Source organism: Carex rostrata, chromosome 28 (genome assembly GCF_964058835.1).
Source record: "Carex rostrata chromosome 28, lpCarRost1.2, whole genome shotgun sequence".
In the NCBI taxonomy this organism is placed as follows: Eukaryota; Viridiplantae; Streptophyta; class Magnoliopsida; order Poales; family Cyperaceae; genus Carex; species Carex rostrata.
Genome location: NC_135945.1, coordinates 3,303,911 through 3,375,999, shown reverse-complemented (window position 1 = coordinate 3,375,999; position 72,089 = coordinate 3,303,911). Strand labels below are relative to the sequence as shown.

Genomic DNA, 72,089 nt, shown 5'->3' with positions numbered 1-72,089 from the left:
GGTTGATACTAGTTGCACTTAATTACATGTTTGCCAATTCTAGTACGTGTTGAGAAATTAAGAAATATAATTCTAAGAAAAATGAATTTTATTGAATGTTATTTTTAAAATTGATTATGTATATTTATACAAACTAATTAAGGCTCAAGGAGCCTTTATTGTAACGTTGGTTTTGTTTTTGAAATACATACAATGACATATTCTCTTCTTCTTCTTTTTTAATTCTAGCCCTTAATCTACGACGATGATTAATTTCAGATTGTAAATTAATATCCATAAAATATTCTTCTATTTCCGTATATTTTATTTTATTAATTTCTATGAATAAAAAATTTCTCCTTGTTTATATCTATTTTCTTTCTTGGTAAAAATTTCTCCTTGTTTATATCTATGAATAAAAAAATGAAGTAAAATCTACAATACATATAAAGCTAAATACATAAAAAATTAAAAATTACAAATAATGAAAATTAATTATTAACTTATTGTATTGAATTGTCATTGTGATTTTAAATAAAAAGAATACATAACTACTAAAAATACACATGTCCATTTTAGTATGGTGATTGTCGAGGAAGAAGGTGTCAATAAGGTGTGTTACCATAAAATGGTGCAATTGTATCCCTCCTCATTTATTATTATTATAATTAATCATGTTAATACAAATATAAACCTGTGGGAAAAATTAAGACACTAAGATTATGACTGAAAACACAACATGCATGTGAAATAGAAAATATAAATTGTAACGTAAAAAAAAATAAGGATGAGTAGACGGTTTTAATTATTGGGTTCACTTTCACTTCGAGAGAAGTTAAAGCTGATCGGTGGTCGGTAGGTCCAAATAGAATAAGGAATTCAAGCCTTAATTATTTTATCAAATGCGGATTATAATCATGTCAGTTTAATATTTAAAATTAGGCCTCTAAATGTAAACCACCTATTCTTGTTGCTTAAGAGTAATTAGTCCTCTAATGATCCCACTATCAGTGACTATTTTTTTTTCATATCCTAATTCTAAAAAAAAAAATACTTTTAGGATCGATTATTTATTAATAACCGATCCTAAAAGTTTTTTTTTTAAAATTAGGATCTGAAAAAAAAAACTTTTAGGATCGGTTATTAATAAATAACCGATCGTAAAAGTATTTATTTTTTTTATTTTTTTAGAATTAGGATCGGTTGTTTAGAGAGAACCGATCCTAATATTTATGTAGCGCTAGGGTTTATTTTAGTTTCGCGCCTCTGTACTGATCCAAAATATTTGAGTCTATTTGAGTCCCGTTTCGCGCCTCTGTATTGATCCAAAATATTTGAGTCTATTTGAGTCTCAACTCATCCCTCTCTCTCTCTCCCTCTCCTCCGTGTCTCTCTCTTTCTCTATCTCCGTCTCTCCCTATCCTCTGTGTTTCTCTCTCTCTGTCTTCGTCTCTCCCTCTCAAAGCCGCTCTCCCTCTCAGTAAACTTTACTATTAATTTTAGGTTTATTAACAAAGTGGATTTGCATGTGATTTAAGAGCTTTGATGTTAATTTTGTCTTCCATTTGCAAATTTTATTTTGAACGTTACCTTGTTGGTATTTTTTTAGGCTTGCAAATTGAAGTTAGGGGATTTTAATGGTGCTCTATTAGATACTATTTTGCAATTCGTGAGAGGGAGGATCATGCTAAGGCTTATTTTCGTCAAGGACAGGTTCTGAAATGTATTTGATATTTGTGTTTTTGGTGCCAAAATTCTGAAATTTATTTGATATTTGTGTTTTTGGTGCCAAAATTTATTTATATTTATCTAAAGCTTTAGTTTTGGTAAACTTTGCATGAACATGAATTTTTTATAATAATTTAAGATGTGTATGATATATATTTAATTTAGGATGTGTATATGATATTTGATTATTGCTTCTTATTGTGCAAAAAAAAAAAAAATTAGGATGCTGGCCAGCAAAATATATATGGAAGTTGGTCAAATAAATAAAAATATTTTTTTTAGCTTCAATTAAACATCAGGATCGGTTGTTTAAAATAACTGATCTTAATTCTAAAAAAAGAAAACTTTTAGGATCAGTTATTTTTTAATAACTGATCCTAAAAGTTTTTTTTTTTTTAGAATTTGGATCTGAAAAAAAAAACTTTTAGGATCGGTTATTTTTTAATAACCAATCCAAATTTTTTTTTTTTGAATTAGGATTGGTTATATTAAACAACGGGGAAAAAACTATTAGGATCGGCTCTCAGATATAACCGATCCAGATAAGTGCTTATTAAGATCGGTTGGTTAAAACATAAAAAACCGATCCTGATAGTATCAGTATCGCCTTCATCAGAATCAGTTATATTCCGATACTAATATGCGTATATAACCGATCCTGATTTTATATTTTTCACTAGTGAAGACAATCTGAAATTGTACAAATCGAAACTTTACCTGACGAAAGTTGTTTTTCTTTTCCAGGCTGTATGTTTGTATGTTGTACTGCTGCTTGTAATGACTGCGAATTTTTTTTTTATTAACGCATACATTGGAAATCGCTTCCAAGTTCTCAAAAAACAAAAACAAAAAACAAAACTTGTGCTAATTTGATTTCGTTCGTATATAGTGAGAAATACGATCATTTTGTAATCAACATCACTCAAAGTCTTTTTCGGAAAAGAAAAAGAAAACCAAATATTATTCCTTTGCTCAAAAAATCAAATGGAGAAAAGGAAAATCCAGAGTGGCATATCATGTAAAATAAAATGGTTGTGTACAGATTTTTATCTGTTGTTGACCAATATGTGCGCATGGACTCCGACTTAATTTGGGTACGTACCCCTTGAAGAACACCTATATTGCTCATTATATACCCGCTCACTAATTTGGGTATTGTATTTTTAGGTCAATTTGATACATTTTTTCAATTTTAAATTCTAAAAACTAAATACAAAATGATAGATCAGTTACAAACACACAACCTATTATTTTTATAAATCAGGTATATCGATTCAGAGATAACCACATGAGTAGCGAAAAGATTTCAAAGAGAGGATGTTTTGAAATATCAAATAAACTCAAAATTATCTCAATTTTCAAAACATCCTCTCTTTGAAATCTTTTCACTAATCATGGATTAACACATCTTAAAACAAAACAGTGACGGAAATATGGATTAACACACCTTAAAACAAAACAGTAACAAAACAGTAATACACTATGAAGTATTAGTAAATTATATTTTGTTCCTTCTTTTAAAGTGCTTATCTGTATAACTTTGTGTGTGACTTGCAATGTCCATGCCATGAGCCATACATTCCAACAGGAGGATGATTGAATTGCTGCGGGATGAAATTCTCTCCCTTGGCAAGCGGTATCCATGCATGGCCACATTAACGTGGCCGCATAATGTAGGGAGGCTTTCACCCGTATATGGTTGCAAGAGAGAAGAACATTGTAGTTATCCATCCTGAGGCGGCGAAGGCTGCTCGCGAAAGCATGATTACCGGAAATGAGGAAGAAATGGGCTGGTGGGGGATTTTGTGCGGTCCAACTCATCAAGTTGCCCCTGAGCAACATGTCTGCACTGTACTCTTCACCTGTCACATTGAGATTCAATTAGCCATATGCAAATTTTGAAAATACAAGGACCATAAAAGAGTCACGCACTACTACAAAAATGGTCATTGTACACTGCACATTGTACACGGATTTGACAATTTTACGTAAAAACCGTGGAGAAATTGTAATTTTTTGGGTGCCCGGAATATCTGTGAAATCTCTACACGGTTTTTTATTAAAGAATCGGTGTAGAAAGCCTTGAGAGAGCTACACGGACGTTTATTAGGGAATGTACACGGCTTATTGTCTAAATAACAGTGTAGAAAGCCTTGATAGAGCTACACGGATATTTAATTAAAGAACCGTGAAGAAATGACCAACTTGTACACGGATGTCTGTTTAAATAACAGTGTACAAAGCTTGAGAGAGCTACACGGATATTTAATTAAAGAACTGTGAAGAAATGTCCAACTTGTACACGGATGTTTGTTTAAATAACAGTGTAGAAAGCTTGAGAGAGCTGCACGAACGTTTAATAAAAAGCCGTGTAGAAAGGTTATTTTAGGGTTTTGGTAAGGGCGCGCCTTTTCGAGCACCAAGTTGGTTATATAAAAGGCCTTCTCCTTCCAGCGCCGTTTTGATCAATTCTCTCTCTCTCTGTAATCTGATTATTTACAGAGGGGGTAATATGAAGATCATGTTTTAATAAAGAAAGAGCTGATCGAATAAAGAGTTGGGATGAAGACCTTCAAAAAAAATGGAAGAGGAGGGATGAATGACCTTCAGAGCCAGACGAAGTGTCAAATGAAGAGTCCAATGAAGAGTCCAATGAAGAGTCGGACGACTCTTCATTCGACTCTTCATCCGACTCTGAAGGTTGTTCATCCACCTCTTCTCTTTTTTTTGAAGGTCCTTCATCCAACTTTTTATTTTCAGCTAGCTCTTTCTTTATTAAAATATGTATCTTCATATTACCCTCTCTAAACCCTACTGGCACCAAAAGGAAAGAATCACCCACTTGTAAACTAAAAATATCCATTAACGACTGGAAGAGGGGATCCCCTCTTCCAGTCCTTAATGGAAATTTTAGTTTACATATGAATCTTTATTGAACTCTTTCTTTATTAGAACATATTGATCAATCTGTACTCTCCCTCTCGCAGTTAACAATTGGGCGGAAATTTAGGTTTATCAATTATTTCGGATCGCAAATCTATAAAGATGAGCTACTGTTTTTGGAGCTCATAAGATGACCAGTCCGATATAATTGATAACCTACATCTCGAATTCCCATGCGAATTGCTTCATTTCCCCAATTAATTGGTCTGATTTGTGCGCTAAAGTTTTTTTGGAGGATAATTTCAAAGCCGGATAGTCGGATGAAGGACCAGAGCCGGGTGGGGAGTCGGACGAGATCGTCTTCATCTGACTCTCCATCCGATTCTGAGGGTCCTTCATATATCCACCTCTTCCAGTCCTTGATAGAATTTTTTAGTTTATATGGATTTAACTTTTGTAATTAATGCTCAATAAGAATTTGTAATTTTTGTATAAATTAATGTACATGAATTTTTTGTTCAAATTGCTATATATGTTTTGGAATTCAGGATTTTAAATGTCTTCCTCTTTTTTGGAAATTGTTTGTTTTGCTATCTGAAAAACATAAAAAAAAAAACCAAAAAAAAATACAATGCTAAACGGACATTTAATAAAGAGCCGTGTAGAAAGGTAGAATTAAAAAAGGTTGTTTCTTTTAATTAAAAAGAGTTAAAAAATAATTATACACGGCTGTTTATATAAAAGTCCGTGTAGCTCTCTCGACTTTCTATACGGCTTTATAGATAAATGTCTGTGTAGAAAGGTTTAGGGTTACAAAAAGGCCTTCTTCCAGCGCCGTTTTGATCAATTACTCTCTCTCTCTCTCTGTTGGTCTGATTTCTGCGCAGAAGGATCGAGACCGAAGCTGAGATCTTTGAAGTTAATTTGCATTTCTCCTCTCTATCTTGCTAGGGTTAGTCTTCCTCTTTTCTCTCGCTAATTTTCTGGTACTTATTATTGCTTAATTATTTAGGTCAATTATTTATTAATGCATGCATGCTTGATCTGTTAAGGTAATGTAATTGTGGTCCAATAACCGACCTATTGATGCTTTTAGGTCCATGCCCGTTCAAAATTAATCTAATAGGGATTAATTTTGGATAGTCCCCCGTTTGGGACTGCTCTTTGAATATTGTGTCTCATTTAGGATGTGAACACATTAATTAGCTGGATTTAATTAGTGTTTGAGAAAAATTCGTCAGCATTTCTCCTTATTGCTCCTACGAGTATGTGGTTTACGCATACTTGGGGAGTTAAGGGGAAATGCTGTCGAATTTTTCTTAAACACTAATTAAATCCCGCTAATTAATGTGTTCACATATGAGGCATAATATTCAAGGAGTGGGTTACGATTGTAAACCGGCCCGTTTGTAAGCCAAGAATTTGTAACAATGTATGTTGCTCGACCACCATGACTAATTGGAATCATTATTTTAATTTAATTTACAGATGGATCGAAGTTGGATGTACGAATTGCAACGTGATACTGCAGAATATTTGGCTCGCGTTGATGAGTTCATAAAATGTGCCGAGAGTTATAGAGCGAAGACAAAGGATAACGACATCTTGTGTCCTTGTAGAGATTGTAGCAATTTTAAAAGATTTGGGGACTTGGAAGAAATTAGAGCTCATTTGATTTGTCGGGGATTTCAGAAGAGATATACGTGTTGGTTTATGCATGGTGAGAAAATTGGGGAATGTAGTGCTACCAATAGAAATTTTGTTTTGGAAGACAATGTTGATATTAATGTAGAAGTTGATGATAATTTTGAGCTTCATTCCAACGATGATTTTGAGAATGTCAAAAATTTTGATAATCTACTTGAACTTAATTACAACGAGGATGATTGTGTGAATATTGATGAAAATGCAGAATACGATTTTATTGAAAATCTAGAAGACATGTTACGTGATGTGGAAGATGAAATTAGTGATAAAAATTATAAAAAATTTCAGTATATGTCTAATGAATCCAAAAGGCCGTTATATCCCGGGTGTACCAAATTTTCAAAACTGTCAGCTGTGTTGAAATTGTTGAACTTAAAAGCAGACAATGGTTGGAGCGACAAGAGTTTCACGTCCTTATTAGAGCTCTTACGAGAAATGCTCCCAGATAACAACGAGTTACCCTGTACAATATATCAGGCGAAGAAGTTGATCTGTCCAATGGGCTTGAAGGTCGAAAAAATACATGCCTGTCCGAATGACTGTGTATTGTACCATGGAGAGTACGAGGCCATGCATGTTTGTCCTAAATGCGGTGTTTCACGGTACAGACGTAAGAACCAGGACACTGACGATGGTAACGATGAAGGAAACAAGGGTCGGGCTCCGGCTAAGTCGGTGTGGTATTTTCCGATAATACCGAGATTCAAACGGTTATTTGCAAATCCCAAAGATGCGAAATTATTGCGTTGGCATGAAGACGAGCGCAAAAGGGACGGTAAACTAAGACACCCAGCTGATTCTCCTCAGTGGAGAAACATTGATAGAGATTTCACAGAATTTGGTGGCGAATCAAGAAACCTTAGGCTAGGGTTGAGCACAGACGGAATGAGTCCGTTTGGAAGCATGAGCAGTCGGCACAGTACTTGGCCAGTTCTTATATGCATTTACAATTTTCCTCCTTGGTTGTGCATGAAACGCAGGTATATAATGATGTCATTACTAATCCAAGGACCCAGACAACCCGGAAATGACATAGATGTATATCTCGCACCATTAATTGAGGACCTCCAAAAATTGTGGAGGGATGGCGTCCAGGTGTGGGATGTGTACGGTAAAGAGCAATTTGAGCTGCGGGCCATGGTATTTTGCACCATAAACGATTTTCCCGCGTACGGAAATTTATCGGGCTATAGTACTAAAGGAGCAAAAGCGTGCCCTATCTGTGAAGATGACACGCAGGTGCTGAGGTTGAAAAATTGTAAAAAGAATGTTTTCATGGGGCACCGTAGGTTTCTTCCTATTAATCACCCATACCGTAAGAAGAAGAAAGAATTCAACGGGAACACTGAGCTTGGAGTGGCACGTCGTCCGTTAGACGGGAAGGGTGTCTTCCTGCTGGTTAAAAATCTTAAAGTTGTTTTCGGAAAATGTGCCAAAGCACCACCGAAAAATATTTGGAAAAAGAAGTCCATATTTTGGGAGCTACCGTACTGGGAATATTTAGAAGTGAGACACTGCCTAGATGTCATGCATATTGAGAAAAATGTCTGCGACAGTCTGATCGGCACATTGTTGAATATTCCGGGGAAGACTAAAGACGGTATCAATGCTCGAAAAGACATGGTGGAAATGAAAATAAGACCCAAGCTTGCACCGCAGGATAAAGGGAAGCAAAAGGCATACCTACCTCCCGCAATGTGCACAATGTCGAAGACCGAGAAAACAAGCTTCTGTAAATGCCTTCATAGTATTAAAGTCCCATCAGGGTATTCTTCGAATATTAAGAAGCTTGTGTCCATGAAGGACATGAAATTGATTGGTCCGAAATCCCACGACTGTCATGTTTTAATGACACATATGATTCCTGTTGCAATCCGAGGAATTTTACCAAAGCCCGTTCGGCAAGCCATCATGAAGCTTTGTTTTTTCTTCAATGCAATTAATTCCAAAGTGATAGACCCGCTAAAATTGGACTCTCTGCAAAAGGAGGTCGTCGTTACTCTTTGCCATCTTGAGATGTATTTTCCGCCATCTTTTTTCGATGTTATGGTTCACCTTGTTGTTCACCTTGTGAGGGAAATTAAGATTTGTGGTCCCGTGTTCCTGCGGTATATGTATCCATTCGAGAGATTCATGGGTATTTTGAAAAGTTACGTAAGGAACCGACATCGGCCCGAAGGTAGCATCGTAGAATGATATTCCACGGAAGAGGTGATTGAGTTTTGCACCAACTACATGACCGGTGTTGGTCCTATTGGCGTTCCAACATCTCGATACGAGGGAAGGCTCCAAGGAGTAGGGACTATTGGGTTGAAAGCCATACTTGCTGATAGAGATGAACTGTTAAAGGCACATTTTATTGTACTACAGCACATGGCAGATGTCACTCCCTATATAGATGAGCACATGGCAATCCTTCGACAACAGAACTACACGAGAAGTCAGAAGTGGATTACTGACGAGCATAACCGTTGTTTCATAGGATGGCTGAAAGAAAGAGTGAAGTCACACTCCGAAATGTCGCCCGTAAGTGAAACGGTTAGATGGCTGGGCCAAGGACCCCAAATGGTTGTTAGAACATTCCAAGGATACGAGATTAATGGATATACATTTTACACTAAATTACAAAGTGATAAGAGCACCATGCAAAATAGTGGGGTGACGTTGGTGGCGACGTCTCAAGAATTCAGTAGATCAGGGGATGCCCGGCCTGTAATGGCATCAAAGTCATATTACGGTGTTATTGAAGAAATTTGGGAGCTCGTTTACAATGCTCACCTCAGCATTCCCTTGTTTCGGTGTCAATGGGTCGAAGACCGTGGCGTTAAAGTTGATAACGACGGGTTCACAATGGTAGATTTTAATAGAGTCGGGTATGTTGATGATCCGTTCATACTCGCCAAGCAAGCAACCCAAGTCTTTTATGTCACTGACCCGAGTGATGCTAGGTGGAGCATCGTCTTACCCGGAAAAAGAAGGATTGTTGGGATAGAAAACGTAATCGATGAAGAAGAGTACGACCAGTTCGATGAGATACCTCCATTTTGTGCCGATGTGCAAGCTGAGATAGCAACAACTACTGAAGAACAAGACGAAGCAAATTACATGAGATCTGACCACAGTGAAGGACTATGGGAAAATGTTCAAACAGTGGAAAAAAAGAAAAAAAGGAAAAAAAAAACCAATGTATAATATTTATTTCGTTTAACCGTGAACAATTTCATATTTATATTCCAGAAAAAAACAATTTATAATATTTATTTCTTTTATAATATTTCAGAGATGAATAGCCGAATAGATAAGCATAGTTTATTTGTATTACTGATGAGATCTTTGGATGACTGTAAACCGATCGATAATATTTTACTGTGTTTTTGTATTTTACATTTTATTTGTTTATTTATTCCTTTTAAATATAAATTTTATGAATATAGATATCTGATAAGCAGAACCGATGGTGAGAGAACCCATCGAACAGCCCCCTTTTCCCTTAAGAAGAGTTTTAATGACAAATTGCTTTTCTACACGGACATGTAGTTAAATGTCCGTGTAGCTCTCTTTTAGCTCTGTATTTCTTTTTTTGAATATTTTAAAATGTTTAAAAACCTTTCTAAATGTTCGCAGCCATTTTGCATTTATTCTTAAGTTTTTACATTTATTATTTAAACTGGAAAAGGAAACTACGCTCCATATTATGAAATTTTGCATTTATTCTTACTATTTAATATGGTTTTGTATGATCTGTTGTTCAATATTATGATTTCGTATCATTGTTTATATGTAGTGTTTTTTTTCTAGTTGACATATTAAGTGCATCATTTAAGAATAAAAAAATAAAGGCAACTTATTATTTATGTAAGTACCAACAAAAATCCGTTTAGAAAGGTTTTCCACACGTGGAAAACCTTTCTAAATGGATTTTTAATTAAAACTCCGTGTAGAAAGGTTTTTCACACAGACTTTTAACTAAAAATCCGTGTAGAAAGGTATTCCACACGGACTTTTAGCCCTACTCTTTATTAATTAGTTTTTACTCTTTTACATGTATTAATTATGAGCAGGCTTTTGCATCGTTGGAACTTATGACTATTAAATAAAAGAAAATTGAAAGGGCACCATATTCATTCCCTAACCCTTTAGTAATTAGAGCCATATTTATTGACCAAAACTATTAGAAAGAATCGTACACGGACGTTTAATCAAACGTCCGTGTAGAAATAGTTATTTTAATTAAGACGTCCGTTATGCATGAATCTTGTAAAATGTTGCATTTATTTTGAAGCGCGGAATTCGAATAGTTTCCTTTCTATGTAATTATCTGAGAAGACGATCAAAACAACTTCATAATTCTATATAATCCGAGAAACTCCATTACAAAACAATCTGAATTGTACAATTCTTTTGAACTTACTTCTTTAATTTGTTCCCAGGAAAAATGGATCCCTACTCATCCGATGACTCACAAAATAACAGTGACTACTCAAACTCTAACGATTCAAATAGTTCTGAGAGTGAGTTCTTCCAGCAAACTGAAGGTTCAGACTCAGACGACTCACAAAACGACTTACCCACTGGAGGCATACAGTGCACAGTGTGCCAAGAGGTCGGAAAATATGAGTGGTTGTTCCATTGCAACCACTGTCAAGACTCATACCACCCGTTATGCGTCTGCTCAAATACTTACCAAGGCAGCAGAGATCCGAGATACAATTCATGGATCTGCCCTAGGTGCGAGAACGATGACCAAGAAGAAGAAGATGATGACGAAGACGACGATGAAGAAGAAGAGGAGGGAGAGGAAGAGGAGGAAGAGGAGGAAGAGGCTGCTGGAGAAGATGATGAGGAGGAAGGAGAAGAGGAAGACGAGGAGAAGAGAAGGGCGAGGAAGAAGCAGAAAAAAAATGAAGAAGATCAAGAAAGCAATAAAGACAAAAAAGATGAATCTTCAAATAAAACCAAGAAATAGATTATTTTTATTTTTAATATTAAATAATTTATATTTCATTTGTCTATATTTTAATTGTTTATATTTTGTCTGTTTATATTTTATGAATCTTTACTTAAATATTAATATAAATATGAGATTATTAATATAAAGGTATTTTAACACTTCAATTGAATATCCATGTAGAAAGGTATTTTAACACTTTAATTTAACACGTTAATTTATATCTATAACATATTAACATTATTAATTATTTAGATAGCATCATTTATTTAACAAAAAAGAAAAATTTATAGAAAACAAAATGTTGATTAAATTAAACAAAATATATTACATCAAAAAGGATCCTGGCTAATACATCATATAACACAAAAAAAACTGATTAAACAAAATACAGAAGAAGAAAACAAAAAAAGATAGCTAAATTAATGAAACATGCCTTCATAAAGGCCCTGGCGCGACCCCGGCCTCCTCCTAATCCAGGGGCTCTTTGGCCTGATCCAGCGATCGCCCCTCCTTATGTACGGCTTTGGTGGTGGATGCCCCCTTGGACTTCGGCGTGGCACATTTGAAGGCGGCCACGGCCATGTCCTCCTGTAGTTGGGAGGAGGCCTGAGATAGCCAGGAGGGACTTCGAAACCGGGGGGGAGTTCGAAATTAACATCAACCTCTTCGGGCGGGACGTAGCCGGAGGGCAATGGCCACGGCACATTTGAGGGGTGAGCACTGCCGGCCGGAGGGACTTCGGCCATTTCTACTTGCAAATAAAATTTATATAAATATCTTGATCGAAATAGTTTCATATAGAATTTTGAAGAGCCGTTTCGTCTTCTAAGAATTTTAAATTAATAAATATTTGCACACGGACGTTTAATGAAATATCCGTGGAGACATTCTCTATCATTTCTAAATGGTTTTTTACTTAAACATCCGTGTAGAAAGTTAAAAGATTTGCTATTTAAACTGAAAATGTGCTTTTTAAATAATTATCTAATGGAAGTCAGAACGACGTCGCTTCAAACTCTGAAATTTTATTATTTATAAATATTTGAGTTTAGATGCAAATTAAGTTTAAAATTTTAAAAAAAAAATAAAAATATGTCTTTACATTTCGAACTTCCCAAGGCGCGAATTTGTTTCCGCGAACGCATAGAATTTATACACGGATTATTAATGAAATAACCGTCTAGAAATGTCTTCCTTCACGGATGTTTAATTAAATATCCGTGTATAAATGGTTTGCGCGAAATAAAATGCGCGCTGGGTCGGCCTGGTCACTTTCTTTTCAAAATCCCTTCGTCTCCTCTTAACCCTAAACCCACGCGTCTCCTCCTCTCTCTTTCCGTGGTTCCTCTCTCTTGGTGCTGCCACTGTTGGTGTTTCGCTCTGTCCTCCTGTAGTTGGTGAACCTCTAAGCTCCTCTCGCTCGCTCGGTAGATTGTAGAAAGAACGATGACACATTCAGGTGAGGATAATGTAGAGAATGTAGCTGTGATGGATAATGTAGAAGGAGAGAATGTAGCTGTCATGGAAGAAGAGGTCTCGCAGGCTCGGCCTGAAAAAAGGAAAAGAGGTCCGACAATGTGCAAGAAGATCACTGAGCAGAAGGAAATATTGCCAATCGAATTCCACAAGAACGGCTGTGCGACGGGTGATAATCGGGCAAAGTACTCAAATTTTTGCGCCTCCACGGTGAAGAAACATGCATCTATCCTGGTCGAGCGCTGGGATCAGTTTGATCAAAAGAAGGACAAGGACCAATGGTGGAACATTGTGAAGGTAAAGTACCTAACAATTCTAATTTTTTTTTTGGAGTAGATGAACTTACATGCAGTAGTTTCGTTGTCAATCAGGACCAGTGGAACATCGTGGACGACCCAAAAGACAAGATAAAGGGAGTGTCTTTGAAGATAATGAATGAAGCTTGGAAGCAATTCAAGAGCAGGTTGAAAACACTTTACATGGATCAAGGGAAAGATCCGTTGCCAGTGTATCCTTGGCTGACACAAGAGGTGTGGGAGCAGTTCCAAGCTTTGAAGAAAACAGAAGAATTCAAGGTATGTAAATTTAGGTAACTCATTAGAGCATCTCCAACAGTGATTGCTTATGGATTGCTTATGCTGATGCGTCAATTGTTTCTGTAATTGCTGGGTTGTACGGCTATTGCTTATTTAGCAATTGTTGGAATTAATTTCATAACCGCACAAATTAGCAATTAATTTCAATTGCTGGATTGGAGATGCTCTTAGTTTTTGTTCTTTCTCAATCTGTACCCATCTTCCTTAAGTAATGGATTTACTTTGATGTTCGAAGGAAAAAAGTGAGAAGGGCAGGAAGATCGCCAAAATGAACAAGTACCCGCACAAATTAGGGTCAGGTGGTTACGAGGGTAAGTCGAAAGAATGGGCAAAAGTTATTTTGAAAAACCAACAGTCTGACTCACCCGTGGTTAAGATAAAAAATCCTAGGGGCCAAGATTGGCTCATGGGAAGATCTGAGGTAACCCTTGAGGGGCGGATAGTACTCCCAAAAGACGTGGAGCCCGTTGCTCATAAAATGGTAAGAGCCTTTTGTTATAACTGTGTCATTCAAACAAAATCATAACTCTGTGTACATTACTTAGTGTTTTGTTATAACCAATTTTTTAATTAACAGTTGGAGGTGGAGGAGGTCAATTCTGGTGCCCGGACTGTCGCAAGTCAAGAAGATTCCTTGTCCTTGGCGCTCCCGAATCCAGAACACACCGGTCGAGTTAGGGGCAGAGGGGTCTACACGGGCTGGAAGGAGGAATTCAATGGAGCAAAACCCCGGAGAAGACCTCGTGCCAAGGTCAACAAAGACGAGATGGAATCAAGGTTGGCGCAGGTGCGCCAGGAGGTACGCGAGGAGCTTTCAATGGAGTACAACCAGAAGCTGGCTGAGCTGGAATCAAGGATGGTGAACCAAATGCACCAAATTAGGCAGCCATCCGAGGACCGACCTCCCGTTTCTCCGGGAATTCGGCGAAGCAGTCAGGCATCCGGGACCGAAGTGATAGGCGGCTTGGACAATCTAAAGGTAACCACTACTTGTTCATAATCGAAAGGTATTGTTGATTCTCGCGGTTAATTCGCTAGACAATATTATTTCATTCTAAAGACAACTAATTGCTGATAATTATTGCAGGAGGCCACAGCATGCGACCTCGTCATGTATTTCGGTACTACTCCTCTGACCATTGCTAAGGGCACTGTATATCCTCCTGCACCCGGTGATCAGTTGAGGCCCAACTATCTCCGCGTAGCGATTGAGAAGATCACGCAGGATTGGGCTGTGAGAATACCTCTTCCTGTCCCTGTCGATGAAATGGTGGTGCTTGATGATGCCCGCTATTCGACAGTCCAATGGCCGAAAAATCAAATTATTTTGGACAATGTACGTAAACTCCAAATTAATGGGATATCTTATTCAAATCATTCTTTTCAAATACTTGAAAAAGACATATACAACATTTGATACAGATACGAAGAGGTGAGACAATCAATGAGGATGAAGCGTTGTCACCGGTACGGGACATGGAATTATACTTGGTGTCTGTTGCGCCAGAAGTGCCTGATGCGCCAGTGGATGCGCCAGTAGATGCGCCAGTGGATGCGCCAGTAGATGCGCCAGTGGATGCGCCACTAGACCGTACGGGGCTCACAGCAGAAGAGGTTAGCCGTTTGCCTGGTCAGTTGCAGACTCTCCACGCCCACTTGATCAAGGCACCCAAGGACATGACAGCTGTTACCTTCAGTGTCCCCCCCGGTATGTTTCTACACGATGGCAGGGAGGTCGTGCTGCCTTTCACAGAATTCAACGACTTTCTACAGGGCGCCTCGTCAAGCGATAAATGGCTCGATGTGGGAGTCATCACCGTTTTCCTCATGTTAGTGACCAATCAATTATTTATATCATGTGTATAGCACTCAAATATATATACTCTAATGTAAAATGATGATTTTTCAGGTTCCTAGTCCAGAAATGCCGTGAGACCGCATCGAAAGGTAAGGTGAACTTGTGTGCACTTTTGGACCCCGGCAGAATTAATGGAAACATGTTGGAATGGTATGAGGATGATTGTGTCGACTACTTGCGTAAAGCGATGCATCATGCTCGTGGGGATCAAAAGAAATTTCTTCTCCTGCCATACCACCAAAAGTAGGTTACTTGTAACCCTTAATTGTTTATATTTTCAGTTAAACAATTACACAATGAACCATAGCAAACAGTTGTGTCACCATTACATGCTGAAATATATATGTCACTAATTTTATGCTAAAGTACTACAATTCTTCTCCCCCCACAGCTCCCACTGGTGTTTGTTGGTGATTGTGCCACTTGAAAATACGATTTATGTCATGGATTCAAGGCGGCCCGACAAATCCATCACCACTCAGCAGTCTAAAAGAGTCATGACTGTTATAATTAAGTAAGTTATCTAAATATCACTTGGTTTGATTTTTTTTTTTATAATTGTGGAATTGCTAATTACAGTCACTCAATTTTGTAAGGGCTTTTCGGCAATATCTTAAAGAGGGTGGAGTGCAGAGCACGGGTAAGAGCAGAAATAAAATGAATGGGCTCTGGAAGGAGGTGAGCACACTATAATTTTATAATTTCATATTTTTGGGTTCAAAAATTTATTGTCATTCTGACATAGGCTGCTGAATGTAAATATCAGTGCCCGCAACAGATTGGCGGTTGGGAGTGCGGTTATTACACGATGATTTTTATGTTTCACTTTGTTGAGAGCATACAATTCAAATGGCCAGCATATCCGGTATGTAATTCATATGTTTTGCCTTGACTTGTCCATACAATTAATATTGATTTCCTCTAAACTTGTTTTATTAGTTGCATTGTTATAATTGCAATAATTTATTTCTATAAAGCAAAACAGAGATGTAGTTGCCGTATTTTTGTAACTTGCATGTTTCGAATTTTTTGTAGTATTCACCAGATTCAAAGAGTTACTCCAAGGAGCAGTTAGATCACTTTAGATGTATGTGGGCAGATTTTTTTATAAAAGAATTTTGTAAACCAGAATATGGATTTGTATGATCTTTGTATAATTCAGTGTACATGAATTTTGTATTAATTTTTTATATAATTTGGAAATTTCGAAAATTTATCGGTTTTGGTATTCTTATTTTGGAAATTCTCTGTTCTGGAATTGATCTGATTTTAAATGGCTGGCAAAACTGGAGGCTAGCCAAAAAAAAGCAAAAATTTTTTAAAAAAAAGTAGTTCAATTATACACGGACATTTTAAAATTTATCTGTGTACAAAGGTTTTTCCAAATTAAAAAAATAAAGAAGAAAATTAATACATAAAATTATATATTAAAAAAATATTAAAAAATAAGAGAGCTACACGGATATTTAATTATACATCCGTGTACAAAGATCATTCAATATAAAAAAAAATATTAAAAAATAAGAGGGGTACACGGATTTTAATTATACATCCATGTAGAAAGGTGTTTCCACATTAAAAAAATAAAGAAGAAAATTAATACATAAAATAATATATTTAAAAAATATTAAAAAATAAGAGAGCTACACGGATATTTAATTATACATCCGTGTAGAAAGGTGTTTCCACATTAAAAAAAAAGAAGAAAATTAATACATAAAATAATATATTTAAAAAATATTAAAAAATAAGAGAGCTACACGGATATTTAATTATACATCCGTGTAGAAAGGTCATTCAATATTAAAAAATATTAAAAAATAAGAGAGGTACACTGATATTTAATTATACATCCGTGTAGAAAGGTCATTCAATATTAAAAAATATTAAAAAATAAGAGAGGTACACTGATATTTAATTATACATCCGTGTAGAAAGGTGTTTCCACATGAAAAAAATAAAGAAGAAAATTAATACATAAAATTATATATTAAAAAAATATTAAAAAATAAGAGAGCTACACGGATATTTAATTATACATCCGTGTAGAAAGGTCATTCAATATTAAAAAATATTAAAAAATAAGAGAGGTACACGGATATTTAATTATACATCCGTGTAGAAAGGTGTTTCCACATTAAAAAAATAAAGACGAAAATTAATACATAAAATTATATATTAAAAAAATATTAAAAAATAAGAGAGCTACACGGATATTTAATTATACATCCGTGTAGAAAGGTCATTCAATATTAAAAAATATTAAAAAATAAGAGAGGTACACGGATATTTAATTATACATCCGTGTAGAAAGGTGTTTCCGCATTAAAAAAATAAAGAAGAAAATTAATACATAAAATTATATATTAAAAAAATATTAAAAAATAAGAGAGCTACACGGATATTTATTTATACATCCGTGTAGAAAGATATTTCAATATTAAACAAAATTAAAAAATAAGAGAGCTACACGGATATTTAGATAAATAACCGTGTAGAAATCTAATTGTACACGGTTTTTTATGTAATAATCTGTGAAGCTCGGTTATGGAGAGCGCCAGTGTCAAGTATTTGTAAACGGCTGTGTATGTAATAATCCGTGTAGCTATTCGGTAATTGTACGAGGTAAATATCCGTGTGTATATATACAAGGATTTCTAAACCGTGACAGCCTACGCGGCGGGAAATCCGTGTAGCTCGCTTGTTTATGTCCGTGTATAATCACTTATTCTGTAGTAGTGACGGAATTTAACTCAAAAAACTATTAGGCACAACACCAATCAAATTTTCCTAAAAGCTTGATGAGTTAGAAAAAATCATTGAAAATCCATTATACCACCAAGGAAACTTGACTTTGATGCATGGTAATTCAATGTGGTGAAAGCTCATGTCAATCTGGTTACAATTCTCTGAAACCTACTTAGCTAACAAAATTGGTGTTTCAGCAAAAAATATCATCGTCTTTGCACCTGCACCTGACTCGAGAAATTTCTAAATGATGATAATTTTAGATAGGGTTAGGAGGTGCACTAAAACCAAATATACATTACTTTCACCATAAGGGAAGTTTCAAAAAGGAAAACTTTCTTTTACATTTTAATAGACACCGGCATCCTTTACTCACTATGCGGGAAATGAACGAGGGTAATTCCGGAGGTGGTTAGAGCATCCTGAGTGGCGTACGACATCTTGTGTACTATGTCACAGAAGGCATTGATGGACACGGGCCCTTCGATGCCACTGGACCGTAGGGCTGTAACGATCCTGTCTGCAATCTGGTCCACGTCAGCTCCAGCTGGGATGGAACAGTTCTCGTAGTCCCACCACACCGAAACATTGCTCTCTTCATCGCAACAATTCTGCGGAAAGAAGAACGATGATGAGGAGGAGGAAAAATGAGAGAGAAAGAAAAGGTGGAGGCGAGACCACGACAGAGGAGAAGAGGCTGGGAGGAAAAGGGATCGTGATCGAGCTGCGGTTAGGGTTTGAATTTTCTATTTTGATTAAGGTTTCTGGCAATAGCTTGGGAAGCAAGAAGCCCCGAGCTTTGTTATATAAACCCTTTGTCGCTGGTCTACGTACTTCGCCTGTCTCGGCGTACCCGCCTATTGGACTATCCGGGCTCATGTGGGCCTATACTGGGCTTCAGCCGCTTCAGCCCAAGCGCCTAAAATCCAGGCTGTATATCTAATCATTCATTTAAAAGGGTTTTCATTTTTAAATGGGTTTTAAAAGAGTGTAGATGATGTAATTCTCTTTGCAAGACTGTTTATTTAAAAGGGTTTTCATTTTTTTTGTTTCTTCTTCAATTTATGCCTTTGCTGAATTTCTGTTTTTATTCCGTTATTTTCAAGTTTTCTGTTGTTTTGAACCTAATTTTTGTGATGTGCATTAGTTAACAGCAGCTTTATGTACCCTTATTTGCCTGATTCAATAACTGTACACTATCAATTTTTTAGATTTTCTAACCCTAGTTGTTAAATAATGCTACATAACAATCAGTCGTGTTATGTACTGTTATTGAATTAGGTTTAAAAAAAAGCTAAAATATCAATTGTGGAATGTATTGTTTAGGATTAGTAGCAGATTAATAGCCACGTGGCAATTCTCACTAGTATAATTATGAATTTATTTTGTCCCTTAATTTTATCTTTATGAATTTCCAATTTAAAAAGAAACAAGGATCTTTTTGAATTTCCAATTTATTACTGTTTCGTGTGATATATTTATATATTTTGAAATTAAGATATGTTCTTTGAGCTTTGAATTGTTTTATTTATTATGTTGATGTTTGATGTAAATTCAATGAATTTAATATAAACAAAATTATAAGTGATATATAATATATTGCATAATTTTATTTCAGTTCTGATATAAAAGAATTAATAATGTAAAAATATGAACTTTTAATCGAAAATATATAATTGATACAAGATACACAAATAGGAAATACATATTTTATTTAAAAATTGATACAAGATACATATCTATTGCTAAAATCAATTATTAGGTCAAACATATTGCAAAAAATAATAAAATTTAATTTTTGAAAATTTTCATTCTTATGGCATTAAAAATATAAGTAACATATTTTTTATTTTGACCTAAACATATAATAAGTATTGCAGATTAATTTTTTTAGATTACATGAATATGAAAAACTAACTATTCTGAAAAAAATAAACTTTATGCTTTTGTAAATTTTAATAAAATAAAAAATATTAAAATAACATAAGTTTTCTCCAATGACTTATATGTAATCATATCTTCGCTTAATGTTTTTCAAAATTAGAAACTACAAGAAATTAGGTAACTATATTTTTATTATTTAGTAATTAACATGACGACTATTTGGAAAAAAAATAAAGAGCATTTTGCCTCTTCAAAAAAAAATCTGGTACTATATTAAACATATGTGTCATGTAATTAGAGTGAGGTACAATCAAAGATATCATTCAAAAAACATGTTTTGACTCAATTTACATTCACGTACTAATTGTGTACAAAACTAACAAATTTATTTATTATCCTTTTTTACTTAATATAATCACACACTTGGTCCTCAATTTTCCATCTGTACTCGTTCAAAGTTTCAAAATGCATGAAAACCTATTATTAAATATTCTGAATTTTTTTAATATAACAACAAAAACTATAATTTAACTTATGAATTCATACTGACACTACTCAAAATAATCGGATGTTATTTTATAATAGAGGAGTGATATAATTATATCATTTTATGGTGACACATCTTAACACTATATATATGTTTATAAGTTATTTTTGTAAATTTAAAGTCCAAACATTCGATCCAAACCGTTCAACATGATTTTCATATTAAAATGTGTTTGGAGACCAATTACTTTTTTTTGGGGAATTATTTTTACTATTTAGTTAGAATTTAAAAAAAAATTGTTTTTCAATGATCCAAAATTATCTGAAAACAACTGTTTGTGTACACATCTTAATATATGCTAAAAAGTTCCAAAAAAATGTAAAATTTAGTCTCCAAGCACATTTTAATATGGAGATCATGTTGAACGGTTCGGTTCAACTGTTTGGACTTTAAATTTACAAAAATAACTTACAAATTTATGGTGTTAAAATATATCACCTTAAAATGATGTAATTGAATTCCCTCTAATATCTCAAAAAATAATATTTTACTTGCTAATTGGATGAACTCCTAGCGTCTCCATTTGGAAAAAATAATAACAAGCCCCAACATGATGTTATATTTTCCATCAATTTACACAAAAATAATAACAAGACCTAAATCTGCACATTTCTGATCTATCGTAGTATCTGATTACATCAGATGATATTGAAAATTTCTCAAAATAAATTGTTCTACTGCTATTTTAGATGAAAAAAATGTAGGGGTAATATCTTTTCTTTTTATTATCAAATTGCAAATAATATTATCTAATTTAAAAGAAACGGTGCTCATATTTTAACATTAACTTTATGTCATATCAAACCAGTTTATTGTTCGTTCCTATTATTAGCAGACGGAATTTGAGTGAAAGAAAGAATATTTCAAACATTTACCTTAAATATTTCTATTGAAATTGTTGTCTCTATTATATCACTAAAAGCTTGAGAATTTAACCCACTTTATAAATTATATTTTATATAGGACTTGGTAATAGTCCCCTAGAAATCTCTCAACTCTAACTACTTTTCATTGGTATCACCTTCTAAAAGGTTGCTAACGAATTTACAGCTGATGCATGCAAGTGTTGATATATAACATACCAAGTCTGTCTAAAGACTGGACATACATATGTATCCAAATGCTGATATATATAACATTGATTTTAAACTTTTCATCATGTTCAAAGAAATATCAAGAATTATACATAGCATATCAAGCATTCATATCGAACAAATCAAATAACTTGTACATATATACTTTTAATTCTAAATACTTCAGCTTTGAAATATTTATATCTAGCATATTAAAATTTATACATTGCATATCAAGAAAAAAAAAGGAGCGAATAGAATCTGAAAATACTTCAACATTAATTTCATTTGAAAGAGAAAATCGAGTACACAGCATTCGCCATTTTTTATACGCAAATTCTTTACAAATCGTCAAAAATATTGAAGATATTAAACGAATGTAAAATACAAATTTCTTTGACACGTGTAAAAGATTGGTGAGGAATGGGAGAGAACAAATAATAAATTTTCTATTTATAATGTAAGTGTTGATATATATGCATGTAAATATTAATATATAACATATCAAATATTTATATTTAACATATCAAATATTTATATTTAACATATCAAGTGTGCATAGAAAAAATAAAAAATGAAAGTTCAACTGTGATAAAAATATCAAAAATAAAGTTACGGAAGTTCACAAAAACAAAATGGGTTGGAAGTTTTTTTATTTAAACTCGACTGTTCAATCAGGGGCAGAACTAGAAAATATAATATGTGAAAAAGACAAAAATAGTGTGGTTGGTGGATATTGAACTCATGAATTTACACATATGATATACCAACTACAATTTAAATCACTAGACTACTAGCACATATATGTTATTTTATGAGAAGGACTAGACTATATATATAAAAGTTCAAAAAACTCAAAATTTTAATTAAATTTTAATATACATAATTAATAATTTTAAAATCATAGGTGACTTAGCATCCCATGACATATACATAAATCCGTGCCTGCGTTCAACTCAAATTTTCAGGTTATCTAAAGTAAGGTTAATTTTTTTTTTTCAGTGCCTATTAAGAATGCAAGAGCCAGTATTATTGTGCTTTAAGATTTGTGCAAAAAGAATTTGACCGGTCTATATTTTCCACATATCAACTCAAAGTTTGAAATATAACTTTGAGATATCTTAGGAGATGCGAATACGCTAACTTGAACAGCCAAGGTTGTTATCGAATTTATTATCGTTAATTTACAGCGTTCAACTATAGATACATGCAGCTCTCTGATATTTAATAAACGAAAATATATGTATACATAGCTGGCCTTATTATAATAATTAAATTATTCAATAGTTTGATCGATTTTTAAATATTTCTTCTTTCTTTTAAATGTTCAATTGACCTGATATAGTTATATAATTACTTGATTCAAAATTATTTTATTATTTTATTTTTGCAAGTGTTTCCAATGTCTTTTCAGTTCCGGCTTATGCCTAGTACAGATTACCTCAATGATTATCAACTAAATGATCTCATGTACCTTTCAGATTTATTTTATTTCTTACAATTCTCTAGTAATCATGTCTACATATATTATTAATATTGTATTTGTCACCGTTATCTAACAAGTCTCTATTATTTCTTTTATATCATAACCAACTTTTTCATCATTATCTAATTAAATTTTATATTTGCAAATGATAACGAAAACACAAGTCTAAAACTACAAGTTGTAAATATATAACTGCTAGTCCTTATTGTTGGACAAGTATGTAAACCAGTTGTGGCTAGGCAAATCACTGACTGGTCGACCTAATGCAGCCACGACAACATCCTATAAAACAAAAATAACATATTATTTTTTTTCTTTTTTGAAGCATAACCTTTAGCTGAAATTACATATTACATACATATTATACTTTGTTAAAATAATGGTTGGCCACACGCTTCACTGTTATTTAGCATAGAGAATACTATATGGAATTATTGGTTCATGCGTTAGTATCTTCAAAATGTAAAGTTATTACAAAATTAGTCCATAAACATGTCTAAAAGAATCTGTTTTGAGTTAGGAAAACATAAAAAAAGTAAAAAAAAAAAAAAAAAGTAAAAAACTCGTGATTGTACCTTATGCCTGATAGTATTGGTAACTTGAGCTGAAACATAAGTTTCAAGATTGAATTTCAACTGAAAACAAAATCACAGTCTATATATTAGTCCTAGATCAATAGGAGCACAAATCATTATTTAGAAACTTTTTGGCTTAAATCTAAGGGTGTTGGATTTGTTTTGAAACTCCCTAGCTCTCATGACGCCTTGTGACATTTTACAAATTTTAGTGCTGAGATGAATTGATTTTGCAGAAGAACATGGCTGGATAGGAGCAGGAGGAAAGGGTCATGTTCCTTACAGATATACTAGACCCAAATGAGAGTGAGATGGTGCAGGAAAAATGGTTTGGAGTAGTGCAAAATGAGATTTTTTTTTTTTTTTTTGTGTTTGATTTTGTTTGTAATATATGGTGTTGTCTGATTTTGTAGTTTTTGTTTAGGGGTATAAATGAAATTTCCTCAAAAAATAAATCAAAAAATGAGAGAAATTAAAAAGTTCATACCTATTCACGAGCTTGATTTATCATTAGTTTTCTCCAATGACTAATTATATGTAATCATCTCTTTTTCTTTTTTCCTTTTTTCCTTTGAAATAAATGCAAATATAATTATTTCTGCCAAGTTATGTAACTATTTTTTCATTATTTCGTAATTAATATAACTACAACTTCGAAAAAAATAAAGTGCATTTTGCCTCTTCGAAATATCTGCTACTATATTAAACATATGTGTCATGTAATTAGTGTGAGGTACAATCAAAGATATCATTCAAAAAGCATGTTTAGGCTCAATTTACATTCACACACTAATTGTGTACAGAACTAACAAATTTTTTTATTTTCCCTTTTCTTCTTAATATAATCAAATACTTTGTCCTCAAGTTTTTAATCTGTAGCCGTTCAAAGATTCAAAACGAAATCAAACTTAATTTATCTCTCTATTTATTTATTATGGGCTCTATGATAAAAAAAATGTAAAATATGTTTTGATCAAAATATATTCTTACAATTTTATGTTCAGGCCAGGATATGTGCATGAATAATTTTTAGATCCAATCAAACACAAATATATTTTACCATTTTATAATAAAAATTCTTAGAAATTATTACGATGTATATAGTTTACATTAATTTTATTATGTAACGATCAACATCAATACACGGTAAACATCAATTATATAATTTTTTTTTGAAGGTTACCGGGCAAGGCGCCCCTGGTAACTATTTATATTAATAAAAAACAAAGTATTTACAAGGCTCTCTCAAAAAGAAAAAATAGAAATTACAATTCATCTATTTGATCAATTATATAATTTTTATAGATCTTATAGTCAAATATTTAACTTCAAGAAGCATATATCTAATTTCTGTATTAAGTTCAAAATATTTCTCTATATTTTCTGAGTCCAATTCAGAAAAAAGGACTACTATCAAAATTATCGTGAAAGTTATTCTATATATACTAGGTTTCATTTCAATTTAATTATATGAAACGAGCATCGATCTTGATAGAAAAGTACTTCAAATCGATATATTTATAGAGTTCAATTAATTATACACGTTTAAAATAGGAAAGTGTTATTTTGCAAAAATATTTGGCAATTTTTGTAATGGTAAGGATCTTAAAAAAGAGATTTATCGCTTCGTGAAATCAGAATCACTGCAGCACGTGATGCGAGAGATAATTTCACTAATTATAAACGATCAATTCGAATCAGTATTATGTGGGCCCATTTAAATATATGTGGGCCCATACCTGCCAATATATGGGCCCATCAAAAAAACTTCTGAAAGAAAAAATATATATGGGCTTGTTCAACCCAATATTATTTCCTGGGCTGAATGTTAAATCAGTTAGGTTTAAAATAGGCCTAGAGGCCCTTCACAACTTGTATAAATAATTCTCATAAGCTTTAGCTTAATTATACCCAGTATATGTTTTTGGTCCTTGAAAATGATATGAAGTCCATATCCTGGTAATTTATGAAAATTATATCAAAAAAGTAGAAATTAGAAACGATAAAGGAAAATATTTTGATAGTACTCTCCGAACAAATTCAAATGGGCCCTTGAGATTCTTAAAGTTGTTAAGCACAATAAAGCATATCATTCAAAGTAAGATAATATATATGGTTCAATTTTTTACAATTCAGGTAGGCGGTACTGATATTAAGAATTGAATGATGCTAGGAGTTGTAAAAAAAACTCGTAGTTCGTGGCTCGATCGTTATATAGGCTCGCTTCTTATTGGACTGGACTGTTAACTAACCAGCTTGCCACTAATTATAGTTATATAACTTGATTCTAATTATTTTCTTATTTTATCTTTACAAGCGTTTCTAACACCTATGTCGTTTCCTTGACCAATGTCTTTTTAGTTATGGCTTATGCCTAATACAAATTACCTCAATTATTATCAACCAAATGGTCTCATGTAACTTTCACATTTATTATATTTCTTACATATCTCTAGTAATCTTTTCTATATATATTATTAATATTGTACATCAATGTCACACTGTTATCTAACAAAATCTGTATTATTTCTTCTTATATCATAACCTATTTTTTTAGCGCTATCTAACTAAATTTTATATTTGCGGAAAACACAAGTCTAAATAACAAGCTGTAAACAACTGCTAGTCCTCTTGGTCGGGCAAGTACTTAAACCAGTTGTGGCTAGACAAATCACTGACTGGTCCCAATGCAGCCATTGCGACATCTTATAAAACAAAAACAACATATTATTTGTGTACTTCTCTCAAATATAACCTTTAGCTAAAATTACATATTACATACATATTGTGTTTAATACTGGTTAGCCACACACTTGACTGTTATTTTGCATAGAGAATACTATATGGAATTCTTGGTCCATAAGTCAGTATCTCAAAAACATAAAGTTATTACAAAATTAGTCCTGAAACATGCCTAAAATGATCATTTTTGAGTTAGGAAAACATAAAAAACAAAAGTAAAAGACTCGTGATTGTACCTTACGCCCAATAGCATCGGCCACTTGAGTTGAACCATAGTTTTAAGATCCAACTTCAGCTGAAAACAAAATTATAGTCTATATATTAGTCCTAGATCAATAGAAACCAATACTAGAATCTGGATTTATAGCATGGGTAAAATTTGACTTGTTGCATGGGCTTACCCATGCAACAACTCCAAAAAATGTCAGTTGCATGGGTTACACATGCAATAACTACCGCTGCAACTACTCAATTTCAAAAAATGTCAGTTGCATGGATATAGTAGTGAGTAGTTGCATGGGTAAAGAACATGGGTCCCACATAGTTATTTGCAAGAAAAATGAACCTAATAGTTGCATAGGTAAAGAAGGTGGGTCCCACCAGATAATTTGCACAGATATTGTCTAAACCTTTTGCAGGGAATGTATTACCCCATATTTGTATATATTTTCCAATGCAAAAAATTGTTGTTTCAGCAAAATATATGTAGGCCCAATTCTATAATTCACCCCGTATCAATTTGAAACTTGTACCAATTTGGTACCAACCTAGTGGTAACCAAGAAATCTTTTACATTACACATTGAAATACAATAAGAACAACAACACAATAAAACATGGAGAATAACATTTTAATTATCATTAATCATTATAGTAAATTCAAACTTTTATTTGAAACCTCAGACCAAAAAGAATTGCAACTACATAATTATAAATAACTTGTTTCTATAACCAAAATATACGCACAATGCATCTCCAAATAGAGCCAACCCTTTATAGCTATAATATACTATTTTTTTGTGATAATGGTTTACAATACCTCATTATCACAGAAGGGCTGGTTGTTCTGTATTTCTTCCCTGAACCACTTGGTGTCAGCACCTAGACGTATTGTCACCTCTTGTCCATATTGCGCATTGAGAAGCGCTTGGAAAGTTCGTCCACCATTTGATTGTATAAAATCAGCACCTAGACCCTACATATACAACATTAGCATAGAATGGAAGTTAATATTGATAATACATTAGCACCAGTCAAGGAGGGATATACTGTCAGGCTCAATCTGAAACAGATAAAAAATGGATAGTCATATCTGACAGGACCATCAATAAACAAGACAACACATAATTTGAAAGGAGACTTGTAGCATTTTTTTTAATGGCACACCCATAAAAGCACTCTTTCTTTCTCAGTCAAAACTCGCTCATGAGAGGAGATTTAGTTTGGTAGGCATCTTTGAAACAAAGAGGAATAAAGACTACTAGTCTCAGTTTGTGGGATATATGGTAAACATTTATGGTATAAAACTTTTACCCAGATACAAAAATATACCACGCTGGACATCCCCTCTCTTTAGACCATGGAGCAGCAGTCCTACATTATCCCCAGCCTAATTTGATGACAACAATAGTTATAAAGTATTTATAGTTTAAAACATAACAAAAGTATAATTTAATAGAGAAGATAATCCAATTAAAAGACTGAACAAATACGACAGAAGGATTTATAATTTATGCATTGGAGAGGAGTTGAATCAATCGTCAGTCATCAGCTATAGCATCTAATTTTCACCGTTTGGTACAGATTTCTATACACATTAAACTAGAGTTAGGAAGGAAAGCATATACCAAACTTGAGTCCCTCCTTTCATACAAGTGTGTTGTACCTTGTGTTAACACAAATCATTTCTTTGGAAACTTTTTGGGGTTTTTTTAGGTTAAATCTAAGGGTGCTGGATCTGTTTTGAAACTCCCTCTCATGCTGCCTACTAACATTTTACAAATTTCAGTGCTCTATGATGAGATGAATTGATTTTGAAGGAGAACATAGCTGGAAAGGAGTAGAAGGAAATTAAGGGTCATACTGCTTGCAGATGGACCAGATCCAAATGAGGGCGAGATGGTGCAGGAATGATGGCTTGGACAAGTGCAAAATCAGAAGTTTTTTTTTGCATTTGATGTTGTTTGTAATATTTGGTATTATCTGATTATGTAGTTATTGTTTAGGGGTATAAATGAAATTTCTCCAAAAAATAAACCAAAAATGAGAGAAATTAAGAAAGTTCATACCTTTTCACGAGCTTGATAAACATAAACACTGTTGACCTGATTTATTTTTTAATAAAATGAGAAAATATCAAAGTAATAATATTAGTTTTCTCCAATAACTAATTATAAGTAATCATCTCTTATTTTTTTGTTTGTTTTTTTTTTCCTTTTTTTTCTTTTGAAAACAATGCAAATACAATTATTTCTGCCAAATTATGCACTTCTGCTGAATTTTTTTTCAAAATTAGAAAATAGAAGAAATTATGTAATTATTTTTTCATTATTTCGTAATTAATATAACTACTATGAAAAAAAAATAGTATTTTGCCTCTTGGAAAGATCTGCTAATTAATATATTAAACATATGTGTCATTTAATTAGTATGAGGTACCGAAGATATCATTCAAAAAACATGTTTAGGTTCAATTTACATTCACACACTAATTTATTAAATGTGTGAGGTACCGAAGATATCGTTCAAAGATTGAAAACGAAAACTTAATTTATTTCTCTATTTATTTATTATGGGTTCTATGATCAAGAATGTACAATTAATATGTTTTGATCAAAATATATTTTTACAACTTTATTTTCAGGCCAGGATATGTGCATGAATAATTTTTCAATTCAATCAAACACAATATATTTTACCATTTTATCATAAATTTTATTTAGAAATGCTTGGCATACAATCTACATTAATTATATTATGTAACGATCAATATCAATACACGGTAAACATCAATTATATAATTTTTATAGATCATATAGTCAAATATTTAACTTCAATAAACATATATCTAATTTCATTTCATTTAAATGATATGAAACGAGCATTTTGACAGAAAAGTGCTTCAATTCAATACATGCATTGAGTTTAAAATAGGAAAGTATTATTTTGAAAAAATATTTGGCAATTTCTATAATGATAAGGACCTTATGAAAAAAAGACATTTATCGCTTCGTGAAATCAGAATCATTGCAGCACGTGTTGCGAAAGATAATTTCACTAATTAGAAACGATCAATTCGAATCAGTATTATATGGGCCCATTTAAATATATTTGGGCCCATCTAAAAAACTTCTTAAAGAGAAAATATATATATGGGCCTTTAAACCCACTATTATTTCCTGGGCCGAATGTTAAACCAGTTAAGTTTAAAATAAGCCTAAAGGCCCTAAACCTATCCCCTAATTATTTCAGAATTTTGTATAAATAATTCTCACAAGTTTTAGCATATACTGATATCAGTATATGTTTTTCGTACTTTCGAACCATAAATGATATGAAGTCCATATCCTTGTAATTTATGGAAACTACACAAAGGAAGTAAAAAGTAGAAACGATAAAGCAATAATATTTTGATGATAAATCTCCAATGATTTTCATATAAAAAATCCTTATTTCTTTAATAGAAAACAGAAAAATTGTGAATAAATATGATTTTTCTTTGAAAATACATTATAAAAATTATACAAGTATATGAATCTATTATAGCATGATGGCTTATGAAATGCTCTATTAGTAAGTAATGCCTTATATAATTTCTATAATTTTTAAATAAAAAAAGTGTAAATAAAATACAAAAATCTGTAAATAAATTTTGATATTTCTTTATATATGTTATACAAATTGTATAAACAAAATATACTATTAGAGCATGATGATTATATTTGTTTTATACATTTTCTTATTTCCTATAATAAATACATATAAAAAAATTGAATTTCCTTTTAAATAAACTGATCTTTACACACAAATTAAAAAGTTCATTCGAGAGCTAGAGGTGCATGATGACTTATGACATCCTCTCTATGCAATCATTTGAATATTAAAAATAAATAAAATGTGTGAATATGATGCTTTTGACATCACTTGGATTGTTATAAATCCAAGGACCAAATTGCAAATGAAAAAGAGCATAGATATGCATATTAGCCACTGGCTTGTATGCATGCTCTATGATTGCTCAATGATTTTCAATAAAAGAATGTTATAAGTCATCTTTTATAAAGAAAAGATATAAATAAATAAAACAATAAGGTCTTTATTCAAGGAAAGCTTTATTCTCTGTTTGATTTGATCAGCCTCAAAGATTTGATCCATGACAAATCAGTCAGTATCCGGGGTTATGAACACCTCCAACCAGCCCCTGGTACATGTCCAAGTATTGTACCAGCAATGAAACACAAGTCAAGTGCATTGTACCAAAAAGCCATCACATGACTAGTTTCAAAGATCAAAGCATACCTGACACCAGAAGTGACCAAATGATAAAATCAAGAACGCTGTCCAAAAGAGGACTCAAAAACACACAATTTAAACCATAATTTTACATTTATAGGATTTATAAACATTTCTTATGGATTTTTGAATTTCATCTTTTAGAAATAAAAAAAACTGCTAATTAAGTGGCATTTTACCTCTTCTGCCCCTGCCTTTGCACAAGCATTTGATCCATTTAAAAAAAAAAATCAATAAATCATAAAATTTGGCATGCATTTAGATTTTTCTTTTCTCTGCATTCTCATAAAAAGAACAAAATTTTTGGTTAATTAAAAATCCCAGAATTAATCTTTGAAATTGGCAAAACACAACAAAAGAATTATAGAAATTCTATTTTCTTCTTCAAAAATAAACCCTTTTCTAATTACTGAAAATCTTATAAAAATTGCGAAGGACTCCTGGAGCATTTCTAACTACATTGTTAAACTTGAATTGATTGTTTGCATTTAAGAAATTGAATTAAAATAATGAAAATAATTGACAAAAAAGCAAAACTACAAGTACTGAGCCTTGTCAGACCCCTTCAAACCAATCCAGAGGCCAATCAAGCTCTAAGACCTGATCAAATAAGTTCACATCAAGTCATCAACCCAGTCACATAAAAATCATGAAAAAGGGGACTCACAAAGGTTGACCCGAGTTGCCTCAGTGCATGGTAGTTATATAACAAGCATCAATACTTCCAGCAGAATATTTTACAAGCAGAAACAATCATAATATATGTTGGATTTATTAAATGGGACGCCCGTTATGGGAAACCCAAAATCCAAAATCCGACCCGTTATGAATAGATGCCAACCCTTTATGAATAGTTGCATTGGTTTTATATAAACCATCCATATATCTCTCTCTCATTTAATAAAAAAAAAAATGTATGAATAGTGACTGCCAAAAATAGAGAGAAAAGATAGAGAGCACCAAGAAGTACTCTGTTAATACTTGAAGGTCTTAGGTCGTAAAAAACGCAGGGCATTTGGTTTCGACTTGTGATTCCTTGTAGAACCAGTGATATTGCTACGCTCGCAAGATCCGCTTCCGCACGAAGATTAACGGAGTAATTTGTAAGTTCTATCCGTTAATTAACATTGGTATCAGAGCCCAGTTAATGGCATGTATTCTGGTTTTAATCACAATTATTTTGTTTATGCATTTCCAAGTTTTGCATAAATTTCATAATTTTTTGTTTTTGAAAAACATATTTTACGTATTCTAATTTTTGTTTTTTCGAAAACATTAGAATTGTTTATTTTATGTAAATCTATTTCATAACTTTTTGAAAACATTATAATTATTTTACGTAAATCTGTTTATATTAAGATTTGATTTACAAATATTTTTTGGTATATTTGATAAATCTAAATATGAATTTTATTTTATAAAAACGTATTTAATATATTCACTAGTGAAATAATTAATGGTAAAAAAATTTATAGAATTAAAAGATGATTGTGAAAGTTAGTGATCTTTTAATTTTAATCTATAAGTATTATTATTATTAATTATTTCACTGTGCAAAACTCCCACTAAAATTATACATTAAATATATATATAATTCTAACGAAAAAAAATTGTAAAACAGATTATTACCATCTAATGTATAATTATTACCATTAATTTTATACATCTAATGCAAAGATTATATCAAAACAAAAAAAAAATATTGTTTTGTAGTATACTGTTTTCTAAATATAACATAAAAAAAATTGGATTAAAATAATTTGGATTGAAAATATACTGTTTTGTAATATGTATATATAATATAAAGAATCAAGATAATAACAAGAAAGTCATTGTAGTGTAGTGGTAAGGCTTTAGTCTCCCATGGTGTAGGTCACGGGTTCAAGCTCCAGTGGAAACAAAACCATGGGAGACAAAAGTCTTACCACTACACTACAATAACTTTCTTGTTATTATCTTGATTCTTTATATTATATATACATACTACAAAGCAATATATATATTTTTTGTTTTGATATAATATTTGCGTTAGATGTATAAAATTAATGGTAATAATTATACATTAGATGGTAATAATCTGTTTTGCAATTTTTTTTCGTTAGAATTATATATATATATATTTAATGTATAATTTTAGTGGGAGTTTTGCACAGTGAAATAATTAATGGTAATAAAATTTATAGAATTAAAAGATGATTATGAAACTTAGTGATCTTTCGATTTTAATCTATAAGTATTATTATTATTAATTATTTCACTGTGCAAAATCTTGGTGCTCTGCAACTTTTTTCTCTTTTAGTCACTATTTAGTATTTTATCTGATAAAAAACTAGAAGTGTTATGCTAAATATTAAATAATTTATATTAAGTCATATCATAACAGTTGTTGTGATTTTAGCATAACACATGAGATATAAGATGAAAGGTATGTCAAACAGTTGATTGGCCTTCTCACACAGGCAATCGCTTCTATGTCTTAGTAGAACATATAAATGAGATTGATTTTAAGCTAGACATGATACAAAATGTGAGAGCAAATGCTTAAAATATATATCGCCTTGATAGAGAATCAAGATGAGGTCATATGAATATACTATTATGACTGAAGGTGAAATACCCACTATTCACCTTAACTGTTTTATGCCAAGTGGGAGTCCTGTTATTCGATTTATATGATAAGTAGAGTTGTGGACTCAAGTTAGATATTATGTATATCTGAACTATCACTTGTACGGTATTGGATTTTAGTTTAGACATATGCTTCATAAGAAATAAAGAGTAATACCGTAACATATATTTCATACCATATGTGCAATTGTTCAACAGAGTAACTGAAGATATGATATCTTCTTCTTTGTTGTGTGAGACCCGTGAGATCAAAAGGATCTCATATTACTCTTTGATTTTTTACTAAATACTTGAAGTTTCTTTTCAATTAGTTATTTTGGAATGTTGCCAATGATCATGTATGATACGATCTAATGGAACATATATGAATAGCAATTGAATTGGAATGAAGAGATTCTAGATAAAAAAAAAAGATCATTTGAGTGTTACATTAGGTTATATTCACTGGTGCACCAATTATGTTTATGTAACATAATTGTGAATATATAAGTATGGTTGTATCAATAAATGAAAAATATCCTGTAATACTTAAAAATGTAACTTGATGATTTGGGGTACTGCATATTTACTCTACTTAAATATTGTTATTCATACCTAACAGTTGGATAACAACATATGGTCTCAAATTAAGATATACTAGTCACGGCCTATTTTCTTGTATAAAATTTTAACAGAGATTAGAGATTACGTTCTCTTAGTTTATAGCGGGTATCCCATTTTGTGCGAGTGGGAGATGTTGGATTTATTAAATGGTACGCTCATTATGGAAAATCCAAAATCCAAAAGCTGACTCGTTATGAATAGATACCAACCCTTTATGAATAGATGCATTGGTTTTATATAAACCATCCATATCTCTCTCTCTCATTTAATCAGAAAAAAAACGTATGAATAGTGACTGCCAAAAATAGAGAGAAAAGATAGAGAGCACCAAGAAGCACTCTGTTAATACTTGATGGTCTTAGATCGTGAAAAACGCAGGGCTTCCAGTTTCGGCTTGTGATTCCTTGCAGAACCAGTGATATTGCTATGCTCGCAAGATCTGCTTCCGCACGAAGATTAATGGAATAATTTGTAAGTTCTATCCGTTAATTAACAATATATCAAACCAAATTTGTCCATATAAAAATCAACAAGCAGTCTTATCTTACAAATGTGCACATAAATAAACTGACAATGCACACCATATAAAATAAACACCGTACGAAATGACTAGTACGAGCTCAAGATCACTTGAAAAAATCAACTTTTTAAACATATATACAAAACACAAAAAAAGTACAAGATGAAAATAATATTGTATCACCAAGATAGAAATGAGTGTAAAATCGTTTTTTTTTTTTTCATTTTTTTTTTACTTTTATCCTTTTTATCCACTTTTTGCTTTTTTTTTGTACAGATTTCCAAGAACATTTAAAACATCAAATAAGTTCGACAGTTACACAAAAGTATACAATTTTCCAGGAATAATTGTACTAGAGAGTGAAGACTTAAGAAGATGGACACAACAAATTTTATCTAATAGATAATCAATCTAGATTCTTCTTTTTTTTCTTTTTGGTTCTTTAGTTTTTTGTTCCGGAATTATAGGTGTATGCATATGGAGAGACCTGGAGATAAAGAGAGATTCTTTTTTTCTGTTTTGGTTTTTTTAGTTGGTTGTTTTGGTTTTGAAGTTTTTTGTTTTGCGGCTTTGGTTTTAATTTTGGGGGATTGGAAAATAGGAGGTGTGGGCAGCTGTAGATATGGAGAGACAGCAGAGAAGAAATTCAAAAGAGTGAGTAAATGTTGTCCAGCCTAAAAATGATTCATGTCTTCTGCAAAAGAAGCAAAGTTGAGAAAATAATATTATCATCTTATAACATCGGCAGAGCAGAGAAAATTATGACTATTAGATGGCTTATATATATTGCAAGGCCAGCATTAATTTATTACTAACAAAAATACATAATCGTTTTCTTTCCCATGTTTTTCCTTGTTACATGGGCATGTCTGCAAAAATAGAGATATATTGAAATATGAGAAGCAGTTAAATAATCAATCATTTAAAGGTCTTGCTATGAAATGGTTATGGTTGAAAATTTGAAATACAATCTCTGAGAAATATGTAGCAAAAACTATGGCTGAAATCCATGGGCACAAAAATGAAATGAAGAATTGGTTAACCGAATAGAAGTTGCAAGTTCCAACAGACACAGTGAGAATAAAAAAGGCAAGTACGGTATACTAACAAGCCAGAAATCAAAACATCAAAACAAAAAAGGAAAGCAGTCAGGTACACCGGTACAGTTCATGAGTGCTAAATCATAGAAGCAGTCCAGCACAAAACTAGACTGATCAAAATGATGTATCCATAAATAAAAAGAGAAATAAATTTAAAAAATAGAAGTAGTTTGGTCTGGGGTTCAAAAATTAGCTTACCTTCCGTTGGAAATGTCACAATGGTGCTTCCTTTGTCAAGCCAGACCTGGTAAGGGCCTCCCTTGTTCAACTTCTTCGTCAGGGCTGGACAGTCTGTAATTTTCAACTCACGAAGATTCTTGGGTAGTTCTTTCAATTCACATAGGTTTCGGCAATTTTCTAGATCCATATACTGGACAGATGAGAGATTCTTTAAATTCTTTGGTAGATGGGTTATATTGCTTTCAGTAAGGAACAAATCGGTGAGAGAGGTAAGAGACTGAAAAACCTCATCATTTGAAGAATCTTCTTGGAAGCCAACAATTGGCAAAACTTCTATTGAGGAGATAGTTTCATTTGATAGTATCAACTTCAATAGTGCCAGGTTGTCAAGTAAAACCCCTTCAAGTGCAGATGTGTACTTGTCCATGGGAGATGAGGCATTGATCTCAGGGCAACACATCACACCTAGACTATGAAGGTTTTTTAATGAATTTAATCCCTCCAAACGACCATCCCATTAAAATATAGCTAGCTCCTCGAGACATGACAGGTGACCAACATGTAAAACTCCCCTCTGGTTCTTGGATGTTATATTTTGGACATAAAGTGAACGTAGTACTGGTAAATTTGATTTAGTAAGAATAACATCAACATTTGAGCAATTTCGAAATTTTAAACTCTCCAAGGTGGAAGGCAATGGTCCATTTGATGGGATCAAATTGATGCATTCATTTAATTTGAGTGCTATCAGGGAGGTCAAGGCTCCAATACCTCCCAAGGAACTGAGCAAATAGCATCCTTTTATGGTAAGAGACTTGAGGTTCTTCAATGAACAAAGGACTTCCTTGGGAGGAAGAGAAGTTATTGTCTGAATATCAGATAGTTTTAGTTTAGAAAGGTAAACAAGGCATTGTATGCAGGTGGATAATGCATCTTGTAATGCTACATGATGATATTTTCAGGTAAGTGAGTGAAGATGGTAAAACCAACTTGGACTCTTCATTTTTATTGAACATTGTTTCTATATAGTACTGCATGAACATAACCCACATATCCAATAGCTGATCCCGAGAATAATCCTCATTTAAAGGGTCATATTTCACTATCTCCGAAAAAATATTTCCATACTGTGAACTTGTAAAGCAGATTTCTAGTGCAGCTTCGAATCGTTCTTTCACGAACAATAAAAATTCCTTCACAGTTAACTCAAATTTTTTGTTTAATTTCAGGCACTCTGCTATTTGCTTCACTACCTGAAGTTTGGATTGGTTTCTTTCTTCCTTCATCAACAAATCATTCTCAGAGAAATAACTAACCTGTGGAAGATGGTCTATCACTAAATAAGTAAGGTTTGAAGGAAGGGATGGCATTGTTTTTTAAGGTTTTTGAGCCACCTTACTATGAGACTTTCACAATTGGGAAGTGATTCAGCAATGGATGAGATTTCTTCTACTTTATCACAGTATATTAATGTTACCGATTTGAGAAGCTAGCCTTAATGAATTTTGACTTAGAAACCAATTTGGAAATCTGTCTCCTCCAAATCCTTTAATTGTGAGAGCACTTATATTAGGATGAGGTTGCAATGCATCTAATAACTGAACATGTTGAGTAGACAGACTTGTAGCATTATTAGTGTTGCGTTCATGAGAGTTCCACTCAAATACTAGTTGCTTGAGATGTTTCTTATTTCGCATATTGGCTATTACAGCATCCGTTGTACTCTTCTCAAGACCTGTAATGCACATTTTATTACCTCGAAGCTGATTCAAATTTTCTAGTTGGTGTAATTCATCCCCACGTTTCTTCCTTACAACGAATTGATCAAGGCTTTGGAGGGATGTCAGCCTCCCAACATGAGAAATATGGGACGTCTCCCTACCTGTATGAAAGTGCCTCAAGCTAATAAGTTCAGAAAAATCCTTGGGTAGGGATTCACAATCTTGTAGGAGAAGCGTTTGGAGGTGTACAAGTTTGCATATCGATCAGGAAGTTTAAACCTAGAGCCATAACTATGCAGGAGACGGAGATGCTTTAAATTACCAACAGAGTCTGGCAATTCATCACCACACTCAGGAAGTTGTAACACCCGAAGTTTTTTCAAGTTTTTCAATATGTCTTCTAATACTTTCTTTGGGACAAAACCACCATCAAATTGCACACAAAATGTGCATATATTTTTCATAAGGCATATTTTTTCTTTTAATTTGTTTATCATGCTTGAGGGCAAACTGATGTGGTGAATGTTTTCGCTTCTACATAACATGGGGCTTATTTGGGAAGGAACTTGTTCGGAATTAGTGAAATCTATTCTGATAAAATCATCACCTTGAACATGCTCTGCAAGATCATGAAGCAGGTCATGAAGTTCATAATAGATTCTCTCATTAAATACAACCTGCTCTAGAAAAAACCTCGATACGAGCTCATCCAAGTAATTTTCACCAGTATCCTCCAATCTCTCCTGAATATCTGTTGGCCTGATAAAGCCTTCTACCATCCAGATAGCAATCAAAACTTCTCTTTGGAAGAAAGTGCCCTTTGGAAATAAGCTACAAATTGCAAAACAACATTGGAGATCATGAGGCAGCTGCTGATAGCTCCAGATCCTCGCTTTTAAGTTATCTCCCAACCAATCTTTTTCTGCGACTTCCTCCCAATGCCTTAGGTGAAGTTTTCCACTCAACTGATGACCCACTAGCTTTGCCGCACCAGGATCTCCTTTTAGCTTAACAGCTATTTTTCGACCTATTTCTTCAAATTCCTCCTTTTGCGAATTAAAATTGCTAGGCCAAGCATGGTGCATAAAGAGTTCTGAAAATTGACCCTCCTCTATCTCCTCTAAATTATAGGTCTCTACTTCTGAATAATGGGTAAGGCCAGCCTGTTGTGCAGCTTTTTTGGATTGAGTTGTAAGTAGAATTTTGCTCCCTGGTAAGCAGCTACTTAAGAATTTAAAGAATTTCTCCCATTGTTCCTGAAAACCCTCGGTGTCACTCCAAAAATCATCTAATACGAGTAGAAGCTTCTTAGACCGTAACATGCCTCTTGTGTGTTTTAAAAGAGCTTCATCAGTTGTAGGAGGGTCTTTTTTTGCCTCTATAATTTCTATCATGATCTTGATCACGTCAGTGGCCTTAAATTTGCGAGGGGCATGCACCCACACAGGAAGATCAAAATGCTTCTGTTCATCCATGTGTTTATATACATACTGGGCAAGCGCAGTTTTCCCCACACCAGAACGGCCCATAATGGCAATTATAGGTATAGCTGGCCTATTGCTTGGTTCAGGCTCAGAATTTAAAGGTTTATCCGTGAGTAAGTCTACTATGTTCTTTTTATCTCTCTCACGGCCGAAAACTCTGTCGGGAGGGTTTGAGAACGTGTCCCTGTCATTTTCACTACCACTAGCATTTTCTTGGACACCTAACAAATCATGAAATTCTTTGGTCTCCTTTGAAATTTCTATGAGTTTGTCTATATGACTCTTTAGCTTGGTTTTTTGCCAGGATATGCTATCTTTTAATTTTGGTGGTACAAATTGTAATGGTAAACAAATTGGGTTTGCCCTCTCATTCTTCACCTTTTGTTCTTTTATCAACCTTTACCTTTTTCTTAAGTTTTTTGTACTCCAATAGATCGATTGCTTCCTCAGCCTCATAGTATATATGCACCCTTGAGCCTATTGAGCCAGTCCACTAACTTCTCCCTGTTGGGGCTCTTTTCCACTTTATCAATCGCCAAAGAGAGGCGGGGAAGTACTGTGGCCTCAAGTATCTTCATTTTTTTGTTGATGCCGGTGCCGAGATGGTCATGTGCTTTGTCGAATAGTGTTTTGATCAAGGGGGATGCCAACCACCCTAAGGGGGTAAGAACAATTTCAGCCATGGTTGGCTTCCTCTTCTCTTCGCACAGGCTTCAAGTAAAATTGGATGATCACAGAAAAGGGGAAAGGAATGGTACGAGATGAGGGAATGACTTGTATCTGATAGAGTTGAATGGTTCTTTTTTATTCTCGTTTCTTTTTCCTTACAATTAGAAATGCGTTCAGGTTTCGTGTTCATTTGGCCAGGCTGTTCTGAACAGCATGTGGTTGGTTGGTAGAGGTAAACCCACATCGATCACTAGAAGTTGAACTGCTGATTGGGATCAATTATCGAGTCAAATTAATCACATCCTTTTCCTCTGCACTGTATAATGTAAGCTCCAATTGTAGCCGGTAGGAGGAGAGAATTGACTAATGACTACCCACTTACTTTGGAGTCCACAAGCAATATAATTTTTTGATTTAAGATGAAATTTCCAATATACTCGAATATTAGAGGTGTCAATGATAACCTTTTATCTATTTATCCCACCTCGTATCATGTCCGAAAACAAAGGTAAGGGTAAGATTTTTTTTTTTTCGTTAGCTTATCGAGTACAGGCAATGATTTTTTTCCATTATATAATCCGTTTTCGTATAAAATAAGTTTTAAAAATAAATTTTCTATGAAGATGATACGTGATATAATAAATTTTCATTATTATTTGTTTTCTTGTTTTGAAAGTTATTTTATCAAAAGCACAAATTGAAATATTAAAGATGTTTTTTTATCCGTTTAACCGATCTGTACTGTATTAAAAAAGATGAGTAAGAGTAATTACAGATTTGCTTCGTTATTACAATGGATACGGGTATGAAAATGCCTTCCCCCGACCTGTATCATACCGGTTGACACCCTAGTGAATATCTTCTTTTAAGACATTTATTTATCTAACTATTTTTTTTATCAACCTACCGACTTTTTTTTTTTTTTTTTCAATCCGACTTGTTCAAGAGTCAACATCCTACCAACTTCAATTTGTTTTTTAAATAAAAATAAAGAACAAGAGACGAAGTTTTGTTTGCCTCCCCTTCTACTTCATCCCCTTCTATCTCCCCGAGGACATATTCTCTCAAATTGCTCGCTTCTTCCTTCGTTCTCATGTGCAATTTTTTTTTTATTCGGATGAAAGGCCCATATGCTGTTCCCATATGCATTTGTAACACAGAAATAAATGAATTATTTCTCCACTAGGTACAATATGCATTTGAAAGGCCCATATGCTGTTCCCATATGCATTTGGGCCGTTGTTAGCTGTCTATAGAGTGAGTTCCATCGCTCATTACTTGGGACCTGATTTGGGTTGGGCCTTCTATTTCTAGATTAAATAGTCAATTATTCCTACTTGGATCAAATCAGCCGGAATTATTTGTTTCTATAGTCAATTTCCTTTATTGCAGAAGGGAAAGGAATATGGTGGAAATATTTTCATACTCATATCCACTAGACCACTAAGAATAATTTTACTCATATTTTATCTTCACTCATTAATAATTAATTTTATCTTATCTTACTTTTACTAATCAAAATTATTAGAGAAAAAATAATAACAGATGAATAACGAATAATAATAATAATTTAATAATTAATTTTATTATATTTTACAAATAAAACATCAAAACTCATTCATTTCATACATAAGAAATCACATTACTAATAATAAAAAAGACAAATCAAATGTGCAATCAATTTCACCTAAAATAATTCAAAAACACGATTCAGAAAAATTCAATTATTTAACTAAATAACAAGACATGTAAATAAAATAATATGTTTAGCATTTTCCTTATAACAAAAAACACTCACTAAATAACGAAAGTACATTACTAATTATTGTTCAAACATTATCATATACTTTTATTTTATAAAATTACACTATAAGATAACGGGTATGAAATAATGTTTACTATCCTTAACTGTTTAGCTAATGAAAAAAATTCCTTACCCATACCTTATAAGCTAACAAAAAAAAGAAAAAGAAAATCTCATCCATACCCGCCTTATCGAATACGGCACGAGTCAAATAAACAGTTAAAAGGGTATCATTGACACCCCTAGAAAGAAATATATTAGTTTATTTTAATATGTGAATGCTCTTACCCGGTTAATAGAACTGTATTGGTATATGATTATCAGTGAACTTGTGTTCATCACAGAAAAATGCTTTTGAGCATTTATTTTTCCTTCTTCTTTTTGTATATTTTTCATGTTGGCTGTAACTTGTGTTCATCACATAACATTGTGTTATTGGATGTAACTTGTGTTCAGCACATCACATACATGTCATGTACTGTGTCATTTATTGTTAAATTAGCTTTTCGAAATAAGTTTCTTTTGGTTAATAAGTTTTTAATAGTTTAAATAACAATTGGTGTGAAACCAAAAAAATATCTTTTGATTGCATCATTATTCAAATTCCAGTTTAAACAACAATTGATTGCAGAAGGGAAAAAATGCTAGATAAGACCATTTATGCAATTATTTTTTATGACAAAAAACCAATTATAAAATGTAGCTAATACTGTTATTGTGAAAAATAACAAAATAATACAAGTCAGCCATGTGTCTGTGCTGGTTAGGGGTGTACAAAGAGGAGGGATCTACTTACACTTTTTTTTGTGACACCGGATTATATCCTATATTTTTAAAGTCCAAATAATCGATTCAAATCGTTCAACATAATAGATATATTAAAATGTGCTTGTAGATCAAAATTTACATATTTTATATATTTTTTTTTACTATTTACTAAGATGGGTACAAAAATTCAATGATATGAAAATAATGATTTTGTAAAATACTTAATAATAGTAAAAAAAAATCAACAAAGGTAAAATTTGATCTGTAAAGAAAATTTAATATATCCATCATGTTGAACAGTTTGGATCGACTATTTTGACTTTGAAAACTTAGAAAATGTAGGGTGTAATCCGGTGTCATAAAAAACGGATGTAAGTGATACCTCCCCATTAGCAAATGTACCATATTAATATTGTTTAGAATAAATATTATTACTATTTTATATTAAATTTTTATCACCATCACGGTTATTATCATTTATAGATGGTCGCGCATCTTCATAACTCATATTGATTTGTATTATATATCAATATCTCTATTTTTAATATATAAACAATCGATCTAAACCATTTAATATGATCTACATATGAAAATATACTTGTAGATAAAATTTTATATTTGAAAAATAATAATATAATTGTAGAAAGTTGAAAATCACTTGATCTAAAGAACATATATAGACCATTCAAAATTAAATAGTGATTTTTTACCTATGTAAAAAAATAAAAAATAAAATCTGAACGTGCGACATAATTTAAGGCCTCCAAATTCATGGAGCAATACTGGAATTCACATTCTGATTTTGTTCTTCCATATTGTCAGCAAGGTCTTTTCCTTTTGTCTCAGGCAAGAAAATAACAAACAATCCGCAGCAGCAAACCGCAATGCTGAACACACCAAATGACCAAAATCTCGACCTTCTCCTCCCTTCTGCCACAAGGATCGGGGCTAAAACACCTCCGAGAAGCATTGCTTGTCTCAGCAGTGACACAGCTGAGTTTCTTACACAAGTCGGAAATAACTCGACGCTGTATACCATTATCACGTTGATTGCCATACTAGCACAGAAGAAGGAGAACACCTGCATGTTAATCATAAATTCATGAAATAACTCAAATATATAGATATATATATATATGTGTGTGTGTATATATACAATTAATAGAATTTTCAGAAAACTATTACATTATTAGGAGAATCTTCACTTAGTTATCTTAGATTCTTAGGTTGGTTTAATTTGGACCACTAAGGCTATTAGGCTATTGTATCAATTAACTGCTAAAATAATCTTAAGTTGCTGTACTAAAAATAAATAATATACTAACCTCAGCAGCTAGCTGGATATGCGAGTTTATCCCTCTGAAGACACAAAGCAGGCTAGCCATTCCACAAAACATTGTGAGAGCAACAAGGGAGATCCTCCTATTTATGTTTACCATAAGAAAGTAGGTTGCGACAGCTGCTGGCAAGTCGGCAAGTGCATTGTAAACTATGCTGAGATATAGGTTGGGCGCAAGGCTCCCAACTAAGAGGGGCATGCCATAAAATACCATCCCCATCCCAGAACCAGCCATCATGATGGCTATAAGCTTCAACAAAGTTGATCGAGTTGTCACCAGTTTCTTCATCGAGGAGAAGGCATCGGAAATACGTTTGGACTTATCGGTGTGCTCTTGCATAGAGAGCCACCTTGGTGACTCCGGGACAATGAAGTGTATCAAAATGGCATAACAGAAAGCAGGAGCACAGGTCCAGAGATAAAGCATCCTCCAAGAAGACCTCCTCCCGGCATAGGCTAGAGCAGAGAGGGACAAAAAGCCGAGTGTGTAGAAGATAAAGCTAGAAAAGTTAATCCCGTGTCGCCATTTTATTCTTGCAATCTCTGAACATAAGACCAAAGAGCATGCCAGAACTGCTGATCGTCCGACTCCAGACACAAACCTCAAGATACAATAAACCCAGATATTAGGAGATAGTGCTGTTAGGCCACCAGCCACGGACATAATAAGGCAAGAAAGAACTAATAGCCTTTTCCGGCCAAGTACTGAGTCGGCTAGTGTTGATAACAAGAAACCACCTATTAGGCAACCGACAAAGAAAGAAGAAGTGGGGAAAGAGGAAAGGACCTTGCCAGAGCAATTGAGTGCCCATTCAGAGATGGTTGATGTGTGGGACGGTGAGACCCAAGTCCATGATTCCGGGGGAAGGTCACATGGGTTGGAATCTGCCTGGCAGATTTGATCGGTGGATCCAAGGCAACGCCAAGCTGGTTCGGCATCCGCAAAAACACTAATGAAGGTTTGTTGTGCATCAAAAGCCCATGCAAATGCAACCAGGAGAGGTTGAAGCAGTTCAGCTGGGTTGCTTCCGTCCATTGGCACTTCTTCGGTGAAGGAGGAAGCATTTGTGGGACTTCTATCAAGTGGAAAGTTGGAAGAAGATGACGTCATTGTATGAGATGCTGTTTTGATTTGTGTTCTTCCAATAATCTCTTCGGGTTTTCTGTCGCGGAGGGAAGGATAAAGGTTAGATCAAACAACCTGGAATCTCATGTTCTTAAAAAACAAACTCGCTTTGAAGAAAGGGTAGCGCTATATTGAGGGTTTACTTTCAAGTTTCAATAGTTCTTTTACTGCTATATATACCACCTTTGCCCATAATTAATAATTTACTTTTTTTTATTCTAAACTTAATTGAGTCTTTCCTAAAATAACTATCTAATAGGAGTATAGGATCAAAGGATCATATATATATAGCCGCCAGCGGTTTAGGCCCCTATTTTTGTGGAAGTAAATTGTTATGGACAAATTTAATTTTCTATATATGGCTTATGAATCTCATATGGTGTTAACTATAATCTGTCATGAAAACTAATTTGGCTATGCAGGATTATGATTTATTTGATAATGATATTTTAATTTTATCTTTGCTAAAAATATAATTGTTTAGAAAAACAAAATACTAGTTTCATCTATATTTTGTAGTAAGGATTTATTTTAAATAATTAAGTCGAGTCATGAATTGTTCCAACAAAAAAATAAGAAAAGATTGGATGCATGAGACCTCAAATGTTACATGTAAGTTTCTTGTATTTTACTCTTTCTAATTTTCACTATTGTTGATTTTAAATTATTTTTCGTGCATGTCCATTTAGCAGAACAGCAATTGGAAATTTATACGCACTTCCAACTATATATGTAATAGAACATAATATTATTTACTTTTGTAGTTTTTATTTGTTGTGCAATGACCTCCTTTTTCTTCTGAAAATTCGATGTACAGTGATATTAATTAGTTAGTGAATTGATGCTTTAATGTCAACTTCTTGAGCTTAAATCATGCTATTTGAGGGTCAACACAAGTCAGTGTCACAAACTCACAAGTCATGCCATATTAGTTAAGGGATATATGTTGCCGCGCGTCTCTATAATAATAAGATTATAGAGACATGCACGTAAACTCACAAGTCATGCCATATGAGCTTTAACAATAATTCATGGTTAAGACATATGTTGCCGTCTTTATAATAATAAGATTATACAGACATGCACGTAAACTCACCAGTCATGCCATATGGATGTAAATACTAAATTACCTCTACATTATTATTTCATCATGTAATATAGTCAATTAATTTAAATAATACCGTAATTAAGTCTCAATAAAATTATTGATTAATTGAGCAAAGTTTCTAGAACAAACTAACTTAAATTAATCAAAATTATTAAAATTTGGCGCCCGTACAACTTGGTGGAAACATAATTAATAGATTAATTAATCAATAAGGATATTTTCAAATAAGTACTTTGAAAATTATGAACAACACAAAATTAACAATACTAAAAAGAAAGTGGTTACACCTCGTCATGCAAATATTTGTAAAACTCGTCATGCAAGTGTATATAGTTCATGTGTCAAGTGTTTTTACTGAACATATTTTACAAAAGCTTATTTTTATACACTTAATATCAAATATTTTTTACTTGCGTGATGAGGTTAAATACTTGTGTGACGAGGAACCCAAAAGTATTTTATCATTGATCTCATTTGAAAGAGAAAATTGTGTAGAAGACGTTCGTAGTTTTAGAATCACAAAAAGTTATCACAGATCGTCAGAAATATGAGTGAGATTGAATGAAGGAAAAAAATACACATATCTAAAAACGTGCAAAAGATGAGTGAGTGATAAAAAATACACATATCTAAAAACGTACGAATCCCAGCAAAGTTATCACACCAACAACCGGTAATGTAAAAAAGCCAGTTTATTGTCAAAATCTATATATAAATAATGCACTTAGGAGCTTACTGACAAATAAATTATTTGGGTTCGGTTTGTCGGAGTCAAAAATTTATGATTTGGTAATAATTCATATATAATTCAGAAATGATTCGGAATTATCCGGATCAAAGATCTCAATCCCACAAGAAAGCAAGAAAAAAATTCCAAAAAAAAAAATTAAAATAAAAGTTCATGAAAATTGGTAAAATTTACAAATAATTCGGTCAAAGTTCAGTCAACTTAATAGTTTGACGATCGGTTTGCCATCACAAAAAAATAAAATAAAATAAATTATTCACGAATAATTCACAAATCTTGTGACTATACTTAGGACTTAGGAGTATCAATTTAGGATCAATATGAACTTCAGTAATACTTGATATTCAAGTCACATACCAATTAAATATTTCAATTTTCCTCTTTAATTTAAAAGCAACCAAACCAAATTTGTCTTCCATATATCATAAGGATTAACTTAAGCATATATAATGAAACAAAATAATAGTAGATTTTTAGTACCTACTGTGTAACTCAGGTTAGCAATATTTAATTTGTTTTTTCAAAGAATCTGTCTCGTCTTAAATACATAATAAATCCAATTTAATATATTTTACGCACAAACTCATAATTATGTGTTGTACTTTCAAACTAAATTCCTAGAAAATCATGTTTGTTGCTTGTAGTCCAATATTTGATTAGATAACAGAGAAAAATATATAATGTAAAATATTGTTCTTATCCCTAGAAAAATAGTGCTTGATGCAAAAAGAAAATTAGTTTATTGAAAAACTTTCTTTACCGCATGATGCATAAATAATAATGTACTTAAAAACTGTGCTACTTTTTTGGATACAATAAATAATACTGTTAAATCTTTCCGGTTTTTTTTTTATTATTTTTTTTAACACAGGTCACATGGTTGGGAAATGACGATGTGTTTATGAATGTACTTTGGTTTGGATATTATAAAGAGGAGGGATCAACTTACACTATTTTTTGGTGACACCGGATTATAATTTATATTTTTTAAGTCTAAACAGTAGATTCAAACCGTTCAACATAATGGATATATTAAAATGTGCTTGCATGTCAAATTTTACATTTTTTTTAGTTATTTTACTATTTATTAAGATAGGTACAAAAATTCAATTGTTTGAAAACAATGATTTTGTAAAATACTTAATAAATAGTCCAAAAATTCAAAAAATATAAAATTTGATCTGCAAGCACATTTTAATATATCTATTATGTTGAACGATTTAGATTGACTGTTCGAACTAATTTAAAAATTTTGAAAATATAAAGTGTAATCGAGTGTCACCAAAAACAGTGTAATTAAGTGGATCCCTCCTCTATTATAAAATAGTAAAATAGAATGATTTTGACCGTTTAATACCTAATATGCGGTACAGAGGAAAACATTTTTTGTACATATATGGTTCTTATCTAAAGGATTTGAAAGAAATGCTCATGTTTTGTTGTTTGATTAAATGATGTGCACTTTCAGTTTTAAAAAATTATGATATTCGTGCAGCAAAATTTTGTAATTGTGATATTGAAGGATGTATTTGTTAAGTCACCGTTGGATCAGCAATTTTCAAAATGACTTAATAAATAGTAAAAAAATTCAGAAAAATATAAAATTTGGTCTCCAAGCACATTTCAATATAGAGATCACATTTAACGGTTCATATCGACTTTTTGAATTTTGAAATTTGAAAATTGGACCGGTAGCACTTCGGCCGAAGTGCTACCGAAAGCATATTAGTCACATTATATATATATATAGAGAGAGAGAGAGAGAGAGTAGAACTAGGGTGCTCTTAAGCTTACCAAAGTTTTGGTGAGCTTAACTCTAAAACTCATAAAATCGATTTCAAATGACGAATCCGAACCGTTGAAATCCGCCTACCTTACGTGTGATGCATCTACATGTGAAATTTTTAAACATTCGAATTAATTTAGTATAGAGTCAAGCGGTCAAAATTAGAAGGTTAATAAATTAATTTTAGTGCATTCATTTTTTGAACATTTTTTGACCGCTTGACTTTATACTAAATTAATTCGAATGTTTAAAAATTTCACATGTAGATGCATCACACGTAAGGTAGGTGGGTTTCAACGGTTCGGATTCGTCATTTAAAATCGATTTTATGAGTTTTAGAGTTAAGCTCACCAAAACTTTGGTAAGCTTAAGAGCACCCTAGTTCTACTCATATATATATATATAGGAAAATGCTAATATGCTATGCGTAACATAGAGGACCTCCGTGCAATGATTCAATATTTGAGTTTTCAAAATCCTAACGGTCGATCCGAACCGTTCAACATGATCTACATATGAATATGTACTTGCAAACCAAATTTTACATTTTTTAGAATTTTTTTACTACTTTTTTAGTTAGGTTAGGAAATCACTTGATCTGAAAATTTTGTACCATTTAGATCAAGTGATTTTCTATCTATCTAAAAAATAGTAAATTTTTTTTAAAAATGTAAAATTTAGTTTGCAAGGACATATTCATATGGAGATCATGTTGAACGGTACAGATCGACAGTTAGGATTTTGAAAGCTCAAATATTAAGTCGTTGCACGGATGCCCTCTATGTTACACGTAGCATCGTAGCCAACTCCTATATATATATATATATATATATAGAGAGAGAGAGAGAGAGAGAGAGTAAGGCTACCATACATTGCAATGCATAGGCATTTTTGTGCATTGGACTATAAATCACCGGATTCAAAGTCACAAATGACCGATCCAAACCGTTCATCTTGTTCTCCATATTAATATGTGTTTGTAAACCAAATTTTATATTTTTTGAAATTTTTTTATAATTTATTAAGCCACTTTGAAAATCGCTGATTCAATGGTGACTTTTGATTTTACTGTTACCGTCAACGTCCACTGAAAAGAATGTGGATATGAATGACCTTCTACTTGCGAAGGAGGATCCTTCTCACCACCACCCAACCACTAAGGATACGAGCACGATCAAGCTTTGGACCATAAACAAGCACTGCTTGGGAGACAATCCAAGGCTTTTCTTTTTTACTTTTTACATCCTTTAAAATTTAGTAGAATTAAGTAGAACTTGCACACTTAAGAGAGATAATCCAAGTGCATAAGTTTAAAACGAGGATTACAACTAATAAACATATTTAAAACTTAATCAAGTCGTTTTGCTAAGGATTCAACAGATGATAGCTCTCTGAAATTTCTCTCGCACTCCCGTGCGGTTTAGAGTCAAACCACATGCGACTGAAAACTACTAAATCTATGTTCTCCTCACCTTAAAACTGACAGTCGTCAGTCGCATGCGTTTGACTTAATTCGCATGCGTTTGACTTAATTCGCATGCAAGTGATACCCTAAATTAAAAAAAATGTATTAAAAAATACATGCATCAAAAAATAGATCGTATAATTAATTTGTTAAATGATGTGAAGATGCATGCATGCATGCAAGTGACACCATAAATGCATGCATCTTTCAATTTAATAAATTTGTATGTTACAGCATAAATTAAAAAAGTAATCTTCATTGATTAAATGATGTGAAAAAAAACAATCAATTCGTTAATCTTTCCACGACACATGATGTGCCCATATTAATATACTTGTAAATATTTTTTGGGTATAGAGATTCCAAAATAATTTAAAATTGTTACTAGACTATTCGAAGGGATAATGTGGTATATAAAATAATCATTTTCTTATTTTATTTGGGACATAACCTCTAATTATAAAAAAAATATATAAAAATTAAGTAGGTTTTAATTATAGAATTCTAGTTACAATTTTAATACAATATATTTGTTGAAAACATTATTTGCATTTTTTTATCCTAGAGCATATAATAAATAAATAAGACCCTAAGCTTTTATAAATTTTCATTTTGGCGTATGGAGTTGGTGAAGAAAATTGAGGACCTAGTACTGTAAGATTATATTAAGGAAAAATATAAAAAAATAAATAAATTTGCTTCGTACACAATTAATGTGTAAATGTAAAGTGAGTCCAAACATGCATTTTCTTACATACTTTTTGTATGATATTGTTCTATTGTTTTGAATAGTATAGCAAAGTTTTTGGAAGAGGCAAAATATTCTTTAGTTTCTTTCTTAGTAGTCCAAGTAGTCTTTATATTAATTAAGAAATATTGAATAAAATGTTACCTAGCTTCTTTTGTTATTTGATTCTGAACAATACTCAACCAAAACAATAGAGATGAGTACTTGCAAGTTATTGGAGAAAACTTATATGAACTTGATAATTAGGTTTGAGAACTTTTCATTATTTTTATATATAAATCTCATCAATTAGAACAAGCAGGTAATAAATAAATAATAAAAACCAAATTGAGTATCAAACTTCTCCATTTTGAACTAGATGCCATCACAGATAATACAGTAACTGCAATTAAAAAGTAGTTAATCAATTATCAATTATATATGATCAGACAAATAAAAAGTTAATCAGATAATAAATAGCTATTAGATATACAAGTAAATACCTTGTTGGACAAATAAATACCTTATTGGACAAGTAAATAGCAAATATAATCCAAATATCGTTAATACAAACAATTAATCCTAATTCCAAATACACAATGAGAAGAGGTTTCGAACTATTAACAAAAAAAATTAAACTTCGGATCTATGGAAAAAGCAACTACGGTTGTTGGTCTGAGTTAGCGATTGGAGAGTAAAGGAAAGAAAATAAAGCCAGCGTTAAAAGAATGAAATAAATATGTATAAAATCTTAAATACTTAGACATTTTTGGTTTTAGACAAATTAAAAAGAGAAAAATATGAAAGAACACCTAGCGGATTGATCAATTGACTTTCAAGATTTCAATTCTTGAGTTCAAGCCTTTTACTTTTGTTTATTCGGACCACAATGGAGATGGATATCTCGTCTATGATTTCAGATTTCGAGTCGTCTCTGCAGCGTCTATTACATTTTACACAGACGTTACACGAGGCAGAAGGGATACTCAAAGAACGACACACTGGGGCCACAACTGATCCAGTTCGCCAAGCTCTGCCAATTCATCTATCACCGACAGTAGAAATTGGGGATTCTTTGTTAGCCGCTCGATCAGGAGGAGTGTCTCACGATTTGGGGAGTGCACCGCCGAATCAAGATTCTCTCATCTCCAGTCGATCCTATGCGACTATAGTTCTTGCTGGTCCTAAGCGGGTCATTCCAGAGTCAGCTCCTTACTCCGCTATAGATAGGCACACAACAACCTCTACACAAACAGATCGGCGACAATTTATTAACCAGGCAGTGACTACCAAGATCGATCAGATCCGGCGTTCTTCCTTTTCTTCTAAACCTTACTGTTTCAAGTGCGGCGATAAGGCCACCAGGCGATTTCCTGTCGGAACGCAGTAGTGTGTTTCCGCTGTCATCGATTGGGTCATCGTTCTTATCACTGCAAAGCAACCATGCTACAGTCGGCGACTCGATCTGTTTCTCAGGAAGTGCTTGGAGAAGCGATGAAATTTCCGAATATGAAATTCTTTCCTAACAATGCGATTAGGGATTTTGATGAGGTGATTAAGAGGGGGATTGTGGTCAAGGATGATTTGGCATTTGGTAAGGATTTCATTCAATCACATTTAGTGAAGGAGCATCCGACAAATGGCTTTGCGTGGGTACCTCGCCTTTTAGGGGATAACCTATACCTGCTGGATCCACCAAATGACGAGTGGAGATCTGAGGTACTGGCGAAAGGGCAGCTTTGGTTGGGAGATGTAGCTTTTGAGGTGGCTCCGTTCGACTTTCTTTCACATGATGGAGGATATGAACCAGTGCAAGTCTGGCTCAATATCCGAGGTTTTCCACCACAGCTATGGTCTCGAATGGAGTTTCGAAGGTTAGTTGATAATTTAGGGGGTTTCTTGATTGATGTCGATCCCCGTTCTAGCGGGCACTATGATTTTTCCGTTCTTCGATTGAAAGTAGGAGTGCCGGATGTAGCAAGCATTCCTAAGGCCCGGGTTTTACACTTTGTTGGCAATGATCAGCTACATCGGTTTTATTTTCTGACTATTGAGATTGATAGATTACAGAAGGGAGGTGCTATGAATCTAGGTAGATCAGTTTCTTATTGGCAGGAAAGACGTACTTGGGAGACTCCTTTTTGGGAGGAACCTTTGGTTCAGAACAAGGCTAAGAGTTCTAAAGGGATTAAGGAGAGGCAGGGTTCAGGTCGTGGGCTAGTAATTGGTGAGCAGCAGGTTGAGGAAGGTCAGCGACGGAAGGTTGAGGAAGTGATGGGGAAAGGTAAAGGTATTTGGCGTGACGAGGGAAAGGAGGTTGAGGAGGATGAAGATGAGGATCTTTTAGATAGTAATCCATTCTCATCTTTAAGAGAAGAGGGGTTTTATGGTGATAAGTCAGGTGAGCAGATTGGGGAATCATCGAAAGATGTTAGTAGCAAAGGGGTCTCTATGCAATTTACAGTGGTGCCACCACCAATTCAGTCGGAGTCAAGGCATAGTACACAGCTGATAGATAAGCTCACTTGTGAGAAGGAGGCTATTGGTGATAAGGAGATGATTGGGATGAGTGCTGCTGCTAATTCAGGCGATCAGCTTGAGGACCTGAGTCAGACTGAGCAACAAGGGGATAAGGGGAATGCTGATGGGAAAGGGTCGGCTAAAGAGTTTGGTGCAACTTCATTGGATCTTGCTTTAGTAAATCCAGGGGTGGCGAATGAGTTACCAGCAGGTTCAGAAATTCAGAAAGTGGTTCCTGCTCAACCAGATGTTACAGAGGGCCCGCTAGCAATACCGGAGGAGCCACGCCATAGTACCCGCCTGAGGGGTGGACAGGTACAGCATGTCGTCAACGCAGGGGGCGAGGTCGAGGTGGTCGCCGTGGTAGGGGTGGACGACAACCAGCAGCTGGTCCAGGTAATGTTAGTTTTCTAGATGATTTCCCATTTGTGGATTTTACAGATGATGAGCTGATTCAGTTATATGAGATTGCGGGGTTTAAATTAGGAGAATGTTATGATGCTAAACTGATTGTTATAAACTATTTGCGAGGGCTTCATAAGGAACGATTTGACCTTGTGATGGATGACTTACTAGCAGCCAAAAAAGCAGCAGGGGAAACTGTGGTAAATATTAGTTCTAGAGTTATGCTAGAGAATTATGAGGGTGTATCTGGTTTGCCTAATGAGTAGAATTTTAAGTTGGAATATTAGGGGATTAGGTAATCCGGTAGCTAAACGTATTTTAAAAGATGTCCTCCTTCATAATAAAATAGATATTGTTGGGATTCAAGAAACTAAATTAGAAGTTTATCCTTCTCGTTTTTTCAGTACTTTAAGTACAACTATTACTAATTGGCATTATAAACCGTCGATGGGTAGCTCCGGGGGTATTTTATTAGGTATTAATGCTGATTTATATGAAGTAAAGTCGATTTGGATAAAAGATTTTTCTGTATCAGTGCTTTTAAAAAATAAAATAGATTCTTTTGAGTGGATTTTTTCTGTTGTTTATGGTCCTACTGTTTCTCATCTACGAGGTAATTTTTTAAAGGAAATAAAGGAAATTTGTTCTATAGGACCTGATGCTGTTATGATTTGTGGGGATTTTAATCTAATTAGGCGACGGAGTGAAAAAGTAGGAAAGACGTATAACTATGTGTTGAGTAATAGGTTTAATACTTGCATTGCTGATCTTGGATTAATGGAATTAGGTTTGAATGATAGAAGTTTTACATGGGCAAGGTCTATTTTTTCTAATTCTAAAGCACTATTAGACAGGTTTTTATGTTCTATTAGTTGGAATTCTCATTTTCATAATTCAGGAGCTTATTCTTTACCTCGAATTCAGTCTGACCATAATCCCATCATAGTTAGCACTCAGGCTGTTTCGTTTGTTGGGAATAAAAATATTAGATTTGAAAAAGATTGGTTACATCAAGAGGGCTTTACAGACTTACTTATTAAATGGTGGAATTCTTATACATTAACACATGATGTAGCTAATAGTTGGAGGTTAAAACTTCAGTTTATGCTCCAGAAATTGCGTGGATGGAATAATAATTTTAGGGCTACTCAACGGAAAACTAAAACTCAACTATTACATAAACTAGATAGATATGAACGTTTAGCTGAATTAGACTCTTTGGATATGGTTGATCAACAAGAGTGGCAGGATTGTCAATTAGATTTAAAACAAATATTTAGGGATGAAGAGATTTATTGGCAAAGTAGGGCTAAGACAAAGTGGTTTCTAGAAGGGGACACTAATACTAAGTTTTTTCATATTCAAGCATCTATTCGAAAAAAGAAAAATTCTATTTTCGCACTTATGATTGATGGAATTCTAGTACAGGATGTTCATTTAATTAGGAATCACATCACAGGTTTTTATAAGAACTTGTTAGGGACTACTACAAATAGAAAAGTGTCGATTCAGCCATTGTGGGCTGATTCAGAAAAACTAACTTATGAACAACAGCAGGCTTTAGAAGCACCTTTTACATTAGATGAGATTACTAAAACAGTTTTTTCATGTAACCCATCAAAGGCACCAGGCCCTGATGGGTTCTCTTTCTTGTTTTATCAAACTTTTTGGGAGGATATCAAACATGATTTTATGCAATTGGTAGTAGCTTTTTATAATAATCAATTGGATTTAGCAAGGATTAATATGGCTTCTATTTGTTTAATCCCAAAGAAAGATAATGCCAATGAAGTTAGAAACTTTAGACCAATAAGCTTAATAAATTGTAGCATGAAAATTATTACAAAATGTTTAACGGATAGGCTTTCTTTGTGCATTGATGATCTAATTGATGCATCCCAAACTGCATTTATCAAAGGTAGATTGATAATGGATAATATTATAGTGGCCAACGAAGTTTTACATAAAGTTAATTAGGGTGCATAAAGAACAAGGTGTGTTATTTAAACTGGATTTTGAAAAGGCATATGACCGAGTCCATTGGGATTTCTTGTTGGAGGTTTTACATTTGCGAGGATTTGGTGATAGGTTTATTTCTTGGATTACCTTATTCTTAGAGAGTGGAAGATCTTGCATAAATTTAAATGGAGAATTAGGGGCTTACTTTCATTGTAAAAGGGGTTTACGTCAAGGGGATCCGCTATCCCCTTTATTATTTAACCTTGTAGCTGATGCGTTAAATAAAATATTATTGAGAGCTCAACAATCAGGTTTGATCCAAGGTTTAGGAAATTTTTCTACTTGTAGAAATATATTGAATTTACATTTCGCAGATGACACTTTACTTTTCTTGAAAGCTGATAGAAAAATGATCACTGTTCTTAGGTGGTTATTATTATGCTTTGAAAATCTTTCGGGTATGAAAATTAATTTTGACAAGAGTGAGATGGTATCTTTAAACATTAGCACTGTGGAGGGCCAAGAACTAGCTAGCTTGTTAGGATGTAAATTAGTGCAGCTACCAATCATGTACCTAGGTGTACCTTTGCATTGGAAAAAGTTAAGCGAGAATGAATGGTTGCCTTTAGTTGAAAAAATAGAAAAACGTTTACAAACATGGAAAGGCAAGCTGATGTCAATGGGGGGAAAAGTTACTTTGGTCAACTCAGTTATTTCATCTATTCCGTTATACTGGCTATCTCTTTATAAAATGCCAAGTAAGATCAGGTATAAAATTGATAGATTAAGACGTAAATTTCTATGGTTTGGAGGGAACACTGTTAGGAAAAAAACATCTCCAATTGCTTGGGATAAGGTCTGTAAAAGTAAGAACCAAGGAGGTCTTGGGGTCTTAGATCTCCAACGTATGAATATCTCCTTGTTGGCTAAATGGTTGTTTAGGTTTTACGATAATAAGGTAACAGGTACATGGAAAGAGCTCATAATTGAAAAATATTCGTATACAGGTGATAGAAGAGTGAAATCTTCTTTATGGAATGATATCTTAAAATTTAGACATATTATTCAGGTAAGTAGTAGTTGGCCTGTTGGTAATGGGGAATCAATAAGATTTTGGTTAGATACATGGTGTGGAGATACATTGCTAAGTGTTGATTTCCCTAGTCTCTTTGAAATTGCTTATGACCAAAATATTAGGGTTGCTGCATCTTTTCAAAACAATAGATTAAATATTCAATTTGCTAGACAATTAACAGAAACTCTCCTTACTGAATGGATAGCCTTAGTCAACCGTATTTCTTCTGTTAGTTTAAACTTTACTGCTGACCAAATCTCTTGGAGGTGGAATCCACATGGTACCTTTACTGTTAATTCCCTTTATAAGTTCTTAGAATTTGGTGGAGTCCCTGTTAATACTTACAATAGTATTTGGAAGGCTAAAATTCCTTTAAAAATCAAGATTTTCTTATGGTTAGTAAGACAAAAGCGTGTCTTAACTAAAGATCGATTAAGTAAACAAGGATGGACAGGTGATACTACATGTGTGTATTGTTCCCAAAAGGAAACTATTGACCACTTGTTTGTGACTTGCACTTTTGCACGATCGATTTGGAATTGGATAGCTAAGTATAATAACTTTTCTTTCGATTATATGACTATAGATACCCTGTGGGAAATGGATTACTGTATTCCATTAAAAGAACCAAATATTATTGAAATAATTTGAGGGTCTGTTTTATGGAATATATGGTTGGATAGAAATAGGATTATTTTTAAAGAAGGTAATATACAGCATGTGCATGCAATAGGTTCAAAAATATTAACTATGGCTAGATTTTGGGCTTTAAACCAAAAAACAGATCTTACATGTCATTTGAATCTAATTTTACCTTGTGATTTGAAGGACCTGATAGGGCGTACAATGGTCATTTCCATGGAGGCTACACAAGTTTCAACCCCTATGCATGGAATAGAGATCATTTCTAGTGATGAAGAAGGTTCCTCAACTAGTGCAGGATATAGTGGAAGCAACTTAACAATAGCCGTGACCTAATATTTTAGGGTCTTTTATGCTAAAGTTCTCTTTTGTGATGTTCTATACTTGTCTGTTCGGGTTTCTGGTTTATGGAGGCTTTGATGAACTGTTTTGAGATTTCTTTGTTTACAGGGACTATTATGCATATGTTGATTCGTTGGTGATATGTTAGCTTTTTAGGGGATGGTGAGCTTATTTCTTTAGGTATTCATAACCTAGAGTAGATGACACTATATGATGAGGATCTATTGGACCTGGCTTCATTTGAAGATCTTCGAACCGGCGTTTTTTATTATGACTGCCTTTAGTTTTTGTTGTTTTGTTGTTACAAAACTATATTTCTATGTGGTGTTTTGTTCTAATTCTAGCTATGAGGATTGCTGTAAGAACATAGGTGGGTTGGTACCAACTTGGTACCATCTTCACCCTTGGGATTTTCTAATGAAAATCGGTGGCAATGACCACTTTTTTCAAAAAAAAAAAAAAAAAAAAAAAAATCTTAAATACTTAGGGTTTTGTAATTTATTTTAGGCTTTCCGAGGCCAATCTGCATCGAATTGTGGTGTAAGAATTTTAAAATGTATCAAAAGTCTGTTAGGATTCTGCACGGATTTTGTTTTAAAATTTGCTGTAAAAAACATATATTAATTTATAACAATAAAAAAAGCTCAAAACTACATATTTTTTTACTAGATCTAGCCTTATAACAGTTAAATTGGCCAAGATTTTTTTTTTTTGAAAAAACAAATTTTTTCCGACCATACGATTAGAATCACTTGTAGCACACACAAAAAAGGTAAAAATTTCGTAGCCTATCAACAGAAATAGTAACAAAGATACAAGATGTTGAAGATCTAGTCATTTGGGCTCCACTACAGAGGAAATTTAGGCTGTTACTTGGGCTATGTAGGTAATATGAGTATAATTTGGGCTTTAATAGAAATATAACTTTTGTTCATAGTATACGTTGCTGCAAATAAAAGAACGCTATTCTATTTTATCAGGCGTTTTTCTATTTCTTCAGTCCTTTAACAATGAACGTTAATGATAAGGTCCAGTTATCCAATGTCTCATCTTTAACTGCAAAATAAGTCCATTTTTTATATATATTTTTTGTAATTATAGTTAGCATTTTAGTACAAAATATTGATCAAAACGTATTTTTTCTATGATCATAGAGCACATAATAAATAAATAAGAGACCCTAGTCTAGTTATTAATGTTTCATTCTGAAGCTTTAAACGACTCTCTGATGGAAAATTTAGGACAAAAAGTGTATGATTTTATTAAGTGAAGAAAAAAAAAATTGCGGGTCTTCACACTCAATAAATGTGTGATGTAAAATGAGTCCAAAAATGTATGTTTTTAAATGTTTTTTGTATGCTATATATGTGTGGTTGAACCTCACATTAAGTACATGATCCATTGGTTTAATAGTATAGCAGAGTTTTTGAAGAGACAAAATACTCTTTATTTCTTTCTAGGTAAAATGGTAAACCTTACATTAATTAATTGAGAAACGTTGAGAAAAAAGTTACCTAAATAATTTACTTTCAAACTCTGAAATATATTCAGAGAAACTTTGCATGATAATGACAGCATAACTTTTGGAGATATATTACATATTACATATGAGTTATTGAAGAAAACTTATGTTACCTTAATATTTTTTTATTTCCACAAAATATGACAAATTAATAAGATTTGCATAAATTACAAATTGATGTGTTTGTGTTGGGTTAAGTGTTAACGAATTATAATTTGATCTAATGATGCAGCCAATTAATGAGAGAAAAAAAGGAAATATGATACTGTCAATCAACGGCTCATTAAAAGAATAATATCATGATTCATTAAAGAAAAATCATGTTGTTTTAAAATAATATATTGCCAGATTTTGTAACAGCTCATTTTTGTTTCCATTATATTATAAATAAGTCCATAGATTAGAGGAGATGATAGATTATTAGATTAGAGTTATTTTATTATTGTCTGGTGTGATGCTAAGATTAAGGTGAGTGAGTCCCCTTCGGGTCTCCTTTGGATGAGCGAGTCCCCATTAGATCCCTGTTGGGTGAGCAAGTCCCTTAGACTGTGCTTTAGTAAATATATAAAAGAGGGAGGGGATGGGAAGGAAGAAGAGGGAGGGGATGGGAAGGAAGGGAAAATTTTTAAAGAGTTACTTCCTCCAATAATGTTCACAGAGGAAGAGGAGAGACTAGCTGCAAATTTTTTATTCCATTTATATTTAATCTAAAATGACTAGTATATCCTCCTAGTTGGTTTTGCTTTATTGAATATAATTAGCAGTATGTCAGTATCTCATAATAAACACAAAATTCTAAAAAATTATTCACAACAAAGTATACTGTTGCAAGGTTTAAACTCACAACTCAGAACTTGCATTATTACAACTATGCAATTCACAAAAATACAAAAAGATGATGCAAAACTCAATATAGCAGCATGTATATAGGCCCATTAGTACTAGTGGTACCAGTACCACTATACTCACTGGTACCCTCATTTGAAATTTATAAATGGGTTTTTCAAGAGAAGTACTAGGCATCAAGAGCCAGAAAAGAGCCAAAATAGAAACTGAAATTTATACGAAAGTTACATGTCAATCTCTGAAATTTTTGCTATTTTAACATTCAAAATATATGTTCAAGCATTATGTATACACGATAACAACAAACAGTGGATAAAAAACTTTAAATCAAAAATCAATCTTTTTTTCATGGGAAACCCATAGGTGTAGTATATTAATTAAAGAGTCTAATAAGATTACATTGCGATAAAAGAAAAAAATTCTAAACGACAATTACTAGCAAACTACTTAAAAGCTAAAGTCACATAATTAAAAAAAAATGAAGACATCTAACTACCAGCAAATGAAACGGTGTTCCTGCTCCATCATTTTGAGCCCGATATTTACACGTGATTGTTGTATCCCGTTTGTTTGTTATCCAAGAGGTGTGTTGATAAATTGGAGATACTGATAGTTCAGGTCCTCTACTTCTTAAAAATTAGAAAGGTGTTGGATCTAATCGTAACTTTTCACCCTACACTTAGTACAAAAGTAGAGAGACGCGTTAGAGAGCAGAAGTCCTAACAAAGTTCTCTTTTTATTTTTATTTTGTGCAATTTGGTATAAAAAGAGGCAAATTAATTGTAATGTCGACTAGTACCATGCAGAGTCCGTATCCTCAGAGATATCTCAAACTTTTGGGTTGATTCAAAGCCGAGTCAATTTCTTTTCGGTGCCTATTTGAATTGGAGGAGACATGTTATTAATGTGTTTTGAGATTCGTGCATAAAGAATTTTGAATAGTCCAAATTTTACACAGAAAGAAAAGTTTAGTATATTTTACATTTTTTTGTTTCCGTAAATTATATCCGCAATGATTTGTTTATATGTACTAGAAGAAACGTTGTTGTTATGTATCTTTGACAACATTTCTCTAAAAATAAAACATAGTCAATAACATGATTTTATTTCAACAAATAAATAATGTTTTATATTGATTTTTCTAATTAGTAATGTGGTCACTACTGAGACGTGGTCACTACTGAGACGAAGTATTCAAAGAGTGGGATAGGATGGTAACCAGGCCCCATGTAAGCCCTATTGTGAATAGAATTTAGTACCCCAAGCTTGTTCTAAATTAATTGTGTTCTACTATAATTGCAGATGGACCGCAGTTGGATGTACGAAACATCATGTCTATCGGATGAATATACGACAGGTGTCGAGGAATTTATCAGAGTTGCTATGGAAGATATGGCGAATAAGGGGAGTACAATGATGTCGTGTCCTTGTCGTGATTGAAACAATGGTCAAAAATTATCCAACCCGAACCAAGTGAGGAGCCATTTAATCCGTCGTGGATTCAAGCAAGGATATAAGTGTTGGATATGGCATGGTGAGAGTTTTCCAACCGACATAGGTACTGGTACTGAGCATCAGCAATACCATACCGTTGGAGATGAGGGGAATGACTTACGGGGATTGGAAACCGACGTAGGTAGTCGTACTGAGCAACAAGAGTATCATACCGAAGAAAATGATGATATAGTGGTAGATAAATGTGATAATTTTGATCAAATGTTACGTGATATAGAAGAGGATTTTGATAATGATAAGCAGTATTGTTTGTTTGAGAATTTGTACGAAGATTCTAATAAGGAATTGTATCCTGGTTGTTCTAAATTTTCAAAATTGAAAGGTGTATTAAAATTGTATAACCTTAAAGCATCTAACGGTTGGAGTGATAGAAGTTTTACTGAGCTATTACAAACTTTAAAAGAAATGCTTCCGGAAGGAAACGAGATACCACCCAATGTTTACGAAGCGAAGAAAATATTGTGCCCAGTGGATTTGGAAGTTCAAAGAATACACGCGTGCCCAAATGATTGTATATTATATCGAAATGAGTATGAAGACCTTCACGAGTGTCCAAAATATGGTGCATCACGTTACAAACCAAAGCAGATTGCCAGTGATAAAAGTGATGATTGTAAACCGAATAAAGGACCTCCTGCAAAAGCATTGTGGTACCTCCCCGTAAAACCGAGATTCAAACGTTTGTTCTCAAATGCTAAAGATGCGAAATTAGTGCGTTGGCATGCCGAAAATCGGAAGAAAGACGGGAAATTACGGCACCCCGCTGATTCTCCTCAGTGGAGGAATATTGACAGAGAGTTTTCTGAATTCGGACGTGACCCTAGAAATCTAAAGCTTGGGCTGAGTGCAGATGAAATAAATCCGCACAGTAGCATGAGCAGCAAGCATAGCAGTTGGCCGGTTCTATTGTGCATTTATATATATATTCTAATTTTAGTGTTATATATATATATATTCTAATTTTATTATATTTCTTTCAATTCATATAAATTGAATAATATGACATGCTACAAACCTAAAATGCAGAAATCATTGGATATTGGTCGTGCTTATGCCAAGAGAACGTTCATTGTACGTGTACGATTCCGATAAGAAGTGTAAAAGAATGCTGATGATCAGTGTTGCTATCGAGGAGTAAGTGTCTTTCCTAAATTTTACGTTTTGTTTAGAATACTAATGATTTTATTATTATATTATCATTTCAAAAATGTCTCGTAAGTACTGATTGTTCAATGTTTTCATATTTCAACAACGTCTTCATGAGGGAAATGGGTGCTTCTTTAACAGTTCGTAACGATTGCAAGGTAATAGTTCCTATTGCGATATGATTATAATGACCTAGATGCACACATTTGTGAATATACATATAAGTCATTTGTATGCTCGTAATACAAACATTTTATTTTTTTGAAACTTGTTATATAGTGCCCACAACAACCAGCTGGCTGGGAATGTGCATATTATACCATGTTGCTCATGCAAGACATAATAAAGCACTGTCTCGATGTTTTTCCGCAATTGAAGGTATATATGCATTTATAAATTTTTCAAAAATAAGCATTGTTGCTTCAAATATAATAAAATACACAATTTAATTGTATATATATGCTCTTCACAAATTCTAAAAATGCAGGATAATCCCGCTAAATATACGGTACAACGCTTGGCCGACTTTCGCCAAATGTGGGCCCAAGTTTTGCTAAAAGAAATTAAGTCGAGAAGAAGTTAGGAACATGAATTTTTTGTAATAAGTTAGGATGTGTATGATATATAATTAATTTATGATGTGTTTTATTGATAATTAATTTAGGATGTGTTTTATTGAAAATTAATTTAGGATACGTTTTATTGATAATTTAGGATTTGTGATAATTTGAAATTTTGGCCAGCTAAATAAATATGGAAGCTGACCATTTAATAAAAAATATTTTTTAAAAATTCAATAAATTATCAGGATCGGTTCTTACGTAAGAACCGATCCTGATAGTTATTTTCTGAATTTAAAAAAATCTAATTTGAAATATACATCTGGATCGGTTGTACAGTACAACCGATCCTGATAATTTTTTTCTGAATTTTAAAAAATCTAATTTACAATATACATTTGTATCGGTTGTTAAGTACAACCGATGCAGATAGTAACTATTAGGATCGGTTGTAACAACCGATACAGATTTGTTTGATATCTGTATCGCCCTGATCAGAATCGGTTGTGAACCGATACTGATATCTGTATATAACCGATCCTGATTCTATTTTTTCCAATGGTGATTACAATCTTCTAAAATAAGAAACAAAATAAAAACATAACATAAATCTCAAACGGATCCCAGCTGCGGCCTTCCATATTTGGTCTGGCGGCCGGGTACATGGTCCGTGTACACACATACACGGACCATGCATTTTCTGCTTCAACATTAGGCTCATTGCATCCAGCAATTTTATGAACTTCAGATGATTTTAAACTAGTTTAATTCCAGCAGCTTCTTGCAATAAAATATATATCAGAATCCAGCAATTATTACCTTCCAAAATTTCTCTTTTTTTGGTGCATTATATAGTATTCTAGTATATCAATAATTTATCACAAAATATTTGCTTAGGAGAACTCATCAATTTTACTATAGGATGCATTAAATTGAATTGAATTGAATTTTATGGAAAATATATGATTATTTATGGTAAGAAATTGTTTCGGATCAAATGCCCATTTATGCTCTCATTGTTGTATACTATAAATAGAGGCATTTTCATTTTGTCCTGTGGTTTCAATTTTTAACTTAATTTAATTATAAGTCGAATTGAATCAAGCTAGAGTTAAAATTCAAGTGATATATCGAGTTTTGAATTAATAAAAAATCGAATTGAATATGAGCTCAGTTGTTAGGACTTTATATTTACGTTCGAATTTTAGAAGATCATGATGTATAAATGAATTAATATTTTGATTTTATGATAATTTTTTGAAACTTTTTATATTTATAAAAAAAAATCTAAGTGTGTACCCAATATTATATTGATGACTAAATATTTCAGAATTATCAAATAAATATAGTTAAATACCGAGATAATTTTAAATCCTGCTCAAATTAGTCAATAAAAAATATTTCAGTTTTTATGGTTTTTAAAAAAAAAAATTAATCATGTTTTTCTAAAATTATTTTTTTAATTATGGTTTATAAAAAAATTCTCCAGTTCTGCTTCGATTTTCTTCAATTACTCTAGCTGAAATCTTTAATTATCTGAAATGTGTAACCAAACGTGTCGCGGGTAAGAATGAGAGCCATCAGTTATATAACAATATTTTCCTTTTTGTAAACATGGGAACTTACCGCCGCATTTAATCAGAAAGGAGGACATCTTATGGCCACGTGCCTCTTGGGGCCCACACGTGTTCTGTTCGCTAGTAAACGAGCGACAAACACAAGAGAAATGAAAGAAAAAAAAAAGAAAAAAAAAGGAGAGAAGCAGAGAGCGAAGTGCTAAATGTTAATATGCATTCGGTAGGATATGGACCGAAGTGTTACTGATTTAATTTTTAAATTTCAAAATTCAAAAAGTTGACCTGAATCGTTAGATGTGATCTCTATATTGAAATGTGCTTGGAGACCAAATTTTATATTTTTCTGAATTTTGTTACTATTTATTAAGGCACTTTAAAAATTACTGATCCAACGGTGACTTAACAAAATAGTAAAATTAGAAGCCACCGTTGAATCAGCGATTTTCAAAGTGGCTTAATAAATAATAACAAAATTCAGAAAAATATAAAATTTGGTCTCCAAACACATTTTAATATAGAGATCACATCTAACGGTTCAGATCGACTTTTTGAATTTTAAAATTTTAAATTTAAACTGGTAGCACTTCGATCCATATGCTACCGAATGCATTCTAAATAAGACCCTTGTCTTTTTATTAATTTTTCGTATCAAAGGAAAAAAAAAAAAAAAAACTAAATTTGCTAGTCTTCCTACTTAATTAGTGTGTGACTATAAAGTAAGCCTACACATGCATGTTCTTACATGTTTTCTCTATGATATATCCGGTTGTACCTTAAATTAATGGAATATGCTAGCATGCTATGCATAGCATAGAGTCCCTCCATACAACGCCTTGGATTTTGACTTTTGAAAATCCTAACGGTCGATCCAAACCGTTCATCTTGTTCTCCATATGAATATGTGTTTGGGAACCAAATTTTACATTTTTTGGAATTTTTTTACTATTTCTTTAAATTTATTGAAAATCGCTGTTTTTTTATGGTCCAGATTTGCTGAAAACATCGATTTTCAATAAATCTAAAGAAATAGTAAAAAAAATTCCAAAAAATGTAAAATTTGGTCCCCAAACACATATTAATATGGAGAACAAGATGAACGGTTCGGATCGACCGTTAGAATTTTGAAAAGTCGAAATCCAAAGCGTTGCACGGAGGGGCTCTATGCTATGCATAGCATGCTAGCATATTCCTAAATTAATTACATATATGACTCATTGATTTAATAGTATAAAAGAACTTTTGAAAAGGCAAAATAATGTCTTTCCAAGTAATTGTTATATTTAATAAGAAATATTGAAAAGAGAAGTTAGCTAATTTCTTTTAATTATTTTCTGATTCCGAAAAATATTCAGCTTAACTTTTAACTTTGCAAACATTATTACATATGCTTTTCTTTCAAAAAAAAAAAAAAGTTGAAGAATGAGAAAAGATAAAAACATATAAGTTATTTAAGAAAACTTAAATTACTTTGATAACGTTCCATTGATAATTTACAAGACTCTAAAATTTTGCCCAAAGTTTAAATATTTATTTTCAGTTTTATAAGAATACCAAATTTTGTTCTGATATATATAATCTAAAAATGTTATATTGCAAAACTAGTTTTATCATTAGAGCAGTACCCAACAAATATGTTGCTGATTTTCTTACATGACATGAAAAAAAAATTAAAAAAAAATTACTAATAGATGATGGAGGTGTATAAATGTGATTAGTACTTGTAATAGTTAGTTAGGATTAGCAAAGTCAGTTAGAGCGTTTCTGTTAAAAGATTAACAATTTGTTAGTGCAATGTTACAATGTAATCAGGGTAGCTTAGTGCTTTATAAATACAAGCATGTACTAAAAATTGAAATTAATTTAAAGGAAATACAATTCCATTTCATCTCTCTCTTCTATTATCCTTTAATTACTTTTATTATTATTTGCAATATTTGTAACATAATTATTAGTTTAGGAAGAAGTACGTTTTTCTTGTATCAATTTTTATATTAAATATGTCTTTTCTATATAATTCTTTTGAATAAAAATTTCATATATTTTAAATATTTATGTTTCTTAATATCCAAACTTGAAATAAAAATAATGTATTATATTATATATCACCTAGAATTTAGTTTATAACAAATTCTCTTTAATTTACATCATAAATACGACAACTCAAAACCCATCAGCTTATTTTTCAAAATATGCAAAGTTATCGTTCAAAAAATCAGCAATGTAATAAAGTGCGAATTAATTGTCAAAATATACATTAAATATCACGTCATAATGTTTTGGAATTCAATATAGGGCTATTATGACTCACAATGTAATATTATATTTTTTTTTCTTAAAATAAGTGGGCAAAAAGTGCGTAAGGCCGATTTTTTTAAAAATACCCATTAAAAAAATTAATTTAATAAAAATAACCAGATCTGAACTGAAATTTTAAAAATACCCAAATCGCGGATTTTTTCCACGACCCAGAATTTTTATTCCGGACCTCGGAAAAAATTCGCGCTCCGAAATTTTTTTTTTTTTTTTTTTAAATTTTTTATTCTGGGCGCGGATATTTTCCGCGGCCCGGATTTTTAAATAATTTTTTTTTTTTTTAGAGTTTGGAGAAAGAAAATATTGTTTTTTTTACCCAACTTTGCACCTCTGGTTAACAAATCAAAACACCTTAAAAAATCATGAAAATTTACCGACATGCATTCTTGACTTCATAGAATAAGACTGTAAAGTTTTAATACAAAATCTCAAAACAGATCGTGAGATATCGGTTCTCAAAAATTACCCGAATTGCTGGAGGAGTGCTTCTGAGCCCAACTTTGCACCTCTGATTAACATAGCAAAACACCTTCAAAAATCATGAAAATTTACCGACATTAATTTTTTACTTTATAGAATAAGACTGTAAAGTTTCATAAAAAATCTCAAAACAGATCGTGAGATATCGGTTCTCAAAAATTGCCCAAACTACTGAAGGAGTGCTTCTGAGCCCAACTTTGCACCTCTGATTAACCTAGCAAAGCACCTTTAAAAATCATGAAAATTTACCGACATGCATTCTTTACTTCATAGAATAAGACTGTAAAGTTTCATACAAAATCTCAAAACAGATCGTGAGATATCGGTTCTCAAAAATTGCCCAAACTGCTGAAGGAGTGTTTCTGAGCCCAACTTTGCACCTCTGATTAACATAGCAAAACACCTTCAAAAATTATGAAAATTTACCGACATGCATTCTTAACTTCATAAAACAAGACTGTGAAGTTTTATACAAAATCTCAAAACAGATCGTGACATATCGGCTCTCAACAATTGCCCGAACTGCTGAAGGAGTGCTTCATTAATGGTTAAAGCCATTATTTACATGAGAGCAAAGAGAACGGAACACGAGAGATTTCTTTATTTAGAATGACTGAATGACAATATAAAGGTAAATAAATTGGAGAGTTTCTATATTTTAGAAGGATAAATATGATACTTCAAATTTGGTGAGAAGTATGTAATATTAATGGTTTAGAAGGATAAATATTAGAGTTTTTTGAATTTTAGAAGGATAAATATATCATATGTAACATTAAACGAAATTTATAATTTTAAAAGTTAGAAGGATTAATGTTAATCAGACGTGCAAAGTTGGGCTGAGAAGCACTCCTTCAGCAGTTCGGGCAATTGTTGAGAGCCGATATCTCACGATCTGTTTTGAGATTTTATATGGAACTTCACAGTCTTGTTTTATGAAGTCAAGAATGAATGTCTGTAAATTTTCATGATTTTTGAAGGTGTTTTGGTATGTTAATCAGAGGTGCAAAGTTGGGCTCAGAAGCACTCCTTCAGCAGTTCGGGTAATTGTTGAGAGCCGATATCTCACGATCTGTTTTGAGATTTTGTATGAAACTTCACAGTCTTGTTTTATGAAGTTAAGAATGCATGTTGGTAAATTTTCATGATTTTTGAAGGTGTTTTGCTATGTTAATCAGAGGTGCAAAGTTGGGCTCAGAAGCACTCCTCCAGCAATTCGGGCAATTTTTGAGAACCGATATCTCACGATCTGTTTTCAGATTTTGTATTAAAACTTTACAGTCTTATTCTATGAAGTCAAGAATGCATGTCGGTAAATTTTCATGATTTTTTAAGGTGTTTTGATATGTTAACCAGAGGTGCAAAGTTGGGTAAAAAAAACAATATTTTCTTTCACCAAACTCTAAAAAAAAAAAAATTATTTAAAAATCCGGGCCGCGGAAAATATCCGCGCCCAGAATAAAAAATTTAAAAAAAAAAAAAAAAAAATTTCGGGGCGCGAATTTTTTCCGCGACCCGGAATAAAAATTCTGGGTCGTGGAAAAAATATGCTATTTGGGTATTTTTAAAATTTCAGTTCAGATCTGGTTATTTTTATTAAATTAATTTTTTTATTGGATATTTTTAAAAAAATCGGTGCGTAAGGTGTTAGATTAAAAATTTAGTGAATCACGCCGCATATCTTACTGTTAAATATCGCTTTTGTAAGGAATAATTGCCATGCATGAATTTTTTTTTTTTTTTGTTTGGGCTCTTTGTTTTATGTCGAGTCAGATTTAGATATGTGATCGATCAAATAAATGTTTATGTGCAACAGTTTGTTCTATGTAAGCTATTTTTGAACACAACGAACCTAAATTTGGAAAAAATAATAATAATTTGAACAACTAGTGCATTTTTTAACGATTTAAGATTAATTATAAGACTTAAAATCCCTAAAAAAAAGAGTTAAGAATCAGATTTAATCTTGGATAACTTCAACTTGTCAAAGAAAATCTTGAATAATTTGTGTAAATATAAATGTTAATACAAAAATATTTGTCAATTTCTAAACAGTTGCGAATACTCATGTTTGCTATAATTCATTAAAGTGGCTTCGTATACTAAATTAATTTTGAACAACTCAAGATAAATAATTTTATTAGCCGTCTTTAAATAATTAGCACTTATTTACCAAAATTGTAACAGTTTATATCAGGTCCTACCAAGCTTCTAAATAGCTAGCTATAGCGAAGCTATAGCGCCGCTATAGCGGTTTTGGACCCAGAAAGCTAAGCTACGGGCTAAAACTGCGCTAATCAAGCTATGACCGCTATAGCGGTAATAGCGGTCCGCTATAGCGCGTAGCGCGTAGCGGTAATAGCGGCAATAGCGGTCCGCTATGCTACATGGGTTATGATTTTGCAATTTTTTTTTTTTCTGAAAACATGATTTTGCAATTTTAATGGGCATTAATATCTAGATTGGTTTTTTTTTTACTTTATTAAGCTATATCAATACAATGGAACATGTGCGGGCTATACCGCTATATCAATTAAATTTTGTATCATGCATTAATATACGGTAGTGGTATATTTTGAATATAAAATATATCGATAGTTTTTGAATTAGGGATATTTTGAATGACAATTTGAACTTTGTATTGGTTTAATATGAATAATATTAGAACTTCTTAATTAATTTGATATTTGTTTTCTTGATGAGACATTTTTACTAGGCAAAGCCTTCTATGGACATAAGGACCTATTTGTAAAATGAACATATTTTTATTTTTAAAGTTCAAACAGTCGATCCGAACCGTTCATCTTGTTCTCCATATTAATATGTGCTTGGAGACCAAATTTTACATTTTTCTGATTTTTTTTATATTTATTAAGATGGGTACAAAATTCAATGGTCTGAATTTGATATTTTTTATACCCATCTTAATAAATAGTAAATAAATTCAGAAAAATGTAAAATTTGGTCTCCAAAGATATATTAATATGGAGAACAAGATGAACGGTTCGGATTGGCTGTTTGAACTTTGAAAATAAAAATATATTCATTTTACAAATAGGCCCTTATGTCCATAGAAGCATCACTCTTTTTACTATTAGTAGAAATATAAAATATAATTTTTGAAATAAAAAAACGCTATTTATAATAGCTTTCGCTATAGCTCCGCTATTCGCTAAAGCTTTTTTTTTTGTCTCCCCGCTACACCGCTATAAACGCTATTTAGAAGCTTGGGTCCTACCAAAATTGGGTCGGGTTTTGAGTCGTGTCAGTTCTAGTCGGGTAAGGTTTTAGGTTGTCCAGTTCGGATTGTCTCAGATTAATCAGATTCAGGTCAAGTCTAATTTCCGGTTGTCTCGAATTTCAGAGCAACTTAGGTTCGTTTTATTAAAATAATATAAATAGAGGAGACATTACGGAGAAAGTAAGATGAATAGAGGAGACATTACGGAGAGAAATGGAGGCTCAATTTGTAATATTGCTTCAGCAGACAATGGGCCAACAAGAAAGTTCGTATAGCCCAACAGTCATTCAGAGCAGCTGCCAGTCAGTCAAACTAGGTGTAAATCTTTCCGATTTTACTGAGGTAATGCAAATTCAGATTTACATATTCAGATTTTAATTTATTTTTCATTCCATGTACGTCTTAGTTTCATACATATTATTTTATTCGAGTAAATACATATATTTGTACAGGAGGCAGAACTGAGAAGCAAACTCCAGATGGATCTCGATGGGAAAACTGTTGAAGTGGCCGTAGGGACAATTCATGTTCCAGTTGTACAAGTGGAACAATTCACAGTAGGCCTATTCCGCCTGACCATGCAAGAGTCACTACAACAGAATGGTTTATCAGCGACCGGTATCAGAGACCGGTGCTGACGCCGGTCGCTGATACTCAATTTTTTTCCAAAAAAACAGAAAAAAGAAAAATCTGCGGTGACCAACACTTTCAGCGACCGGTATCAGCGACCGGCGCCATCACCGGTCGCTGAAAGTTTTTTTTTTTTTAAAAAAAAATCGGTGAAATTTTTCGCTGAAAAAAAAGGCGCCCACGCCCTTCTTCTCCGCCAAAACCCTTCTTCTCCGCCAAAAAAATAGCCGCCAGCGCTGATACGAAATCTATCATCAAAACCCTTTGAAATCGATTGCCAAAACCTCAAACCTCTCTCTTCTAGAAAATCAATCGCTGAAATCGATCGCTAAAAAAGGCACCTCTTCCACTTCTCTTGCGATTGCGACTCCCCAGTAGAGATGGCATCTCTTCCACTTCTCTTCGCTCACTGGTATGATCTCTGTATAACGGGCTTTGATTAGTGGATTCAGTTCAGCAACTTCAGCTAGCTGTGCTTATTTTTTTACTTTTGTTTGTTAAGTGTTGAGTGCATATGAAATGATCAATCTTCGTTGTTTGTTAAGTGTTAAGTGTTTCTTCTCAAATTTCTCAATTTTGGGACCAATTTTAGTTTGATTTGGGTTTCTAAACAACTAGGTTGTTTAATTTCAGTGGAGCAAAGGAAAACCCTGACTTGATTTGGTAAGTCCCTGCCTCTAATTGTGCCAATTGCAAAAGCCCCCCCTAATTATTTCTTTATTTTGCAATTTCAGTCGAACCAAATACAAACATAAAATCTTTTATGAACAAGAGATACAAGAAGTCTTTCAATTCC

The 72,089-nt window shown here is 32.9% G+C and overlaps 2 protein-coding genes and 1 pseudogene across 2 annotated transcripts; all 3 read right to left on the bottom strand.

The window, feature by feature from the left end:
* Window positions 1–35,084: 35,084 nt before the first annotated feature.
* Window positions 35,085–37,182, bottom strand: LOC144545949 (uncharacterized). The gene is made up of 2 exons (XM_078294497.1): window positions 35,794–37,182; window positions 35,085–35,189 (listed from the first exon to the last, which is right to left on the bottom strand). Exons 1-2 carry the CDS (start codon window positions 36,233–36,235, stop codon window positions 35,170–35,172), a joined length of 462 nt encoding a protein of 153 aa, XP_078150623.1. The 5' UTR covers window positions 36,236–37,182; the 3' UTR covers window positions 35,085–35,169.
* Window positions 37,183–37,672: 490 nt separating this feature from the next.
* LOC144545514 (putative disease resistance protein At3g14460) lies at window positions 37,673–39,663 on the bottom strand. The gene is made up of 2 exons (XM_078294079.1): window positions 39,450–39,663; window positions 37,673–39,201 (listed from the first exon to the last, which is right to left on the bottom strand). Exons 1-2 carry the CDS (start codon window positions 39,661–39,663, stop codon window positions 37,673–37,675), a joined length of 1,743 nt encoding a protein of 580 aa, XP_078150205.1.
* Window positions 39,664–42,959: 3,296 nt separating this feature from the next.
* On the bottom strand, window positions 42,960–44,671 carry LOC144545513 (organic cation/carnitine transporter 2 pseudogene; annotated as a pseudogene).
* Between the last annotated feature and the right edge of the window lie 27,418 nt (window positions 44,672–72,089).

Coding starts and splice junctions, on each gene's coding strand:
- LOC144545949 (XM_078294497.1), bottom strand. CDS start 36,235: ATGTGTTGCCCTGAGATCAATGCCTCATCTCCCATGGACAAGTACACA. Junction 35,190..35,793: donor TGTGACATTTCCAACGGAAG/GTAAGCTAATTT, acceptor CTTCTTTTGCAG/AAGACATGAATCATTTTTAG.
- LOC144545514 (XM_078294079.1), bottom strand. CDS start 39,663: ATGGCTGAAATTGTTCTTACCCCCTTAGGGTGGTTGGCATCCCCCTTG. Junction 39,202..39,449: donor CTGGCTCAATAGGCTCAAGG/GTGCATATATAC, acceptor ATGATTTGTTAG/GTGTCCAAGAAAATGCTAGT.